Genomic DNA, 72,089 nt, shown 5'->3' with positions numbered 1-72,089 from the left:
GGGTGTAAGGCCGAATTTGAGACTTGGCTACTGTCAGTCTTCCCTAGCTAGTTTCCAAATTAAATTTATGAGGTTAGTTTTGACTCAGAAAGCAACACTATTTATACTGTTTCACAGTATTTAAAGGAACTGATTAATTTGCTTTGCTTTTTATTATAAGCTGCTATCCTTGAGCTTTTCTTATAACTGTAAATTACACTACCATGGCAAGTCTGTTTCTAAGCGCACTCCTTTGCAAGATGATATTTTTATCTAGAGGCACTCTATAATTAGAGTTCACCCTATCACACCTCCAACTCAGTTCCAGAAAGTGTGGGTTTAGCCTAAGAGTAATTGTCTGACCTTCAGGTTGAGTCAAGTTTAATTGGATTGGTTATTTCTGGAGAAGAAACATCATCTATTTTTTGAAAAAGAACAAGGAAGGCAGAGATCCACTGACTGGAGAGAATGATGTGAGGTTGACGTGAGTCAGAAAAAAGCAGAGTTGTATGTATCAAGGGGAATGACCCTGTCTTGGAAAGGGTAGAAGACACATCTCTAAGTGGGGGTGATGGACATTTATCTTTGACTTTGTCAGTTCAGTATCTGATCCCTTTCTGGGGTTGGGAATCTACCATTGTATGAATCTCTGAGGGATGGATCTTGCCTCCTACTCCCGAAACCAGAAGGTCACTCTCCCTGACCCCCAGCAGCCTAACCTTAGGCATGGGATGACCAATACTTGGTCAAAATGATGCTCCTGCTTTGACTCTCGAGCGGGTGATACAACAAAGTAGGGACAGTTTAAATGTACTCATCCTGGTGGCACGGGGGTGATGATCATGGTGATTGCAGATGGAGAATTACACAGAGCATTGCTTTTGTTGGTCAGGGCAAAGGAAGAACCAAGATCTGGAAGAAAAGAATGTAGACATTCCTTGGAATCTCTGCCAGTTGGGAACCAGTCTGCCTTCCGGGAACCACTGACCATCTTGGACCCAGGGGTGCCACCGTGGTGGGACATTTTGAAGCTTAATCCTTTCCTTCCCTCTTGATAAGACACCATCCAAGCAACATGACAATATCAATTATTTTATTTTAATATTTTATTGAAGTATAGTTGATTTACAGTGTTGTGTTAATTTCTGCTGTAGAGCAAAGTGATTCAGTTATGCATATATACATTCTTTTCATATTATTTTCCTTCATGGTTTATCACAGGATATTGAGTATAGCTCCCTGTGCTATAGGGACAAGTAGGACCTTGCTGTTTATGCTTCCTATGTATACTAGTTCGCATCTGCTAATCCCAAAATCCCAATCCTTCCCTCCCCCACCCCTCCTCCTCCCATCACAGGACATGGCACTTGCTGATCCCTCTGCCTGGACTGCCTATCCCTGTGGTTATTCCCACGGGGGCCTTTCCCCTTCTTTCAGCTTAGCTCTGAAGTCACCTGCTCAGAGGGATCTCCGGGTCACCTCCCTCAAAGTGCCCACGCCCACCAACAGCACACACCCGCTTCGACACTCTCTGTTTCTTTACCCGCGTTATTTTTCTTCCCAGCGCTAATCCCTCCTGCCACTGTATGCTGATTTGTTAACCCTGTGCCATCCTCTGGATGAAACGTTCCAAGCTGTTCCATGAACTCTTGCCTGCTTTCTCATCTGCGTTCACCATCTCCTCTCATTGCAAGCGGCGTTTTTTGAAAATTTTGCAACCTGGGAGCAACAGATACTAGTTTTCCCGTCAGGTTGACCCTTACTCTTGTCAGCAAAGACAAATCCTTGTTTTCTCAAGTCCATTGCCAAATGATGAGAGGCCGAATGCTCTTTCCTGTTCTGTAGAGCTAGTTACTTGAATAAAATGACTGTGGCATTAATAACAGCATCAGCTAGCGATTGCCACTGCCTCAGGAAACGATAGAGGCTTGCTTTCAGGAAAGGAGGGCGTTACTTATTTTCATGTCCTATTTTTATGCCCAGCTCATTGCCTTGTGGAAAACAGGTGCTTAAAATGTCTTCATAAAACAGCTGAATCTCTTTGAAACTTGATTAGTCATAATTTTATTCCTCAAGGGTTGGGACAAACATGACAAGGATCTTGAAAAGTAAGATTCTCTTTTTCCTTTTTATTTAGGTGGAATTTAAAAAATCATTTAGGTGGTTTTTATTACTAATGATTAAAATGTGGATATGTGTTCCGCTCATTATATTTTGCCCCCAGTTGACAAAAGATGGAGTACTTCATACTGAATTCTAACAGCAATTTCATATTTTCAATAACTACACAATGTCAACAACTGACTTGGAAATCAATCTAGGTTTCAGGGATTTTTCTGTTTAAGCATTCTTAAATATTCAAAGTACCTAAACCTCCAGTACTTTCACCCCTCCCCCTTCTTCACCTTTTTTTTAACTTTGAAAGAGAGTTAAGCACAGGAGATACATACGGAATGGAGACCTTAAACACTGACTAATGTTTGTCTATCACTCTAACGAAATACTAGGAAACAACTGAGGTAGGCTGTTTATGTGTTTTTATGAATTTACAGATGGGGAAAGTGAAGAGCTTAAACCCTGGTTTCTGGTGCCAAATTAGGTCCCTTTTTTTTTTTTTTTGTGCTTGTTATTAATTTTTATACAATTTTAAAATTTTACTTTCCATTTACAGTTATCACAAGATATTAGCTGTATTCCCTGTGCTGTACAATACATCCTTGAGCCCATCTTACACCCAAGAGTCTGTGTCTCCCTCCCCCACCCCTATACTTCCCCTCCCCCATCTCTCCACTGAGAACCACTAGTTGGTTCTCTATATCTGTGAGTCTGCTTGTACATTCACTAGTTTGTTGTATTTTTTAGATTTCTAGGTCCCTTTTTTAATCCAAGTTGTTGCTTTCTCTGTGTAGTTCCAGATTGGATGTTATGCTTCATTTTTTTGCACTGAAATTTCAGCTTCTACTTCAATTTAAGAACAGTCTCCCCGGCGCATAGTAACAACCAATGTATTCATGGCAGAAAATAATTTTGAAGGTAGACTCAGAGGGTTTCAAGGTCAGAGAAGACCTTAAAGGTAATTTTTATGAAGATGCTTTGATGCTGAATCTTGTCTTTAACACTCTCATCCAGTGCTCAACCACTATTTGGATACCTCCAAGGTTGGAGACCTCTATACCACTGGAAAGAGCCCAGTTCATCTTTGGGTAGTTTTGAAGAGAAAGCTCTTTATTGTTTCAAAACTGTCCCTTTGTAACGTGGATCTAATGATCTGTTTTTTTTTTCAAGGAGCTATTCACCAGTAGCATTGTAACTATTTCAGCTTGTGTGCCTGAATCTTTTTCTTTAGGTCAATAGCAATAACAAAGAGTAATAATAAATCTCCACTGTTTGTTATGGGTCTGCTCTAGGTCAGACCCTGCAAGGCCCCCTTGTATATACATTATCTGGGTGTCTGGTATATATGTTATCATCCACCATGCGTGTAGTAGGCATTTTGAATATAAGGAGAATAACAGCTAATTGTTTTGAGTATTTATGGTGAGCCAGATACTGGCACTACTTTAAATATGTTAATTAAATCACACAGCAATTCCAAGAGGTAGAGACTACTTGTTTTCCTAATTTTCCAGATGAAGTAACTGAGGCAGTGAGATTTCCCTGGGTCACACAGGAAGTGTCAGCTTTGGGTCTTAGCTATTATATGAACTGCCTCTCAGAAAAGCACAAAAGGTTAAAAAGGGCACACTGCCAGCCCATATGGAGCATCTAGGCTGTAGGAGAGAGGGAAACAGAAAACAGATGCCTTCAATGTGAGGCGATAAAGAGAATATGCCAGGCGAGTGGGGAGTACAGAGAACAGACACCTATTCTGACCCAAGGGGAAGTCCAGGAGGGCTTCCTGGACGAGAGGGCTTAGAAGAATAAGTAGGCTAGTAGTGCTCAGGAGGAGGTGAGCTGGGTGAAGAGCACTGGGACAGAGGGCACAGCAGGAACAAAAGAACAGAGGTGAGAGACAGTGGAGTGTGTACAAGGAAGTGTGCTCTGGTCTGAATAGTTGTGTCCCCCTAAAATCCAGATGTTGAAATCCTAACCCCTAAAGATGATAATAGGAGGTGGGGCTTTGGGGAAGTGATTAGGTCTTAAGGGTGGACCCCTCATGAATGGGATGGTGCTCTTTTAAAAGAGATCCCACAGAGCTCCCTCTCCACTTCCATCCTGTGAGTGTTCCAGGAAAATTGGATGCGAGGGGATGGTCACGTCCCAGGTCTTGGGTGAGTCCCTGGGACGGGTCACCAAGTGAGAGTCCTTGGAAAGAATCCAAGAGAGTGAGCCATAGTAAAGTGAAAGCAGGTTTACTGAGAGAGATACACATTCCATAGGCAGAAGTGGTCCGTCTCAGAAGGCGAGAGTGGTCCCAGGGTGTCGGGTCATCTGGAAAAGTGGGGTGGTTAGTGTTTATGGGCTGGGTAATTTCACAGGCTAAGTGGGAGGATTATTCCAACTATTCCAGAGAAGGGGCAGGGGTTTCCAGGAACTGGGCCACTGCCCACGTTTTGACCTTTTATGGTTAGCCTTGGAACTGTCATGGCGACTGTGAGTGTGTCACTTAGCATATGCAAATATATTACAATGAGCGTATAATGAGGCTCAAGGTCTTCTGGAAGTCGAATCTTCCACCTTCTTGGGCCTAATTGGTTCTAACCAATTTATGTCCTGTACTCCACGGCTGAAGGTTGTGCCCTGCCCCCTTCCCTGCTCTCTCATGAGGACACAGAAGGTGCTGGCTAAGACAGCAGGAGGAACTTTACCAGAACAGCAACTTCATCTTGACTTCCCAGTCTCCAGAACTGTGAGCCCTAAGTTTCTGTTGTTTCTAAGACACCCAGTCTGTGGTATTTTGTGATAGCAGCCCCAATGGACTCAGACAAAGGGTAGGGGTCTGGGAGGCTAGAGGCTGCTGTGAAGCCAGGAAGTACAACTGAGTCACAGTGGATGTTTTCCATCAGTGTAAACAAAATTTGCATCACATTTTAAATGTAATTAGCGAGGTTATTATTTAAGGACAGGCTTTCTGGAAAGAAAATATTTACACCATGAGAAATCCAGATCCACACATTTTATGTTTTTTTAAAGTAGATGAACGCAGTTACCACCGTCTTTTGTCAGCATCATTTGCTTCCCAGGACATGTGTCCTAAGCTCCCACAAGAGGACGGTGTGCTTATTTGTCCTACCGCAATGCCGCTCTTTCCATGGGGGAGTTCATCCCTCCCACGTGTGGCTTCCAAGTCCGGCAAACACATTAACAGATGAATAGAAAGCCCAGATGATGACGTAGAAGTCCTTCTTTGCTTATCATTTATCTGAATGTTATATAGGTTGGATTCACACTCATTCTCAGATAAAAACCAAATATTGCCACTTAACATCCTCGGTATATTTATTTTTTAAACCCAGAGGTATACACAAGACATCTAACTAGAAAAAATCTAGTTTTATCCATGTTAGCTGGAAATGTTAATCTGCATAACTAAAGGAAGCCAGGTGGTCAGCGGCCCTCACATCCACAGCACGATTTTGCTCAACAATAACAAGTTGTATACGAATCCGTTTCCATGGTTTGTTCATTGCAGCCGCTTTGCAGGTGGCGGAGGAGTCGCAGCTTGTCTCTGCATGTTAAGGGGTGAGAATGTCACATTTCCCCACAACACGTTATAGACTAGTGTTTCATACATATGAGGCTCTTTGTCTAAGAGGGGAGTTTTATCCTGACAGGTTAAGATCCTGACCAAAGATGGTCCTGACCTTACTATTTTGTCTTCTCTCTTTTCAGTTTCAACTGCCTTTTGTTTTTCCTGCAAGAAACATTTCTCTCAAGTGCCTGCAGGACACTGATGAATTCCTTTCTGATCTGAATTCAGTGGAACCCAAAGAATATGCTCAAAGAAGTAAGTAGGTTTTTCCTAACCCATTGGGTAGGTGGACACAGGGCAGATAAGTTTGGGCTAGGGGCTAGAAAAACTCCCAAGAAGTAAAAACCCAGAACCAAATAGGAAAGAGAAGATGATCCTCAATTTATAAATTGCTCCAGGAATCAAGGAGGGAGGAGGAATTTTTACTGCAGAAGGCAATAGAGGGGGTGGTATTCTAGCCAGAAGGAATCTCATGAGGACCAATCTCTTAATAAGACGAGGATTACTTGTAAACTGTATGATTTACTATGTTTACTATTCTGAAGTTGATAACATTTCACTGTCATAGGGGATGGCTTGGTTTATTTCTTTTTCTAGACATTTAGTCTGCTTTTGGTAAAGAATTGCTTCATTATTCAGGAAACAGGTCTTGCCCATTATATGTTGGATAGTAGATTCTGAGGAGTATTCTGGTGACTGCATTGGCTCAAGCTGGAAGAAGTTCAATGGTAGCCAGCTCTCTTTGCACATGATATGGATGGACATCAGGCTGCTGTAATTATTTTTGTTAGTTTCCCAAAATTATTTTCACAAATAAAGGGGCATATATTGGTATCTTCCTGAAGGAAAGGGGCAGGCAATCAGATTCATTTTCAGTGGGATAACCTCTCTAGGAGAATGATTCACTGTTGATGCTGATGTAAACCACTAACAAGGAAAAATGTAAAAACTCACTCTTTCCAAAGCCAGAAACACTATCATAGCAATTTCCATTTCTGTTTTGTACGCATGACTAGTTTATTTTGTATTGGAAAACCTTTAGTAGCATAATATACATTATAAAGAGAAAACAAAAGTTTTGATCTAATATTGAGTCATTCAAAATGGCACATGGTTTGAAGCAAGTGCCATTCTACACTGAATTATATGTCCTGATAGTTAATGAAACGGTAGGGAGATGTGAATCCAATGGATTCAGTAACCACCTTCAAGTTGTAGTTTGGAATTGATTACGTTTTGCTACAACGTTTGGTGATATTTGACAGGGAACATTCTGACAAACCCAGGCCAAATAAGCTGGCCAAGAAAATCCAGAAGGGTGTGCAACGACTTCTGGTGATGCGGTGGTGGTACCTACCGTCATCATTAGTCACAGCCTTGTTGATGCTTTATTTGTCTTATAAGTTACTCTAGTCACGTACCAACGATGCTTCATCTGTAGGCATCTGAAAGTTGAAATTCTTTTTTTTTCTTTTAGTTAAAAATATTTCCCTGTGTTGAACGGTCCAAGAAAGAATTGAATGATGTACATAAGTGGATAGATGACAGTAACTTAATTTAACAGATGAATGCTACTATCTAGTGTTTTAACTGATTTTCTTTCTAACGCACCCCAGAAACACTTGACATCGTTGCTTTGACATTTTGCCTGAGATTTTTGAGCGCAGAACGTAGTTCTGACCTTTGTTCTCAGCATGGTTTTCCTGGCAGTCATGTGGATGCAAAGCTATGAGTCGATATTTAGAGAGTACTTTTACATGGCAGGTACTGTCCCCAGCCCTATGCAAGAGTTGTCTCCCTTAGGCCTAATGCATCCCACCACCATGGGGAGGGTGTTATTATCACCTCTATTTTATAAATGAACCACGAAGTTGTGAAGTATCTTGCCGAAATAAGTGGTGCAGATAGGATTTCAACCCAGATCATCTGATTCCCGAGCCTGCATTTTCAATCACTGCCTAAAGAAGCAGCCACCAGAGAAACAAGACAAAAAAAATAGTCATCAGCAAAAAAAGGAACGAAGCAGAGACACATGTATCAATATGGAGGGAATATACTTAAGTAACATCAAGAAAAAAAAGTTGTAGAAGAATATATATAGTATGTAAAGTTTAAAAGATGCAAATTAAGGTGCTCTACTTCTTTGGGAGACCTATGTACGTAGTACAAATGGAAAGAAATTCATGAGAATGATAACCTCCAAATTCAGTTAGAGGTTGCCTTGCAGTGGGCATGGTGAGGGTGCAGATGTAATTGGGGACCCACCAGATCTCAAACGATGGGTCAAGTTGTGTTTTCTTAAGCTGGGTGATTGAAACATAGGTGTTTCTTACTGTTTCTCTTTATGCCTTTTTAAGATATGAAATGTTGCATAATAATGTTTCAAAACTCCATCCCCAATCCAAAACAGAGATGACAATAGGAGAACCTCGGAATATGGGTGGGGTCTGAGGAATAAAGTGGAGAGAAAGTGTTCTTGAAATTCAGGTTGACATGTTTTTGCACAAGGAAATTGGCATCGTTGCAGCTCAGGAGCAGGGAGAGAGCCTGATATTAGAGCCTGAGACAGACACTCAGTCTGGCAGTGGGAGGACGGATTAAGCAGCCTAGAGCTTATGAGAAGGAAGAGTATAGTAATACACCTCCAAAGTGAAGTTTCCGTGCGTCCTTCCCACCATCCTTCTGCATTCACTGTCACGCCCACCATCTTAACGGGAACAGAGTCCATCAAACAGTATTTGTATGCTTTAATCTTGCCACGCTCTTGGGTGCCTGTCTGATTTTATCCCTTCTTTCATTGCTGAAGTCCTCAGGCCAGTGTTCTGGCCCCTCTGCTTCTTTTTTTTTTTTTTTTTTTTTGTGGTACGCGGGCCTCTCACTGTTGTGGCCTCTCCCGTTGCAGAGCACAGGCTCTGGACGCGCAGGCTCAGCGGCCGTGGCTCACGGGCCCAGCCGCTCCGCAGCATGTGGGATCTTCCCGGACCGGGGCACGAACCCGTGTCCCCTGCATCGGCAGGCGGACTCTCAACCACTGTGCCAACAGGGAAGCCCTGGCGCCTCTGCTTCTGATTTTGTTTTGTTTTTACACTCCATAATCCACAGAAATCTACACTGAATCCCTTATTATATATAAAAATTGCAGCCTAAAAGATCTCTGTAACCAAGTAGATACAACTTACATTATCAAGAAGAGAAAAATTAGATTGAAAACTATTGAGCATCTAGAAAATAAAATATTATGAACTAAAAATAATGCCTTTGAAAAATATTTAATGGTATGGAAGATAATCTTAGTATATTATTAAGGAAAACAATCAGGATACAAAACGATATATATAATATAATACCTTTTTTGGAAAACATATAGAGATAACTGTGTGTATATATGTAATATATATATATATTTATACATAAACATATATTTATAGAGACTGAGAGAGAGAGAGGTGCCATGTCTCTTTTGTAGAGAGAGATTGTCTGTCTTGTTTTCCTTTGCAAACTCAAAACCTAGCACGGTGCCTGGAACTCAGAGTGTGTATTAGGTGTATACCACATCAATCACATATATATAAATGAATGATTAATAAAAGACTATGAAAACATTCAAAAAAAATCTCTGGCATCCTCCCTCCTGATTAATCATTTTTTTCTCTCAATTTTCTTTCTCCTTGACCACTGTGGTATTCACTTCCTTCTTAAAACTCATCTGTGTCTGATTCAGGGATGGTCTTTCCTGATGGGGATCCTTCTTCTCTCTCCTGCCCTTTCTCTCTCTACCTGATCGCCTGTACCTTCCCACCTGTTCCTTTCCTCATTGTACATTTCTTGTAAACAAATCACATTTTAGAGACAAGGTGTTGGCCCACAGACGTCGTGTTGGGCTGGCAGTCCTGATGCCTGGGCTCTCATCCCGTTTAGGCCGATAGTCGGCTGTGCGGTTGGCCCTACCCAAGCCATGTCACTTTGCTGAACAAGTTTCCTCACCTATGAAGTGGAGAGGCTGTGTTTCCCAAAGTCTGAAAATCTACAGCAGCTTAAAACATGTTCTAATTCCTGCACCCACCAATCTGCTCCAGCCGGGGTTAAATGTCCAATCTGGCTGTCCAACACAGTGACTTTTAAGGGTTGAATCACATAAATTAACAATTGAGTAAATTATGTTAAGAGCAAAAGGAATGAATACCCCAAATTCACCACTTCCTAACTGTTGTAGGCACTTGACCATCATCTGTACTCTTGAACTGAGTCTGTGTGGTGGAAATGCATTGCTGTGCTACCGCACATCATCCTTTAAGCTCAAGTTCAGGGATCAGGCTGGGAGCTTGAAGTCAGCTGTGGTAGAAGTATATTCACCACACAAGTCAGCAGTCACTGTAGGTCAGGGCTTGATGTTTTGTTGACTGTCTAGGCTTCAGAAGTTGATGGAGAAAATGTTACAAATTAAAATGAAACTTAAACGTGTTATGTCTACAGCCTTTGCATTATAAATAGCACCCCAAAACTGTTATTCAGCAAAAACATTGCTCACATCATGGACAAATGAGTGAAGTTCTGACATACATCTTTCTGGCTTCACATCCGTATTACTCATTAAGGTGGACAAAAATATCACCCAACGTTTATGTGGGGATGACACTCACTGGTGTCATAGGTAAAATCATAGGTTGGCTACAGATATGAGAGTTTGGCAAAAATTAGTGAACGCATTCTGTGAGAATCAGTTGGCTATATGTGGAATTTATAACAAGGAATATTATTGATTTAATTATTATTTGTAATCTGTGCGTGTTATGGGCTGAATTGCATTCCTCCCAAGTTCATATGTTGAGGACTTGACCCCAGTACTTTAGAATGTGACTGTACTTGGAGACAGGGTCTTTAAGGAGATAATTAATGTGAAATGAGGTCATTGGGATGGGCCCTAATGTAATATGACAGGTGCTTTTATAAGAAGAGGAGATTAGGACACAGACACACTCAGAGGGAAGGCCAAGTGAAGGTGCAGAGAAGGTGTCCGTCTATAAGCCAAGGAGAGAGGCCTCAGTAGAAACCAGCCCTGCCAACACCTTGATCTTGGACTTTTAGCCTCCATGACTGTGAGGAAATATATTTCTGTTGTTTAAGCCACCCAGTCTGTGGTATTTTGTAATGGTGGCCTGAGCAAAGTAATACACTATGCTATACATTCTTTATATCAGTATAATTTATGGTGTGTGTGTGTGTGTGTGTGTGTGTGTATATATATATATATATATATATATATATATATTTTCCCCCTCATTTTGGGGAGAGAGCAGATTATTAAACATTTATCTTCACTGCCCAGCCCCACCCCACTGCTAGCAAACCTATAGGAGCTGGACATTTTTCTTTTTTGGCTGCGTTGGGTCTTCGTTGCTGCACACGGGCTTTCTCTAGTTGTGGCCAATGGGGGCTACTCTTCGTTGTGGTGTGCAGGTTTCTCATTGCGGTGGCTTCTCTTGTTGCAGAGCACAGGCTCTAGGCACGTGGGCTTCAGTAGTTGTGGCATGTGTGCTCAGTAGTTGTGGTGCGAGGGCTCTAGAGCACATGGGCTTCAGTAGTTGTGGCACGCGGGCTTAGTTGCTCCGTGGCATGTGCGATCTTCCCCGACCAGCATTTGAACCCATGTCCCCTGCATTGGCAGGCGGATTCTTAAGCACTGCACCCAGGGAAGTCCCTAGGAGCTGGACTTAAGAATCTGAATTTTAAGGAAGCTTCTTACCTGATTCTGATCATTGTGATGGTTAGCTGAAAATAGGGATGCCAGTTTTACTGGTAATTACTGGTGAAAACATATGTCAGACAAGATTCCAAAAGTAGACAAAAAACCCAACCCCCTATATTAGTTTGCTAGGGCTGCTGCAACAAAGTACCACAGACTGAGGGGCTTAAACAAGGGACATTTATTTTCTCACAGCTCTGGAGGCTGGAAGTTCAAGATCAAGATGCTGGTAGGGTTGGTTTCCTCTGTGACCTCTCTCCTTGGCTTGCAGATGGCCAATGACCGCCTTCTCCCTGGTGTCTCTCTGTGTGTCCAAATATCCTTTTATACAGACACTGGTCAGATTGATCAGGGCCCACTCTAACAGCCTCATTTTAACCTAAAAACCCCTTTTCGGGACTTCCCTGGTGGTCCAGTGGGTAAGACTCCAAGCTCCCAATGCAGGGGGCCTGGGTTCGATCCCTGGTTGGGGAACTCGATCCCACATGCATGCCGCAGCTAAGAGTCCACATGCCACAACTAAGGAGTCCACATGCCACAACTAAGAAGACTGCATGTCACAACTAAAAAGATCCTGCATGCTGCAACTAAGACCCGGTGCAGCCAAAATAAATAAACAAATAAACAAATAAATAAATAAATATTAACCTAATCACCTCCTTTTAAAGGCCCTATCTCCAAATGTAGTCACATTCTGAGGTACTGGGGGTTAGGGCTTAAACATATGAATATCGGGATGTGGGGAGGTGGGTGTGGGGAACTCAGGTCAGCCCATACACCCTGTAAAAGCCCATTTTGGATTTCTAACCTCTAGAACTATACGATAAATAATATATGTTGTTTTAAGCCACAGAGTTACAACAATCAAAGTTACATTTTTTTACAGCAGCTACAGGAAACTCATAGACTTGCAGGAAGCTCACTTTGACTAGTGTGGCCACACATCCCGGTGACCCCATTTCTTACAGTTTTTCCTACCGTTTTGTTCTATCTCCACTTTTGGTTCTCCACTTCCAACATCTACTTGTTTTCCTTGCTATGTTTTTAATATTGGACTCCAGTATAAAATGGTGAATTTATTTAGTAAATATGTGATCCTTATTAAATATATGTGGAGGTAGGAGTATATCTATATATCCATATATCCTTTTCAGTTATTCTAATCTGGGAACTGACTGCCTTTGGCTTTATCATATGTGTTCTAGGATAGTGATTTCACATCTCTTGTCTGAATATCTTGTCTCATTCCATCTTTTCTCTGGAGGAAGGGCACCTGGAAACTAAGAAGGGTTTATGCCCTTCTATGTTGGCAGTTGGTATAAATGTATATAATTTAAAAAGCAGATGACCAGACCACACAATAGAAAAACTATTGAAAGGGGGCTCTGAAGCCATGTTGTGTGTCTTTGGTCCCATCAGGCATCCGATCAGTTATTTCTTCAGGTCTTTCCATGGCCTACTGTGTTCTCCAATTTCCACCCTCCTGGGATCCTGTCTCTCCATAAACTTGTCATACCTTCCCCAAGCACATGGCTGCTGCTTCTCTCTAGGCTCGTAGCTTCCCCAACCACACCTCACAAGCTAGTTAGTAGCATCCTTGGCTTGGATTAGAATCCCCACTCTGAGAGTGTTGCGGGTTGAACTGTGTCCTCCAGAAAGATATGTTGAATCCCAAACCCCTGGTACCATGGATTTGTGATCCTATTTGGAAATAAGCTCTTTATAGAGGTAATCAAGTTAAGATGAGGTCATGCTGGATTTGGAAGGGTCCTAACCCAGTGACTGGTGTCCTTATGAGGGAACCACACACGCAGACACAGAGACACACAGGGAGAATTGATGCGTAATGACTGAGGCAGAGATTGAAGTGATGTGTCTAGAAGCCAAGGAACGCCAAGGACTGCCCGCAACCACCAGAAGCGAGGAGAGAGGAGTGGGCAGACTCTCCTCCAGAGCCTCCAGAAGGAACCAACCCCGCTGACCCCTTGATTTCAGACTTCTAGTCTCCAGAACTGTGGAACAAAAAATTTCTGTTGTTTCAAGCCACCCAGTTGGTGGAAATTTGTTAAGACAGCCCTAGGAAACAAATGCAGGGAGCTGTGGCCTCTCAAAACCACCATCCAGAAGAAAAAAGCATGTGTTTATTATCTGAGACAAAAATAAAAAAGCAAAACAAGCAGTCTCAGGTAGGTCTTGGAATTCATTTTCCTTGCGATGTACCAGGCCCACCCATGGTCATTTCATCAAGTCCAAGCATACCCATTTGTAGCACTGTCCGCAGTGGAGGCCTTTCAGAGGGGAATCTATTTATATGGAATTAAAACTTTGCTTAGCATATCGAGGGCCTGATGGTTTCACGTGATGTCTGCATTTTCCTGTACTTTGTTCCTGGGAAGGAGGCGGGTGGAGGGAGGCTTCTGGTTCCCAAGCAGCCTGCAGGGTTTTTCATTTCCTGTATTCTCTAATCTCCTCACAGCCTTGAAGTCTTCCCCAAGCGGCTACTTTTGCTATGAAACTTTCTTAACCCTTCAAGTCCCTTCTCCCTGGTCCTCATGCCTCAGCCCACCCTGATGGCTACGTTGCCGAAATTCCTACTCTGATCACTTACTCCCCTGGTTTCATCGTTTATCTCTTGAGGTGATTATTTCATGTCGCCTATCTGTGTGTCTCATCCTCTCCCGTGGAAGCCAAGGCCTGTGGTTACACTCCTGGCATAGGAGGTAATCCATAGGTGGCACTCACTGGGTGAGCCAATCACTGGCCCCAGCCCTGCCTTTGTTCTGTGGTCATCAGTGGAGGACTGACCATCTACATGAGTTGCGTTCTCAGAATGTCACCTCTTTTCCCATCTGGCTGCCAGTCTAGAGGGCATTTTACTCAAGCCCAGCCTCTCCAGTGGTGCTGGAGCTAGGGGCAGAAAAGATGCTGAAACCAAGAAAATCTCAGAATAGAGAAAGGGTGACACAAGGGGCTTCACTGAAATTTCTGGGTTAGCTGGATTTCAAATATCCACGTTGTGGTAGGCTGAAACATGGATCCCCAAAGATATCTCATTCTAATCCCTGGGACCTGTGAATATTACCTTATATGGAAGCCAGAGCTATGCAGATATGTTTAAGTTAAAGATTTTGAGATGAGGAGTTTATCCTGGCTTACCCAGATGGGCCCTAAATGCAATCACATGTATCCTTAGAAGATGGAGGCAGAGGTGGAGGGAGATTTGACACACAGAGGAGAAGGTGACGTGACCACAGAGGCAGAGATCGGAGCGATGCGGCCACAAGCCAAGGGATGCAGGCAGCCACCAGAAGCTGGAAGAGGCAAAGGACGGACTTTCCCCTGAAGCCTCCAGAAGGAGCACAGCCCTGCTCACACCTTGATTTTGACTCAGTGATACTGATTTTGGACTTCTGGCCTCCAGAACTGTGAGAGAGTAAATTTCTGTGCCACCAAGTTTGTGGTAATTTGTAATAGCAGTCACAGGAAACTAATACACATACTATTCTCGTTCTTGAAGTCCAAGATTAATAGTTGGTCAGATGCAAGGGGGACTGCCAAGAGGTGTTTGTAAAGAGCCTGCTTCGGGAACCTGGATATCGAATTGACAGCACATTCAGATCTTTTATCCACAAGGAGATCACTGACAACTGATGCTTAGCATTTGATGTGTATCCAACGCAGGGCAAGGACTGTTCAATTCTAGTTTTAAAAAACCTGCAGTAACACAGCCATCGGGTAGGTGCTTAATAAATATTTGCTGTAACCGCTGAAGATGATCGCTGCTTTCAGGATTTGTTTGTGGCTCAGCATTCTAGAAGCTTCTGGTGCCTTCACCTTCCTGATGTAAGTGCATCCATATTTTAAAATGTAAGACCATTGACCAAGGCCTCTCTTTCGTTCATTTAAACCCAGAAATTAATCAATTCTGCATTTTAATATCCGCATATCGTTGCCAAGAAAGAAAATGTGTCTGCTAATTAGCTCGGCAGAATTGAAACAAATTGTTTTTAATCTTTTGGAAATGAAAACTTGGAACAACTGCCATGCAATCTGAAGTAACAGGTGGGCTTAATCATTAGCTTATTCTATCCTTCCCTCCTGTGACAATCACAATGTATTTAGATTTGGACAGGGCCCATGGCCTGGCATCTCAGGTTCTTGACAGAAACTAATTAAGGATAAGGCAGGAAAAGAACAACCTGTCCATTCGATTTCATAACCAGAAAGGAAGCAAATGCAACTGAAAATCTGCACAGCATAACCTCAGGTAGAAAACCATAAATCCAATCCATTTACAAAGCAAAACACCAATTGGAAAGAGAACTAGAGTTTAATCTTCTCAAGTGAAGAATTAGGTATCTCTCTACATTTGTCCTTCAGGGATTTATCCAAGGGTCAAGAAAGGCGCTTATAGTTCCAGATCCTTAAACTTTAGGCTATCAAGTTTGGGATACTCAGTGATGGAGAAGGGAATTTGGAAATCATGCAGTCTATTTATAATAAATACATCCAGTTTTGTTTCTGACACAGAGAGGACCTTACAATACATTTGTGGAGCTGGATTTGGGGCATTTGCACTTAGTTTTTTCAAAATTTAACTCAGTTAACTCAGCAAATGTTTATTGACCTCCTCCTCTGAAATATCCACTGATGACGACACAGCCCCTCCCTCACAGGGGAGACAGGCCAACGGCTACAGGCCTTCTAGTCTGATACACTAAGCTAGAGTCTGGGCTGCTTCCTGGGCAGACCATCTTTCAGCCCAGACTCAAAGGATGATTCAGCATTTGCCAGGCAGACAGGAAGGAGGGACATTCCAGGCAGAAAGACAGACAAGTGCGGGCCTGGTGCGTTCTGTATAATGGAGCAGAGGAAATGGGCGTGGGTGTGGGGCGATGAAACTAGAGGCAGGTCTGGTCACGAAAGGCCTTTTAAACCGAGCTCGGAGTCTTGAATTAATCTGAAAGAGCACAGCAGTCAAGACTAGCCGCACATAGCATCTCCTGGGAACATTTGAAAAACAATTAATGCCCAAGCCTCACCCCTGACCAATTAAGTCATTCTTTGTGAGGGTGGAGCCTGGGCTTTAGTGTTTTTTAAAAATTGCCCCAGGTGATTCTAATGTCTGCCAGGATTGAAAATCCCCTCTCTAGATAAGAGATCTGCAAAGGTTTCCTCTAAAGAACTAGATAGTAAATATTTTCAGTTTTGTGGGCTGTACAGCCTCTGTTGCAACTACTCAGCCTTGCCTGTATTAATAAAGCAGCATTGACAATATGTAAACAAATGAGATGGCTGTATTCCAATAAAACTACTTACAAAAATAGCAGGGCCATAGTTTGCCAACTCCTACTCTAGAGGATGGAACGAGTATCTTTGAAGAATTTTTTAAAATATTGATTTAAAAATTCTGTTCATATTTTATTGTTTATACACTATATTTGTTAAATATGTGATTCTATTCTCATTGTAAAAGAATGGAAACAGGGCTTCCCTGGTGGCGCAGTGGTTGAGAGTCCGCCTGCCGATGCAGGGGACACGGGTTCGTGCCCCGGTCCGGGAAGATCCCACATGCCGCAGAGCGGCTGAGCCCATGAGCTATGGCAGCTGAGCCTGCGCGTCCCGGAGCCTGTGCTCCGCAAAGGGAGAGGACACAACAGTGAGAGGCCTGCGTACCGCAAACAAACAAACAAAAAGAATGGAAACAATACAGACAAAGCTCAAGTCTTTCTTGTTCACTCATTCAATTCTTAGTCTCCTTCCTGGATAACAGCTGTTTAGCAATAGGTGTGTATCCTTCTAGAACTTTCTCCTTGCATTTTTGTTCATCTATATCTACCAGAAAGATATTGTTTTGTAAAATTGAAAAATATATTTATTGTTCTTAATCTTTTTTTTTCCATGTTACAGTGTCTTGGAGCATTTCCCACAGCAGCAAATATAGATCTATCTCATCTTAGTTGTTGCCTATGAACATTTAACTTTTTCCTGCTGAACGATTTGAAACTACTGACATTAAACTGTTTTTGTCCCATAAAATGGATCTTTCATGTGGTTCAACCTAACAGTTTGTGTCCATTTTTCTGCTTTTACAAGCGTTAATGCCACAAGCATCTGGCAGTTCTGTGCTCATATGTGTTTCCCTGGAGCAGATTCTGAGATGGTGAATTGCTGGGCCACTGGGGATACGGTTAGAAAGGAGCCTTCGGTTAAACCACAGACATCAACCCTGACAACCTTCAGCAAAAAGGGGAGTTTATCGGCAGACGATGGGCAGCTCACAGAAGGGAGAGTAAGGCCTGCTAGGCTTGAAACCGGTCACTGGACCAGTGAGGTCCAAACAGCCTCCACAGCCCCTGAGGAAACCACCTGTGGATGAATGAAGCCCAAGCTTCTCTTCAGGCCTTGACTCACTCCACACTAGTCCTGGGACCTCATGTCACAGGGACAGGAGGGCAGAGCAGGAATGGCCTCCAGGGATCCCATCAGCTTCCGTAATGAGAGGACACAGCACCTTGATATTTTTTCAAGACTCCATGCAGTTGGAAAGTGACAATTTTCTAAAAGAAAATTTAGTTGCTATTAGGAAGGAGATTAGCTCCCAGGAGGCTGGATTGAGAGAACTATTTCTTCATATTCTTACTAACATTCAATTTTATCAACCTTCTAAATTTTTACCAGTCAGATGGCTAGAAAAAATTGGTGTCTAATTGTGGTTTCTTGGTGAGACTGAACAACTTTCTCATATTTATTGGTCACTTGGATTTCCTTCTCCAAGAGTTGCCTGTTCATATCCTTAGCAGGTTTTAAATCAGTTTCTTTGACTTTTTAAAAATTACTGATTTGTATTTGTTTTTGGTTTTTCTTCTTTTGGCCACACCGCACAGCTTGTGGGATCTTAGTTTCCCGACCAGAGATCGAACCTGGGCCCACAGCAGTAAAAGTGCCAAGTCTTAAACACTGGACCACTAGAGAAGTCCCCCCAAATTACTGATTTTTAAATCAACCATAATCCAATATAAATGCAAAAAAATAGTGAAAAATATAAAAATTACTGATTTGTAAGGGCTTTTTATATGATCAGAATACAATTCTTTATCCAAGTTATTAATACAGTAAATATGACCTCTCCCTTAAGAGTTACGTTTTAACTTTGTTCATGGTGCCTTGGAAGCGTTGTAAGGAGAGGAGGGATGTGGTCAATCTTGTGACTCAGGCAGTTTAGCTTAAAAGATGATCGCTGGCTACAAGTCACTGTGGGTACCAGCTCTAAGGTTCTGGGTGTGGTCAGAGCCAAGGAGGGTCACATTCACGGGAGGGAAAAGGGGAAAGTAAGTTTCGCTCATCACAGCAATAACCTGGAATACTTGGAAGCATAAAAATGAGGCCAGTGATAACAGACACCCACCGGATGAGCCCAAGTGGCCAGAGCAACAGAACTTGCCAGAAGAGGAGAGGGTTCATGGTGAAAGTTTACCCTGGGCAGCTCAGCAAGGACCATTTGCCCAGTTATGGCCAGGACGTTTTCAAAATAACATACTATTTTTTTTTTTTTTTTTTGCAGTACGCAGGCCTCTCACTGTTGTGGCCTCTCCCGTTGTGGAGCACAGGCTCCGGACGTGCAGGCTCAGTAGCCATGGCTCACGCTCCCAGCCGCTCCGTGGCATGTGGGATCCTCCTGGACCGGGGCACGAACCCATGTCCCCTGCATCGGCAGGCGGACTCTCAACCATTGCGGCACCAGGGAAGCCCAACATATTACTTTCTTAAAAAGCACTCATGTAAGCAAAATGCAGTTCCTTCAACCTGATTTCTACATTACACCTTGGGAACACAATTATTAGTAAAGACAGAGACAGAAATGCAAGAGGAGCTGTATAATTTTCCCAGCTGTATTTGGGGTTTCCTCCCCACTCACTCCAAGGAAGATCATTATCTTTAGCTATATATAAGAACTGACATACCAAACTGACAAACAAAAACAGGGTCTTTTTGTATATTTTAGAGGGCAAGAAGTTATGGGTTCAGATTAAAATGGGTTTGAACACACAGCTCTGATCCTTATTAGCTGCTTTGAATACTCAGCTCTGATTCTCGTTAGCAATTAAAAAGAGGTAGATTTGTATTGCTGTGTATATTACTTATCATCTCTGTGCTTCGGTTTTCTTACTTGTTCTATCACTTAACAACGATGTGACCCTGGGCGAGTGACCTGACCTCCCTATGCCTCAGAAATTAACATTGGTACGTGTGTGTGTATAGTTCTATGTCATTTTAGCACACGTGTAGATTTGTGTAACTCATACCACAATCAAGACCACAACTATCCATCACCACATCCCTCTTGTTACTGCTTTATAGACGTATGCAGCCCCTTCCCTCCACCATCACTAACCCCTGGCAAACAGTTATAATTACAGTAAATTTGACTATAACTTTGATTCCAAAACTAGAAAAGGAAAAAAAAATAGTGGTCTAAAGATTAGAAAGAAAGAAATAAGAAGGTAGAACTATTAAGAAAGTTCAGCAAATTCTCCAGATACCAGAACAAATTACAAAAATCGATAGCATTTTTCCACACCAGCAACATTCAGTTGGAAAATATAATTGAAAATAAAACACTGAGGAAAATAGCCAACTCTACACTACCTAGGAATTGTTTACGTAATCTGTTTTAAGATTATCAAGGAAAAATATAAAGTTATAAATAAGGACACAAAAGAAGATTTTAGTAAATTGCATGACATCCAATGATAGCTTGATACAACAATGATGTCAATTTCCCCCATATAACCTACAAATAAATTTGAAGCGATTTCAATCAGTATTCTAGTTGGATGTTTTGAGGAACTCAATAAACTTTTTCTGAGATTTTCTGCAATTTCTAAAAATTTTCTGAAAGTTTCTGGATACGAATTTTCTGGAATTTGAATGATTGACAGTCCACAAATATTAACCAGCTCAACTTTGAAAAGATGACTAAAGGCTGAATACTTAATATACCTCAAATCTGTAATAATAAAAACCATATGGTTCTGGTATTAGAATCAGACTGGCTTCGTAGGCGTGTGACCTTTGCAATCACACTGCACCCCACACATAAGAGGGCCCCATGCTTCCTTTAGCGTGATTGGCGTCACCATCTTGAAATGCTTAATTAATTTTTAAACAAGAGGCCCTGCATTTTCATTCTGTATTAGCCCTGCAAATTATGTAGTCAGTCTTGACTAGAACAAAGATTGTTCAAGACTAGAACAAAAATTACAGGCTCAAAAGAACAGATTTCTATCCAATAAGGAAACCAATAGATAAAGAACTGACAGATAACTGACTGAGAGTAGGTATTTTCGATAACTCAGGTAGAATAGGACCAATACATAGAATGATAAGGAGCTCTTGCAAATCAAGAAAAGAAAATTCATTAAGAAGTGGGCAAAGGATACAAACAGGTACTTTACAGAAGAGAAAATTTAAATGGCTTAGCTATTTTAAACAAAAATATCCTGACTTATTTGTAATTTGATAGACAGAAATCCAAACAATTGGATATCATTTTATATCCATTAACCACCAAAAATGGGAAAGCTGGACGATGCAAAGAAGAGATAGGAGTCAGCATCCCTGGGGATGTGGATTGGGGCGGTCACTCTGGAACACAATCCGGTGGGATTTACACAGTATCTGTGTACCTTCTGATCCAGCAGGCCCACTCACAGGTGTGTATATCTGAGCTAAAGCCTCACGTAGGTTTATACAGGGATACGTATGAGGAGTTTGTCCCTGTGTGTTTTTGTGTGTTAGAGGCCATCTATGTGTCCATCACCCGGGGAATAGCTAAGTCTAAGATGACGATGAGTTATTATACAGAAATCAGAAGCTCTGGACTCGATGAGCACAGTAACACCATACATAATACAAATGTAGCTCTGAGTTACATATGTGGAAACAGGAGATCTGAAGCACAAGGCCATTCATATAAATTACAAATACATAAAATAAAAACACCTACAAATGAGACAATATATATCAAACATGGGGGTGCGGGGAATTGGGGGAAAGGAAAGAGAAAGGGTGAGATGAAGAAAGAGGAAAGGCAATGAATTATTTAAAATGAAGGGGAAGAGGACATATACGAGCACAAACTAATAAAATAGGAGCTTTACAGGACCAGGGCTAGAGAGGCATTAACCATGGAACTTGATTACTGCGCACTTTTACTCCCAAGATTAAAAAACAAACAATCAAAAACCTCTCTCCAAAATAAGGTCCTACAAAATTGGATTAAAAAATTTTAAGACATGAGTATTTTCTCCTGGCTGTATGGAGGAGAAAGAAAAGCTACCAAATTTTAGTTACTTTTTTTTTTTTTCTTTTTTTGTGGTACGCGGGCCTCTCACTGTTGTGGCCTCTCAGCAGGTTCAGCGGCCATGGCTCACGGGCCCAGCCACTCCACGGCGTGTGGGATCTTCCCAGACCGGGGCACGAACCCGTGTCCCCTGCATCGGCAGGCGGACTCTCAACCACTGCGCCACCAGGGAAGCCCTAGTTACATCTTTTTTACTCCCCCAAAGCATTTATTTTTTAAAAGATTTCAAACTCTTCATTTTTTCAGCAACAGGTCATGTGTGAGAACGCAGGTCATGTGTGAGAACATACATCATGGTTCTCCTCAGTGAAGAGATGGGCTGTGGGTGCAAAATGCAGGCCCAAGAGTGCCATCTGAATACTTGCCTCTTCTTTTTTCGATCATTTAAATTTTAGAGGTTTAGAAGGTGGAGCTGAATGCTGATAAATTCATTTGAAAGCGACACAAGGAAGCTAAATTTGCCCACTTCTTTTGCTTTGAAATTCAGTGTATGACTCTTTCAGGAAGCTGGGAAGCAATATTTTTAATGGAAATGTGGACAGGCTGGGATCTTCCAGTGAGTGTCTCTCCACCCACGCTCCATCGGGGCGTTTCCAAGGGCAGTAGTGCAAGCTTCACGTCCTGCATGTGAGCGTGGGATCTACACACACACTCTTAAAAGACTGGTGAGCATTGGACTCATGATATGAAACCTGATACAACTCCACTGGTTGCTTATCTTCATTGGAAAAACAACAAACTATTAAGATGTTTTGCAAAAAGTTAAATTTTAAACAGTTGGTGGAAACTTGCTTGCATGTCCTGAGTATGGGACATTATAGGAGGTAGTTGTCCACAAACCAAACAGGTCTTCAGATGTTCCTCCTATCACATTGCATGGGACAAGACCTCTGGATGACCTTTATGGGGAATCCAAGGTCAAGTTCCAGCCAATATTCCTGAGCATTAACTCCTGACTCACCATCAGTGTTTGGAATACCAAAGGAAATGGACTTCCCATTACCCATAATCCTTTCCCAGAAACAGAGCTCTGAGACGTGTGAATCTGAGGTTATCCTAGCAGATGGGTTGGAACTTTTACAAATACATCACTGAATAGGTTGACTGAGGTCGCAGGGCTCACTATCCTCAAAGCATGTTAATTCTTTTACTTTTGGGGGGAAAAAGCTAGGAACAGCACAGCCTCCTATTAAATACAAAGATATACTTTATGCCTGGCACACAACACTAAGAGAAAATACATTACTACTTGGCTAATAACAGTTGTATAAAATAACAATAAGAAAACCAAGCTCTTTGATGTTAATGCTATAAAATGGTCTTACAATTGTTAACCAATGGAGATAGGGAGACTATCACCCAGCTCCATCTGTCACGCTGAAAATTTGACAATGATTGCTTGAGGGTTCATATCCTATTTTCAAAGCAGACTAATGATTTTGATATCAGAGCAAAAGGTGAAATGTACACAATCATGTAAATTATATGCTTAGAAGAAGCATCCCAGCAATTTTTATTTATAACTTGATCTTTGCTTTATTGGGACCAGCATTCTCATTATTGGCTTTTTTATTAATAAAATCTTTACTTGGTACATTGTGTCCTGCTACAAAGAAATGCAGCTTGGCAAATTTGTTGAAAATTGTACAAGTTGTTAACTCTTAATGACCTGTAATATAGGAGAGAGATGAACTGGGGCAGACTACCCCACACTAGAGTCTGCTTTTTTTTTTTTCTTTTAATTTTTAAAATTTTTTGGCCACACCGTGGGGCATGAGAGATCTTAGTTCCCCGGCCAGGGATCAAACCTGTGCCCCCTGCATTGGGAACACAGAGTCTTGACCACTGGACTGCCAGGGAAGTCCCGAGGCTGCTTTCTAAATATGCAGTTATGTTAACCCTTGGAGCATATTTTTATTTAAATATGGGTGCATGTGATGTTCTGTAAGTTGACTTGAAATACTCTGTAATGGAAAAACCATCTCCAAAGAAGTCAGCAAACTTTTCTTCTTTCAATAACTTCTCTTTTCCTTCTCCCGATCTGCTGGATTCATGGGTAGTACAGCAGCAGCCTTACTTAGGAACGATCGTGCATATATTCTATGAATACTAACATTAAAGAACATTGTGGCATTGTGTTCCCAGGATGGAGCTGACTACAGCGTGGGCGTGTGTGTCCCCAATTCTTGTGCTGAAGAAGATGTGACTGAGATGTCTCGGCTGGGTAGGTCCAATAGAATACCCAGTGAACCTGTTGTCTCAGCATGAAGTTTGAAAACCCCCGGCCCCTTGGAGCCTCTTGGCCATTCTCTTGGGATTGAACCAAACTTTCATCCTGCTAAATCCAATAAACCGAGACTAATAGAGTTTGGGGGTCTTGGGAGTGGGTGGAGAGGAGGAGAAAGACATTAAAGAGAAGGTAGGAGCTGAATCTTTATGTAATAACATTTTTTTTTTTTTTTTGCGGTACGTGGGCCTCGCACTGTTGTAGCCTCTCCCGTTGCGGAGCACAGGCTCTGGACGCGCAGGCTCAGTGGCCATGGCTCACGGGCCCAGCCGCTCCGCGGCATGTGGGATCCTCCCGGACTGGGGCACGAACCCGTGTCCCCTGCATCGGCAGGCGGACTCTCAACCACTGCGCCACCAGGGAAGCCCTATGTAATAACATTTTAAACTTAATCTTCCCTCACTGTCTTAATCAGCCTCAGCTGCCTGGTTAGGTCTGAAGGAAGGAGCTGGATGGTATCTGGTTTCCATATTGTGAGGGTTCTCTGCTGTGGCCCATGTGTGGAAATCAGTCAGGTGCCAAATCCGGAAAGACGTTCTAAACTGGGATCGTGTGAAGCCAATGTGTTGTGATGGATTAATGCTAAGAGGCCAGCATTTGGTCCTGGTTTGCACCTCCCAGCTGTGTGATCCTGGGCAAATCACTTAATCTCTCCCTGCTCCAGCCTCTTCCTCTGTACAAAGAGGGGTAGACCATGTTGTTCAGTCTGGCCCCAAGTCTCTGCAGGCTTACAGTCCCCTTCTGACTTTAGCCAAGTGGAATGAAAACATTTTAGTCCACATGGAAACTGGTTAGATTTCTTCGAAGTCTTTCAAAATTTTCAGAGGAAGAGCTTTAAAGCCTAAAATTTTTACTGCGAGTGTCTTCTCTACTTATTCTTGTCATCCATCCAAATAAGAACTAACGTGACACATTAAAAGGAAGACATTGTTTCTCTACATACAGAAACTTCCAACACCAAATGTGTGGGTTTCCTCCTCACATTATGAAATTGTGACACTAAGTATCTGGAGGTGGTGCTGACCCCACAAATTAAGGGCTCAGTTTCACATCACTGCTCCCCACTTCAGACACCAATTGTGTAAGTATTGGGTCCTGAGGTTACCCACTACTTCTGTCCAACTTGGCTACAAATCAGGGGTTCCCATGACTCTGATTTGTTCCCAGGATCCTCTCCTCGGGTTTGATAATTTGCTGTAATGGCTCACAGGACTCAGGCAAACACATGACTTACTATTACTGGCTTATTATAACGAATAAAACTCAGGAATAGCCAAGTGGAAGAGATGCAGAGGGCAAGGTATGTGGAAAGGGGCACAGAGATCCCATGCCCTCTCAGTGTGTACCACCCTCCCAACACCCCCGTGTGTTTATCAGCCTGGAAGCTCTCTGAACCCCTTTGTTTAGGGTTTTTATGAAGGGTCCATTATGTAGGCATGATTGATTAAATCACCGCCTATTGGTGAGTAACTCAATCCCCAGCCCCTCTCTTCTCCCCAGAGATTGGGGATGGGTCTGAAACTCCCAACCCTCTAATCACATGGTTGGTTCCTCTGACAACCAGCCCCTCTCCTCCAAGAGTCACGTTATTAGCTTAAACTCAAGTGTGGTTGAAAGGGGCTTATAATGAATAACAACGGATGCTCCTCTCAGCCCATCACTTGGGAAATTCCAAGGCTTTAGGAGTTCTGTACCAGGAACTAGGGATGAAGACCAAATATATATTTCTTATTATATCACAATATCACACACGGTATTAAAAGCTTCTTTTAAGTGTTGATATTGCAGTTAGTTTTCTTTTTCTTTTTTAATACATTTTTATTTATTTATTTTTGGCTGCGTTGGGTCTTTGTTGCTGCGTGCGGGCTTTCTCTAGATGCGGCGAACGGGGGCTACTCTTTGTTGCGGTGCACAGGCTTCTCATTGCGGTGGCTTCTCTTGTTGCAGAGCACAGGCTCTAGGCATGTGGTCTTCGGTAGTTGTGGCGTGTGGGCTCAGTAGTTGCGGCACATGGGCTCAGTAGTTGTGGTGCTCGGGCTTAGTTGCTCCACCACACGTGGGATCTTCCTGGCCTAGGGCTCGAACCCATGTCCTCTGCATTGGCAGGCGGATTCTTAACCTCTGTGCCACCAGGGAAGCCTGCAGTTAGTTTTCAATAACCTTAAATTGTCCTCTGAATTTATGATTATCCCAACAGCTTCAGGTACATTACCTCTCTATCTAAACCAAATATTTCAGGTGGTATTAAAAAGAAAACAAAACAAAACAAAAAAAGAGAAAGCCAGTTGTTATATATCAAATTTAAATTTCAGTTCTTGTTGAATAAGCCATAAATATCCTAGAAACAAAGAAAAACTTGCAGAGTTTTTATTATATTAGCATAGCAAGTGAATAAATGACCCTCTAATGAGTTAACGGTCATTATTATTTAAGAGATTCATCTGTTAGTCTAGTTTTTCTGCCTAATGCTAAGCTTATTAGCTAGAGTTGATATTAGAATAAAATGGAAGGTTGGAAATTATTATCAATACAAAGATATTTTGATGATTTCTCTCTGAGGAATTAGAAAAGTAAAGGGCCCTGATTAAGGTGAGCAGAGTTGACTCGGGTGAATGTATTAGTGGAATTTAGTCCTCACTGCCAAGGTGTTTATCCAGCTTCTACACAGAGGCAGCAGATAGCAATGGGAGCATCTGTGCCCAGGGGAAGAGGTCTCCATCTGGAAAGGATTTGTCAGCTAGTCCTTAAAGCTTTTTGATGGGTTGCCAATATTTCCATTACAGATGTGGAGGCAACCAGCTCAGCAGTAGCTGTTTGTGCGGATTTTTTTTCATCTAGATCACGAGGGTAGGAGTCAACATGAGGGGAAGACTGTGGCAGAGAAGCCAAGAAGAAATGAGCCTGGTGTAGCAGAGAGAAGGACTATTCTGGGCAGGTCAGAACATACTGCTTTTAGGCAAAAAACTGCATAGAGTGGCTGCCATAGGATGTTATAAAATTTCAACCAACAGACTTTGAGTTCCTGATAATGAAAATATGGAGCACCAGAGGGTCTAGATAAGATTTGGGTGTGATGATCCCAAACCTAGTTATAGGCTAGTTCCCTAACAATTCACATCTGCGTATTTTAGCACCACTTACTGTGTTCTGTTTCCTAGGGTTCTTGTAACAAAGTACCACCAACTGGGTGGCTTACAAGGCATCACTCCCATCTGGCCTCCATCATCAGGTAGTGTTCTTCCCTGTGTGTCTCTCTGTGTCCAAATTTCCCTCTTTGTGTAAAGACACCGGTCACACTGGACTTAGGACCTACCCTCACCTAGTAATCAAACCATGGACCTCAGATTGGGACTTGAATACAAGTGCTGGGACTCAAACCCGGCCAGAACCCAGATTGGGATTTGAACCCATGGTCTTTTAATTGAGATCACACACCTGGTTGCAGGACTTAATGACGCTCAGGTTCTTGATGTCTCCTCTCAGAAAGAATTCAGTGAGAGACAAAGTGATAGGTAAGAAGTGGGTTTATTTAGAGAGAAACACACTCCACAGACAGAGTGTGGCCCATCGTGGCCCATCTCAGAGGGTGAGAGGCCCCGAAATATGGGGTCGTTAGTTTTTATGGGCTGGGTAATTTCATAGGCTAATGAGTGGGAAGATTTTTCCAAGTATTTTGGGGAAGGGGTGGAGATTTCCAGAAATTGGTCCTCTGCCCACTTTTTGATCTTTGATGGCCGGCTTCGGAACTGTCGTGGCGCTGGTGGGTGTGTCACTTAGATTATGCTAATGTATTACAATAGTGTATGATGAGGCTCAAGGTCCACTGGAAGTCAAATCTTCTGCCACCTTGGACCTAGTTGGCTCTAACCAGTTTTTGTCATGTCCTATGCCTGTGTCATGTTTTTAAAGGTTGTGCCCTGCCCCCTTCCCTCCTGTTTCATTACGACCTCTTCTTAAGTTGATTACCTCTGCAAAGACCCTATTTCCAAATAAGGTCACATTGGCAGTGTTACCAAACTCAAGAGTTCCCAGGGTGGCAGCGGGGGTGGAGGGGTGTTAGGGTTTGAAACTTTTTGGAGTGGACACAATTCAATCCAGAACACTACCTAATACCTAGCTGCTCATTTGGCTCGGTTATCTGAGGTCCTTTAAACATGACAAGGAGTTGGGAAGGTGGTGACTTAGAGACAGATTAACAGGAGAAAATCGAATTTGATTACGGACATTCCGGGGCTCCAGGAGACTATGGGACAAGTTAGACCATTGAGGCTTATGTGCCCTCTGAGAGAAGGAGAATCAGGGAGGGGTTTGGGGCTTCAAAGGGAAGGAAGGCAATTTACAGGAAGGTGAAAAAGGACAGGTGTTTGGTAAACAAATGCTTGCTAGACCCTGCAGAGACAATGGACACAGAGAGGAATTTTAACAGACTTTGCTGGGTTTCTTCCTGTCCACACCTAGTTCCTATTATACTATAGTTATCTATGGTGATGACTCTCTCTCTGGAACATGTCCCCTATCTACATTCTTCTTGGCAGTTAGGACGATGGTCAAAGGTTCTTCCTGAGACTTTTGCGCCTTGATTGTCTTTAGCTTGAAATAATCTGCGTGCCAAAGAGACACATTTTGGGGCGGCATGTTTCGCTCCTCTGCGCTGTTCTCTTTCCTACGCTCTGTGAGGCAGATTGCATCTCACTTTGCCTACTATAATTAGAATTAGGAGGCCTAGATAGTGGAACAATGGGGTTAGCACTGCAAGGGCTGATTTCTTGCCCCACTGCTATCTCTCATGGATTTCCCTGAGCACTGATTGAGAAAATGGACCTATTTTAATAAGAATAACTTGAATTACCCCCAGAAGTGCCTTTCCAACTAAGGACTCAAAAGGAACCCAAAACATTTCACAGAATACCATTTTCTGTTCTCAGTTTAATTCCGAGAATATTTATTGAGCACTTTAATATCTGGCCTTTGTGTGAGACATCACATGTGTGTGCTGGGGGAGGATCAAAAGGATTGGGAGTTACTCATTTTGGGAAACCTACAATTAGTTAGGAATAAGCGTCTGTGTGCCTGAGCTGTTGGGAAACACTGTCAGGAAAGAGATGCTCAGGTCCCACACTGAGCGCTGGGGACAGGCACACTTGGAGAGGAGCTTTGGAGTGAGGAGCAATGGGGGCAGGGAGAGCCATGCTGGGTAAAAAGGAAACATTTATAAGGAGGGCTTGAGCTGGCCTATGTTTTTTGTTTTTTTTTTGCGGTACGCAGGCCTCTCACTGCTGTGGCCTCTCACGTTGCGGAGCACAGGCTCCGGATGCGCAGGCTCAGTGGCCATGGCTCACCGGCCCAGCCGCTCCGCGGCATGTGGGATCTTCCCAGACCGGGGCACGAACCCTTGTCCCCTGCATCGGCAGGCAGACTCTCAACCACTGCGCACCAGGGAAGCCCGAGCTGGCCTATGTTAGTGCAGAGGTTGGAGGGGGGCGTGTGCTGAAATCTTGGAAACAGATCATTTATTTGGTTTCAAGCAAAGGTTTTATATTCCCCTGTTTAGACCTGGAATCTGGCACACTTAAGGTTGATTGAATGTGCAGGGGCTGCCAGTCGGTTTTATTTACTATGGCAGGACAGAGACTCAGGTATGGGTGCTTCCTCTCAGTGCTCCTGGGACCTGAGGACATTGACTTTGGTCACTTGGTGACATTGGACAAGCCCAGGGAGCCCAACCGTCCATGTGCAGTCCAATTCTGAGCGTCTTGGCCTGGTTCCCAGCCCAAGTGCTGCGCCACTGAGCATAGCGTTTGGTGAGTCTCTGTGTTAGTTTGCTGGGACTGCTTTAACAAAGTACCACAGGCTGGGTGGCTTAAACAACAGAAATTTATTTCTCACACTTTTTGGCAGCCGGAAGTCCTAGATGGAGGTGTCACAGGGCTGATCTCTCCCGAGGCCTCTCTTCTTGGTGTGCAGACAGCCACCTTCTCGCTGTTCCCCCACGTGCGTGGTCTTTCCTCTGCGTGCACACATGGGTGTGTCCAGATTTCCTCTTCATATAAGGACACCAGTCAGATTGGATTAGGGCCCACGTCAATGGAATATTTAACTTTATCACCCTTCTAAAAGAGTCACATTCAGAGGTACTAAGGGGGTAGGGTTTCAACATATGAATCTGGGGTGGGAGATTCAATTCAGTCCATAACAGTTTCTTCTCCAAGTCCCTTTGAACTTGATTTTGGACCTCTAGGGTTCAATTATGTTCTATTCATTGTCCTTCTCTTCTGACCTTTAGGCTCCCTGGAGTCTTGTAATCAACATGAGAGGCACTTTGCAGGAAGGGGGAGTGATGCCTGCAATGCAGCCCTCAGACCTAGCCAAGAAGGGTCCTATCCTGGACTCCATATTTAAGGGATGCCACACTTCTCTGGCCTTCCTCTGGCTGTGTCCTCCCCATGGGATGAGATGCTGCAGGGCCAATGGGACATTGCCCCCCTGGAGCCTGCCCCTTGTCTTCCAGTCCGCACTCTTGAGTGTCTAGGACCTGGGAATTGCAGTGGGGGTGGGCCTAGGGGGTGGAGCTTAGGTTGTCCATACTCCTGCCCGTAAGGCAGTTGGTGGTATAGGAACAGAGCATCTGAGGGGAAAATGGGTGGGACCGGAGCTGGGGGGAGGGGGTGGGCTCCTGCAGAAGCCCCCATGTACTCTCGACCCAGGCCCAAGGTAGAAGGGATGAGCCTGAGTGTCTGGGGGACCTAAGCAGATGATGCCTTCAGTGTAACCATGCTTAACCCTTTCTGTGATCTCCCCCAACACATGTACACACACACACACACACACTTCCAGCACTATTCTGGCTTTTTGGTTGGGCCAGAGCTATTTAGAGGTTTAAAAGTCACTGCCAAGCTACAGGGTGGTATGGTGATGGAGTGGGGCAGAGCCAGGAATGTCATTTAGTTAGTACGCTGCCTGCAATATCTTTGGGGTTAGGGGGTCAGTGTTCACCCCATGGATGAAGAAGTTATCACCTTCCAGGTTTGCCCGCTTAGCAGTGAGGACCTGGGTCTCCCGTGTCCTTCAGAGTCTGGACACTGTTGCCCAGCGCTTCAGATTTCATCCACAGACAAACTGCTGACTGTGCGGACAGGGAATCCCCCGGGGCAGCTGAGGTGATGTCTATTCTAACCTGCTTTCATCGGCTTCGGGGCCAGTGAGGCAGTTCCTCTATGATTTAGACGCAGAAAGAGTATCATTTGGGACAACTGGGGTACGTTTTCCAGCTGCTGCGAAACCTGTGCTTCTTGAAAAGGGAGGCTTCAGATCTAACAAAAAACACACTTTTAAAAACAAAGGGAGGTGAAGAAAATGTAATCTCAAAGCCCAGAAGTATAGTTTATCGTTTTATTCCTAATTCTGTTGTCTTGGACTCTTTGTGGCATGGAGGGCCCTTAATTAAAGTGAAAAAAAAAAGTTTTTTTCAGTAGTGAAGATAAACTACAAAGCTTTTACATCTTGATTTGGGATCTTCCCATGACCTCCAATATGTGCTGTGCAGTTAAAGGTGACAAGGAAGGTTATGGTGGCTGTGGCTTTGCAGGATGTCCGCAGAAGGTCACCACAGGCAAGGGCTGGGCTTTGCTTTGCAGGCCAGAGAAGCTGGTTTTCTCAGTTCATCCGGAGTCCGCAGGCTGGGGTCCTGATCAACCGGCCAGAGGCTCTTGAGTGGTTCACTGAAAAAACAGAACTCCAGTTGATTCTTTTAAAATTAGAATAGAACTTCAAAGGGGAACAGACTTGTCAGCTTGTCAGTACACTTTTGTTTCAGGGTGGGAGTTTATTGGGGAAATTAAAATATTGAATACTACCAGGAAGTAGCTCGGGGAGCAATTCAAAATGATTGGAATTGGATAAAGGAATTCTGCTGCTGTGTCCCCCGTAGGGATCCCCCGATGGAGCCCCTTTACTCTTGGCCAGCGCTGAGGACCCACCAACATCTCCTGCTTCTTGTCTCCACCCTTAACAGGTGACAATAAGACTCACAAGGAATCACACATTTTTAACCTTTTAGTGCCCTATTTGGACATTTCAGAAACCCTCTGGTCACATTCATGGGAACAGTGGGTGCTGGAGGTGGAAGGGACATGAGAATATATTGTGTCCAACCCACCCTTCCTCATTACATACATGAGAAAATGAGACCCAGAGGGCTGAAGTGACTTGCCCAGAGTCACACAGCAAGGTGGCTTGGACCCAAAACTCCTGAATGCGAGTCTAGTGGTGTGGTGAGATGAGGTAGCTTGAGGGGATAAAAAGACCACATCCTTCAAGTTCATACAGACCTGGGGTGACCTCTGGCCCTGCAACTCAGCAGCAATCATAATAAAGACAACCAACATTTACTGAGCTCTTACTCAAGGCCAGGTACTTTCTAAGTGCTTTAGAGTTCTCGCCACATTTCATTTTTATAACAACCCTGTGAAGTAGGTATCTCCATTTTACCAAGGGGGAAACTGAGGCACAGGGCAATTAAACTAACTTACCCATGGTCAGATTGTCAAGGGTGGATGCAGGCTCCCAAACTGCAGATCCTGTATTCTTTTTTTTTTTTTGCGGTACGCGGGCCTCTCACTGTTGTGGCCTCTCCCGTTGTGGAGCACAGGCTCCAGATGCGCAGCCTCAGTGGCCATGGCTCACGGGCCCAGCTGCTCCGCGGCATGTGGGATCTTCCTAGACCGGGACACGAACCTGCGTCCCCTGCATCGGCAGGCGGACTCTCAACCACTGCGCCACCAGGGAAGCCCCGATCCTGTATTCTTAACCACTATGTTCAAATTCATAAACTTATCTGAGGAGAATTTTCCTTGTCTGTAAAATAAGGTAAATAATAGCTCCTTATAGGGATGTTGACAAAGTAGAAATAATGAACAAGACCTGCCTCATAGCAAGTGGGCATTTAATAAAGAGCGGTGTTTTTTGTTATTTATAACCAGTGTTGCTATTTTATGAGACCACGCTGTGCCCCCCATCCTTTGCTGAGATTTTGGAAGTCCCCTGGTCTGGTAGAGTGCACACCCCAATTAGCAGCAGGAACACCTGGAAACTTGTTAGAAAGGCAAATTCTCTGGCCCCACCCCAGACCTACTGGCTCAGAGCTTGCAGGGAGGGGAGGCGGGAAGCGGTCTATTTACCAGGCCCTTCAGGTAATTCTGAGGCACGCTAAAGCTTGAGACCTCTGCTGCCTAGTCTTACCACTTGTATCTTTACGAACTATTTCTCGTGGTGACTAATTAACTGTGTCCTAAGTTGGTGCATCTTATCTTCAATATCAGGCAGCACCTTTCCCCAGCTTGTGCCTTCCACCCTATTTTTCCATCTCATGTCGCATATATCTCTCTTGTGGAGACCTGCTCACAGAAAGATTTGAGCCAGCAATGAGGCTTTTGTGGATTGCCATTCCCAGTTCTGAGTGCTGGGAAAAGACGCAGAGCCCGGGCAGGCTGAGGATTCAGGAGACCCGTGGTCCACCTCCAGCTGGGCTAAGCGTTCCTAATTCTGTGAGTTTCTGCACCTTTGAGCTCTAATTTCCCCATGTGTAAATCAGATATATTAAAAGCTAGCTGCCCTTTTTAATGTCAAAGTTTGATTTTGAAATAATAAATATGAAAGCTCTTGGAAAAGCATCAAGTATTTATTGCGAAGTAAAGTGTTACTAATGCAATCTTTTTTTTTTCTTCTTGGTAGATATTTTAAGATTCAGAAATGCTTCATTTCTGGCTCCTTCTCTCCCTGTCTTTACAATAAATTCTTTCTCCTCATCTGGTGGGGGTGTGGCCAGATGTGCTACTGGATTACTCCCCCTGGACATGTCTGTTGCCATGTATCTGTGAGTATAGGCATCTCAGGTACCGGGCTGGGATGTGCACGTTGGACTGTTTTATCAACTTTTGCTCACTAGCTACACTTGGCCATTTCATTTTCATTCATTGAATGATGTCTGATCACCATTTACTTTATTTATTTATTTATTTTAAAGGTGAATTTTAATTTAATTAATTTATTTATTTATTTTGGTTGAGTTGGGTCTTCATTGCTGCACATGGGCTTTCTCTAGTTGCGGCCAGCGGGGGCTACTCTTCATTGCGGTGCGCAGGCTTCTCATTGCAGTGGCTTCTCTTGTTGCAGATCATGGATTCTAGGCGCACGGGCTTCTGTAGTTGTGGCTCACGGGCTTAGTTCCTCTGCGGCATGTGGGATCATCCCCGAGCAGGGTTCGAACCCGTGTCCCCTGCATTGGCAGACAGATGGCGCCACCAGGGAAGTCCACCATTTACTTTAAACAAGAAAATTCAAACGTGTTCCAGAGGGAGCCAGCCACACCCAAATGTGATGGGCTTTTGGGATTACTGAGAAATGTATTCCATCCCCAGATATTCCTGTTCCTATCATGTGACACTGAAGATGAATTTCTTTTATTTCAGGCATCGCTTCTTCCCCAAACACCTCAGCAAACTTGCCAGTTAAGTCTTAGTTGCATCTGACATTGTTTCTTAGGACAAACTAATGGCAGTAGGCTTGCTGGCCCAGAGGTCGGATCTTTTATAAGGTGCCTTCCTGAAAACCTCATTATTCTGCCCCCAGTAGGAGATGCCCATGTCTGTTTCATTACCCTGCCACCAGCATCAGAAGCTCCCTTTATGAAAACTGGTGCCAATTTGATAGATACATAAATTGGTTTACTTTACATTTTAAAAAAATTGGTAATAAGGGTTTTTCTTTCTAAGTTTACCTGCTATTCATACTCTTCACTCCCTTTTCTATGTCTGTGTTAGTTGGGTTCTTACTGATTTTTTTTTCCGGTACGCAGGCCTCTCACTGCTGTGGCCTCTCCCGTTGCGGAGCACAGGCTCTGGACGCGCGTACCCAGCGGCCATGGCTCACGGGCCCAGCCGCTCCGCGGCACGTGGGATCTTCCCGGACCGGGGCACGAACCCGTGTCCCCTGCATCGGCAGGCGGACTCCCAACCGCTGCGCCGCCAGGGAAGCCCTCTTACTGATTTTTTAAAGTTCATTCTACAGATGAAGGATATGACTCAGTCATATCAGCTGCAAATCTCCTCCTCGATGTGTTGGTTGTTTTTTGTTTGTTATGATTTTTTTTTTTACAATTATAATAAGGACTTTAGTGAAATCCATTCATCTTTGACTTTGTAATTTCTTTCATTATCTTTTCTTAGAAAGCCACTCCTAACCCTTAAGCCTCTTAATGTTCACCTACATTTCAGTAGGGGGCTGGAGAGGGTTTTTTTCCCCTGGGCTGTTTTCTCTGCATCTTACTGTGGTACTGTGGTGCTGGGGTGAGGTCAGGCTTGGTCACATGTGTGTCATCTCCCTGCAGGTTCCTCGCCTTGCTGGGCCTCACCCTTCCTCTGGCTGGAACTGTCTATGTGGCAGCCACCGGGTGGAGGTCAGACTGCAAGGCATCACCCACACACGGAGCACATTCGGCCACTTACGGGAGTCTGCCTTTGAGAGAGCGGGTGAGGAGTGAGCAAAGAAACACAATCCAACGGACTGATTGCCTTGCCCATCCCTCACTGTCAGAAACCCCAAGCAGAGGGAAAAGTAGGTATTTATTTTTTCAAGACCGCTCATGAGAGGTGACTTAGATGACGACACTATTAGAAAATAATCCCTGCAGAGCTGGGGTCTAATGATGCCCAAGAGCTTCTAAAAGCTGGAGTGAATGTTGGGTCTCTACTCTTCACAGTTCAGTCTTTGTTTGCCATGAGTGTGTTCAGGCGAGGTCGCTGAAAATGCTGCTTTCTTTCTTAGGTACAATTATCCAGTGTGTTTTTGTGCAACTCAGAGTCTAGGTCAGAACAGAGATTGGGTTGCACTATGGTAATCCTCTAAGGGACCATCCCATGAGCACGATGTCTATTTTCAGTGTCACAGCTACACAGATGACTCACAGAACCTTCCTGGCATTCCTGAGGTAAATGATTTACATATAAGCTGAAGCCAGGGGAGTGACTGTGCAAAAAACAGGAGGGGATTACAATGGAAATAGACAACCTGGTACAGCGTAGTGACAGGCTGGGTAGGGATAAGTCACAGCGGGTTGTGATTTAGTTAAAAATCAAGAGCGTTAAAAAAAAAAAAAAATCAAGAGCGTTACCTTTATTTCCACCTGCGCATATGGCAAGGCAAATACACACACACATTCTGAAACAACAATAGCCTCACATGCAAGTAATTTTAGAAGATGTGGAATAATTTTTGTCAGAGCCTCTGAGGTCCACACGATTGTCCTTCCTTTACTCCAACGAGAGGGAAAAAAACAAAACAAAATTTCAGTGACTGGACCAGAAGAATAGGAATATGTGCTCCAGTAGCTGCAGGGAACACATCCAGTGTGGAAGGCACAGTGATGACTTTATCAGATCCTATCTGGATCTTCAGGCAAAAACAAAGACAGCAGCAACATCAACAAAAAACCCCAACAATGAGAAAAACAGCAAAAGCATGTTTGTATAAAGATGATATAAGCGCGGAGAAGGCTTAGAGGTCCCTGTGCAACCTCCTTCCCAAATCGGAAGCCCTCGGAACCCATCGTGATGGGAAGTTTCATTGTCAGGCTTCTGCACAGCGGCAATCCCTGCTGCCCTATAATTTCTACTCTTGGGACCTCGTTTTTGCCCTCTGGGGTCTCAGGAAATAAATCTACTTACTCTCTTGTTTCTATTACGACCCTGTCAGATGTTGAGGACAGTTCTGATGGGCTCCCCCAAGCCTCAGACCTCTCCATTATTTCTCACCTCACGTGGTTCAAGAACTCTCTATGCTCCCTGGCAGCCATCTAGAAGGTTCCAGGGTGGGCTTGGCAGAAAGAGCATATGCTTAACAAACCCCAGGCAAACCTGCCTTGGTTTCTAACTCTGCCCTTGGTCAGGTTGTTTGACCTCTAGGAACCTCAGTTTCCACATGTGTAAAATGGGGACATTTCATGGGATTTGTTGAAGGAATTCATTGAGATAATGTGTCCTCACCTCCTCCTAATTCGTTCCTCTTTTCCTTGTTCTTCCAGTTAAACCAGGAGAGGGAGGAATGGATAGGGGCTTTAATTGGTCAAGACCTCTTTCTAGACTGACCTTGCTGAGGTCAACTGGGTTCCGGGGTCCTGCCACATGCTTCTAATTGTCAGCTTGAGGGTGAGCCTACAGTCACCAAAATTCACCATTGCTTATCATCAGGTGAAAGGCTAACCCACAGAGCCTGCATTTTAAGACAAGATCACAGGCAGACACCTGCTATGGTTCTAGGAATCAGCCCCTGAAACTTTAGGTTCTTCACCCAAAATAAGGCTCTCCCTGATCGGGACACTGAGGCTGTGTTAACTTTTTCAGCAGCTACATTTAACCGTGGTCTCAAAATGGGGGGTTTCTGTGTTCCATTGCTCTAACAATTTTTTTTTTTGTATTTAATACCATCAGAGTAAAATATCACATTCCTGAATGTTTGGAAATAATCAAGATGGAGAGACCCTTAGGTTCAGCATTTTTTTCTCTCTACTTTTACACTCACCAGGAAGTCAAATCAACATAAGACCACTGTGTCTTCTAGATGTTTAGAGCCAAATAGGGTATTTCGGACTCCTAGTTCTTTATACTCCAAATAATCATTGCATTTGCTTAGAATGGTTTCCTGTTACGTGAGCCTGATGTTTACTATTTAGATGAGAAAAATACCAGTGAACTTTGAGGACGTCTTCATGAAGTAAATAGCTATGGATTTTGGCCACAGGGCTCTTACTCTGTGGTCTGTTGCTTAAAGTGGGCTCACAGTAATAATCACTGAGAAAATCCAGAAATTCGAAGCACTGTCACACCCATGTTTCTCAAACTTGGGTGAGCACTAAAATCACCTGGAGGGCTTGTCACCACACAGATTCCCAGGCCCTGTCCCCTAAGACTCTGATTCTGTAGGTCTGGGGTAGAGCCTGGGACTGTGCATATCCAACAAGTTCCCAGGTGATGCTGAAGCTTCTGGTCCAGGGCCCCCCACGTAGGTAACCACATGCATTGTTTCACCTGACCCTCCCTGTGCTCCTGTGGTTTGTGATACTTTCCATTTACAAATGAGCGAAATGGGACTCAGAGAGGCTGTCTTCTCTATAGGTCAGTTATTTTCAGACGATCTGATAGCTACTGCTAGTTAAGTTTACCCGCGAGTAGAATTTAGATGAAGAAAAATAATAATGACAGCAAAATGTATTCAGTTCTTGCTTGCCAAGTTAGGCATTGGGCCAGATATTGGACAAATATTTTTCTTGAATCCTCACAACAGCCCTGCCTAAAATGTGCTCGGTTTAAAAGTGAGGGAAGAGGTTCAGAGAGGTAAAGGAATGGGCAGAATTGGGCAAAGCCAGGCCCCGTGACTCTGCTTTGCAGTTTGTGGCTTCTCGGGGAACCGAGGGGAGCCAGGATACGAGGTGTAGGACACTGCCGGTTGTGCTGTGACAGTGCCAATTCCTGGGGAGAGAAAATTCTTCTAAATGGAAGGGTGGGCTTCATGCCTTCAGGCAGGCACATCTGAGAGCGACGCCAATGGAAAAACTCATCTTTACAGCTGGAACCTCAAAATGCTAGTTAATTACGCTCTTCCATGTAAGAAATTGATTTAGATTTCCAGAGCTTGGTTATAAGCCAGATCTCGATTGTGAATAAGTTTCAATTCTGCAAGGACTTCTTCTGCCCACAATGTTTAAGGCACCCGGCTAAGTCCTGGAGAAGAAATGAGTCTCTTGGAGCCGGCTTGAGTTTTGGAGGGTCCCGTTGCACAATTCCAGATACTTAATTGGCTCTCAGGACGAGCCAAGTCAAATTTGTTTTAGATTAAAGGGAATAAATTAAGTAGAAGGGATTCACCCTTCTTAAAGCAATAGGGCTTAAAAGAGTGAGTGGTAGTAGCTGTGACACTATCTTATTTGTTTTTCACAATAATCCCATGATTATAAGATCTACTTTGATTCCCATTTTGCAGATGTGGAAATTTAGGCCGGAGAAGTTAATTCACTTGCCAGAGGTCACAGAGCTAATACGTGACAGCTAGATTCAGAGCCAGGCGTGTCCAACTAACTATAAGGTCTGCACCCTTACCTTCCACTCCACCTGCCACTCTGTTTTCATACCGTGACAGGTAGAGATGTTGTTGGCAAGTGATTCATTCTTGGGAAAGCACTAGGGATGCCATTTCAAGTGACACGCTGGCCTTATGGAGCATGTGATTTCTTAATGATGTCTAAATCTCCCTTGCCTCAACCCTTTGTAAACCAGGACTGGGTTGGGGGGTGGCAGGCGCTGGCATTCTGGGGACTGAGCTCGGGGAGCGTATTCTGTACGGGAGAGTGGGGTCACCAACCTCAGGTCAAGACTGTTAGGGAAAGTCAAGGTTCATAGGGGAGGGAGACGAAGTCCAAAGGTCCACAGATAGATCAAGAGGGGACCACGGAGAACTGAGTTGAGCTTTCCAGGGTTGCAGGGAGGGAGCGTCCGTGTGGCGGCCAGGATCACTCGTTTGTGTCTTTTGCCTCTTGTCTGTGGGGCAGCGTGTGGACTGGTCTGGCTTTCAGGGTGGACAGTGACACCTTTGCTCCCGCCCAGGATTTCTAGGAGCCATGGACCGTGCTCTGAAATGCTTTTCTTGGCAGAAGAATGTACCGGCCCTCTGGACCACAAAGATGCCAGGAAGCACGTGCTCTGCCCTGAATGGCCTTTGATAATTGAGCTTCCTCTGGATCGTCTGGGCACGCCGGTCAGATGACCGCATGGCTGTCTTTGGGTATGGAATGCTGAGGAATCCTTACGAGCTGTCGAGGAAGAGAGGAGCTTTTGTGTAGGGGGATCACGTTGGGCCCTAGGGCGGGAGGCTGCAGCCTTCCACTCGAGCAGCCTTCCTTCTGTTTTAGAGACAGAGCCACGACTTCCCATAAATGAGTTTCCCAGGCCAGTGTCCAGTGGTTGCTTTACCTCCTCTTGGGTGTAAATCAGGCACCTGATTACCAGGTGAATAGTGATCGCTGAGTATTGTATTTTCATCGTCCAAAGAGCTGGGTTCCCTCTCGTCATGATGAATAAATCCAGAAACTTTTTTTTTCTCTCCTGGAAAAATTGGCAAATATAAATAAATATTGTGCACTAGTGTGAAATCAGTGTTTCTCGACCTTCTTTCTGCCGCTATACTCCTGACGTACTCCCATCAACAGAGTGGAACTCTTTAAGTGGGGACCAAACACACATATCAGAATTGAGGGGAGGGGCCTGCCCCGCGTGGTTTGAAGATCCTCCCACGAGATCTGAACCATGAGAAACAGGTGATGCTGCTATAGTCCCAAGGGCGCTGCTGGCCCTGTAGAGGCACAAAGGGGCACAAAGCCCCGGTTACGATTAGCTACCCCAGACAGCATCTCTCTCTCTTTTCTTTTTAACTTTTTATTTTATATTGGAGTATAGTTGATTGAAGTATTTGTTGTTGTTGTTTGTTTGTTTGTTTTTCACCATCTCTTATTCCCAATCCAAGTTCTCCTCTTTAAGTGAATTACGGGGATGCATAAAACCCTCTCAATACAACTGAAAGCTAAATGTGTTCTTCTTGCTTCTTCTGAGAAGATAAATCACATGATTTTCTTCTGTTAGATAAAAAGATATTGCTTTTTATGTCTGTTACAGATAATGTGCTTGAATGGAAAGCCAGAGTGCTTAAAACTCCATTGTACCTTTATTCTCGGGGTGGCCCATTCTGTCTCGGCGTTGACACAGTTTTCCTGATCAGGTAATATGGTGTTTTCTCTGCTGTAGTGCTTGTGGCTGCTTGTTTGGGGATGTGTGGATGTGGATGTGTGGCTGTTCTCACTTTAGTGAGAAAAATTGAATGGCTCACGTTGACTCGCCTTTGCCTTTGCTTCCGTGCGTCTCTGGACAGCACTGTTGTCACCGGTTCCTCTCTTTCATATCTTCAGTTTATTAAATGATTTAGGATGACTCTCTAAAATGGGCCTTTTACAAAAGGTGATTTTATTTATCAAAATTGTTTATTTCAGTGGTTCTCAAATTCTGGCTCATGGTATGATGCAAATTCATGATCAAGTTGTCAGTTCTCACTACAGTGAAATGTGAAGAAATAAGAAAATGATGTGATATTACATAAAGCTATATTTATTTAAATTAACTACTAAGAGGTAGATTTTCTTAAATGTTTGATAAATGTAAGGCACTGTGTTAAGTCCTTTGCAGCATTACCTCATTCAATCCTCATAATGTTCCTATACAGTAGGGACAACTGTTATAATAAAATCCCCAGTTTTTTCGTTCTTTTTCTGGTTGAAGTGAAATTCACATCACATAAAATTAACCACTTAAAAGTGAATGATTCAGTGGCATTTAGTACGTTTACAATGTTGTACAACCACCACTTCTGTCTCTTTTCATCATCCCCAAAGGAAACCTCATACCCATTAAGCAGTTTCTCCCCAGTGCCCCCTACCTCCAGTTTTTAGAAATCTGCTGCCTATGTCTGAGGATTTCCCTGTTCTAGATATTTCATATCAATGGATCACACGATATGTAGCCTTTTGTGCCTGGCTTCTTTCACTTAGCATGATGTTTTTGAAGTTCACCTATGTTGTAGCACAAGTGTAGTACTTCACTGCTTTTTAATGGGTGAGTCATATTCCTTGTATGGCTAGACCACAAAATCTCCATTTTTTTTTTTTTTTTTTTTTGCCGTACGCGGGCCTCTCACTGTTGTGGCCTCTCCCGTTGCGGAGCACAGGCTCCGGACGCGCAGGCTCAGCGGCCATGGCTCACGGGCCCAGCCGCTCCGCGGCATGTGGGATCTTCCCGGACCGGGGCACGAACCCGTGTCCCCTGCATCGGCAGGCGGACTCTCAGCCACTGCGCCACCAGGGAAGCCCAAAATCTCCATTTTAAAGATAAGAAAATTGAGACTAAAGAGGATAGTCCTGGTGGACCCATCGTCTAAACCCAGGCAATCCGACTCCAGAGTCTGTGTTCTAGCCACTGTGCTGGCCTGCCTCTACCTCTTTTGGGTTAAATATCCCTTCCTTCGTAGGGAGATGGTGCTGGTAGATGGAAGCTATTTTTATTAAATGCTAAGCATTCATCCATCCAACCATGCTCTATTGAATGCCTATTTGCCAGGCATTGTTCTAGGTCCTGAGGATACATCAATGGGTAAAACAAACAAGGGCTTCTCATGGGGCCTCCGTTTATGTCTGTGTGTGTGTGTGTGTGTGTGTGTGTGTGTGTGTGTGTGCGCGTGATTGGCAATAAACAAATAAATAAGCAAGAAACAATCTATAGTAATAAACATCAGGAAAGAAATAGAATAGGGGGTTGTAGCTGTTTAGACTAGGTCAGAGAAGGCTTGTCTGATGAGAGGCTATTTGATCTGAGACCCAAATGGCAAGAAAGAGCCGGCCATGGGGAAATCAGGATGAGACAGTTTCAGGCAGAGGGAGCAACTAGTACCAAAGTCTACGGCAAGAGAGGGAGAGCCTTGTTAAAGGAGCAGAAGGAAGGCTGAAGCATGGTGAAGGTGGAAGAGATGAAGACAGGAGAGACAGGCAGGGCTGGACCGTGTAGGACCTTGCAGCAACGCTAAGGAGCTTGAACATGGGTCCTGGCGGACTGGGGAGTTGCTGGATTGCTTTAATTTGGAAAGTGATATGATCTGGCATTTTAAGAACAATCACGCTGGCTCCTGTGTTAATAATAGACCTAAGAAGGTCAAGAACAGAAGCAGGGAGGACGATCAGGTGACTTTTGCCATATTTCAGATGAAAAACGATAAGGCTTGGACTGCAGTAGTGGTGGTTAGAATAGAGAGACAAGGTCATGTTCAAGATATGTCTTAGAGGTGGAAATGTTAGGACCTGTTGATGGATTGGATGTGAAGTGTGAGAAAAAGAGAAGTGCTGAGGACGATTTCTGCTTTTTGCTTTGGTAACTGAGTAGGCGGTGATGGTATTCATTGAGACAGAGGACACTGGAGAAGCAGGGTTTGCAGAGGAAAATCAAGCTTTCTTTTTCGGACAAGTTAAGATAAAGGGACCTTTTAGACATCCATGTAGAGATGGTAAGTAAGCAGTTGGCTGTGTAAGTCTGGAGATCAGTGGAAATGTCAAGGCTGGAGATGGAAATCTTGGAGTCCTTGGGATCCATGCAGAATTTAAAGCCTCGGTACTGAATCCTAGGACCTCTGGTGTCCCAATCTGTAGAAGCTGGGAAAAAGGGGAGGAACCCCAGAGGAGTCTGAGAATGAGGGACCTGTGAAATGGGAGGACAAGTAAGACACCTCAGGGACCAGGAAACCAAGAGAAGAGAGCAGTTCAAGAAGGAAGGGTGTGGTCTATGGGGCTCACGCTGGGGAAGTTGAATATGCCAAGAAGTGATCTTTGCCTTTGGCAACATGAAGGTCTCCTGGTGACCTTGTCCACAGTGCCTCCGTGGAATGATGGAAGAGGAAGCCTGGCTGGATCGGGTCAAGGATGGAAGGATGTGGAGTCGCTGACTGGGGAGTGGAGCCAGATGGTTAGTGGGGATCAGAGAGGTCATTAAAGAGAGGTGATTCAAGGACATGTCTATGTAGGATGCTGGGAATGGCCGAAAAGGAAGGCACATACTGATGGGTGCTGGAGAGCTTGGTGTTGGCCAAACAACAGAGCCATCTTCTGATCGTGCCTCATTAAAAAATTTTTTTTACAAGTTCATGACATTAAAAAGTGTATGAGCAGGGCTTCCCTGGTGGCGCAGTGGTTGAGAGTCCGCCTGCCGGTGCAGGGGACACGGGCTCGTGCCCCGGTCCGGGAAGATCCCACGTGCCGCGGAGCGGCTGGGCCCGTGAGCCATGGCCGCTGAGCCTGCGCGTCCGGAGCCTGTGCTCCACAGTGGGAGAGGCCACAGCAGTGAGAGGCCCGCGTACCGCAGACCTCTCAAAAAAAAAAAAATGTGTATGAGCCACTGGCTTAGGTAAGAAGTAGCTCCCAAACAGGAATTACAAATAACCGTCCATTTTCTGCAGCACTTACTTTTCTGCTCTCCTGGTGGCTTGCTCCCTCTCCTCCTTCAGGTTTTTACTCAGATGTCACCTTCACAGCAGGCCTTCCTTGTCCTCTCTATTTATTTTATTTTATATATATTTTTAATTTTTAAAAATGTTTATACAATTTTTTAAATAAATTTATTTCTTTATTTATTTTTGGCTGCGTTGGGTCTTCATTGCGGTGCGTGGGCTTCTCATAGTGGTGGCTTCTCTTGTTGCAGAGCATGGGCTCTAGGTGCGCAGGTTTCAGTAGTTGTGGCGCACAGGCTTAGTTGCTCCACAGCATGTGGGATCTTCCCGGACCAGGGATCGAATCTGTGTCCCTTGCATTGGCAGGCGGATTCTTAACCACTGCACCACCAGGGAAGTCCCAAAAAGGTTTATACAGTTTTTAAAGTGACTTTCCATTTGCAGTTATTACAAAATATTGACTATATTCCTTGTGTTGTATAGTACATCCTTGAGCCTGTCTTATACCCAGTAGTTTGTACCACCCTTCCCCACCCCATTTTGCCCCTGCCCTCTCTCCCCACTGGTAATCCGTAGTTTGTTCTCTCTATCTGTGAGTCTGCTTCTTTTCTGTTATATTCACCAGTTTGTTGCATTTTTTTAGATTCCACATATAAGACTTCATGTGTCCTGATTTATCGTTTTTCTTTATCTAACAGACTATAGATGCCGCTTTATTTATATATTTATATATTTATTTTCTGTCTCTCTCCACTGGAATAGAAGGCAGGATATTTCTCTGCTTTGGGTACTGCTGGTATCAGCGCCTAAAGCAGTGCTAGGCTTTTAGTACTGCTCCATAAGTAGTTGTCGAAATGACTTCTTAATTGTTTTATGCCTCTGGTGCGGTAGGTTCTTGGGGGTAATGCAGAGGAAGTAGGGCACAGAATGAGCTGAGACCTGACCACTAGGGCAGCAGCTCGTGGTCGGAGGTGGCCAGAGTGACAACAGAGAGTAGCCCAGAGGGGCAAGGGTCAGAGTCCACCATCTGCACTGAACAAGGCCATGATATGGGAACCATTGGGCACCAGACATTCCAAGAGGGCATAGCTGGGTCTAACCAGGCAGTTGAAGTCCAAGTGCAGGGTGGGAGGCTCTGGAGAGGGTGGGGAGGTCCGCCCAGGGGACAGCAGTTCAAAGACCAGAGCTCTGTTCCCTGCAAGGAGACTAGTAAGAACAAGAAAAAGACACCTTAGGCTGGCTAGGACTGGTTGGCAGAGCTCCAAGTCCGCGGAGGGGAGCTGGCGAGGACAGATCAGGATGGCTGGAACCAAAGCAAAACTCAAGCTGGAGACTTGCCACTAGGAGGGAAGAATGAAGGGCACGAAAGGCCACTGGTCATCCCAGGGCCATCAGTGGGAATCAGAGACAACAGAGAGCCATTGGGTCAGCCCTGAGTTATCCACAACACAGGCCAAGGCCACAGAGATTTCAGATGTCCAAGAAAACTACAAAAAAAGCACCCTTTTTATTATAAAGATAACCTACCTGACCCTGGGCTCAGTCTGGGGCCCAGGGAGTGCTTGCTTTTATCAGTGCTCCTCAGAATATGGTCTCTTCCAGCATCATCTGGAAGCTTGTCATAAATGCAGATTCTCGGGCCCCACCCCAGGTCCACTGAATCAGGCACTCTGACTGCAACAAGGCCTCCAGGTGATGATGCTGCCTGCTAACGTCTGAGAACCACCGTGCCAGCCCTGGCGTGAAAAGCTGAGAGTGGCAGAGTGGGAGCCAACAGATCCTGACACAGTGCAAGAGACGAAGACATACGTTTCTTTTTTCTTTATTCCTATTTGCTTCTGTTCCTCATTGTCAGTCTCAGTAACTGTTTTTTCTTTTCCCCTTCCAATTTTCATTTTATTACTTTAGAAAGTGCACATCGTCTTTTAAATAAAATTTTCATTCGAACAATGGAAATGTTACTAACAGTGATACGTAGTAGTGCCATTGTGCTAAGAGATTAAAGTCTTTTATCTCATACAAATCCCACAATGAACCTATAAAGCTGGAAGCAATATCGGGCCCATTTTTACAGATAAGGAGGTTGGTGTTTAGAGATGAAATAACTTGCCCAAGTCCTCCCAACTAGGGAAGTTAGAATCAGAACTGAAACATAATGTTTTTTCATGGCAAATCTATGTCTTAATCACTGTCACTAATATATTTACATAGTAATACTAAACACTTCTGATTATCACTGGTGATGGTTTTGGAATCCTTTTCTATCTCTCAGGCTGACTTCATACATCTGTGTTGCAGGATTTTATTCTTTCCCAGTCTGTTTAGGTCACTGGGTCTTTTTAGCCTCCTGGAACGAGTTCTCTTGTTCAGAGTGTGTTTTCCTGCCAGGCTTTCTCTTTGTTCTGTCTTTGTGAACTTAGGATGGTGCATGCCCGCACACGGAGTGAGACCCTGATTCATTCTTCCTGGAAATTAAGAGGAGGCTGGAATCAGAATTGGCTGTGCTACTTCCTCAACTCAGCGCTCTCTTTTACATGTCTCTATGAATTTTGTTCCTATTATAGTGAATCCAATTTGCTGCATCTCTAAAGAAACTCTTGCTGGAAGAGAATAAAGGCATTCTCCAACCCTCCCTGATCCCTTCCAAATCCTGCCCAACACATACACAGCCTTATTTTGCAAGAGGAAACACATTTGTTCTTTTCTTTTTTTAATTTATTTATTTATTTTTGGCTGCACTGGGTCTTCGTTGCTGCACGCGGGCTTTCTCTAGTTGCGGTGAGCGAGGGCTACTCTTCGTCATGGTGCACGGGCTTCTCATTGTGGTGGTTTCTCTTGTTGTGGAGCACGGGCTCTAGGCATGCGGGCTTCAGTAGTTGTGGCTCACAGGCTCAGTAGTTGTGGTGCACAGGCTTAGTTGCTCCGCGGCATGTGGGATCTTCCTGGACCAGGGCGTGAACCCGTGTCCCCTGCATTGGCAGGTGGATTCTTAACCACTGCTCCACCAGGGAAGTCCAACACGTTTGTTCTTTAGTGAAACACCCACAAGGGTCATCGGTATAAGTGTCAAAAGATTGGGAAACTCAAAAGGTACAAACTCGCAGTGATGAGACCAATAAGTACCAGGGATGTAATGTACAACATGGTAAGCATAATGAGCACGGCTGTGTGTTTTATATGAAAGTTGTTCAGAGAGGAAATCCTAAGAGTTCTCATCGCAAGGAAAACAATTCTTTTCCTATTTCTTTAATTTAGCGTCTCTGTGAGACGACGGATGTTCACTGAACTTATCGTGATCATTGCTCCATGACGTATGTAAATCAAATCCTTATGCTGTACACCTTAAATTTATACTGTGCTGTATGTCAATAATAACTCAACAAAACTGGGGAAAAAATGGTTGGGAAGCTCACTCACATACTTGCTTACCATCAAAGGCATCGCCTCAGTTTCTTTAGCTGAACGTTCTGGGTAATGAATTTGTCATCAGGATACGTTGGTTAAGAAGAATTCTAACTGGGATCTTGGGCAGCCCACTTAGTCTTTGAGTCTCAATTTCCTGACTAGGTAAGCAGGGATGGTAAGATTTTCCCTTTTGCCTAGCAGGGCTGTTTATTCATCTATTCAGTCATTCACTCAACCAACATTTACTGCAGAGTTGTTTGGTATGGCTGGAGAAGCAAAACCAACACCATTAGTGAAAGTGCTTTGAAAATGATGTGACACTACAGAAATGGAAAGCCTTGATGTTATTACTTCAAAAGACCAATGTGGTAGTTATTAGTGTCAATCACCAAGTATTTCTGGCTCTCCTCCCTCCAGGTACTTGGTAACATTCCACTTCCTGGCCCCATGATGGTTGGGTGGGCTCCATCACTAGGTTTGACGCATGAGTAGTACCTGGTCTTACTATTATGCTAACGACTTTAAACATGTCACGTCTGGGCTAGAACATTTACTTATTAACTTGAGGCCCTCCAGAACGCTCTTGTCCTATGTCCTCTGCCATGGTCACTGCTGAACTGTCCGTTAGTGGCCGCTCCATCAGCCCGCCTCCCATAGTGAGGAAGTTGCTGAGCCCAAGGTGACTGGCCATGGACGTGTACCATGAACAAGGAAAAAAACATTATGGTTTTAAGACTTGAAGATGTTTTATTACTGCAGCGTAACTTACTGTGTCCTGAGAGAGACAACCAAATTAACCCATGAACTGTATCACTGATAAATCATTCCTGTGATCTATTCTTCTCTTTCTTTCAGTGGCTGGTTAAGTGCAAGTTCCTTTTTAAAGATGCATTGGAATTCAGACAAAGGAATAACCCCTAAAGTCATACTCAGATACTTTCTCAGTTGCCTTACAAAGTAGGTTATTTATATAACTTCTTAATTCATTATTGCTGTGTAATCATTTATTAATTTTTAGTCTTTAACCCTCTTTTGAAAGAATTTTCCAAGAAAAATAAACTGAGAAAAATAATTTTCTTCCTTAAATATGGTTGCTCTTGCTGGTATAATGGCTTTTGCCAGTGGAAGATACCAGTATTCATGGTACTTTTTTTTTTAGATTTTATTTTAGTTTATTTTAAATTTATTTATTTTATTTATTTATTTTTGACTGCATTGGGTCTTCATTGCTGCACGTGGGCTTTTCTCCATTTGCGGCGAGTGGGGAATACTCTTCGTTGCGGTGTGCGGGCTTCTCACTGTGGTGGATTCTCTTGCTGCGGAGCACAGGCTCTAGGCACGCAGGCTTCAGTAGTTGTGGCTCGCGGGCTCAGTAGTTGTGGCTCGTGGGCTCTAGAGTGCAGGCTCAGTAGTTGTGGCGCACGGGCTTAGTTGCTCCGTGGCATGTGGGATCTTCTCAGACCAGGGCTCTGGTGTTCCCTGCATTGGCAGGCAGATTCTTAACCACTGCGCCACCAGGGAAGCCTTATTCATGGTATTTGTCCTAATAGAACTTGAACTATATTAAACCAGCAAAAACACCCTTATTCCTCAGCTGATGGACAGCAGGTTTCAATAAACATACAGTCAGAGTCTCATGGAATCTATGTTCGACAGAATTTGTATGGCTCATATAAATTAATAGCAATTGGATCCTGTAAATAAGAGACTAATGGTAATGATAAAAATAGAATAAGATACAACTGGGAGAGGGGCTGTTTGAAGCTTGGGACGATGGTCATTCCACTGTCAAGCAGAACTAATGTGTGGTTGGTCGGAGCAGAAAGGAATACAATATTGGGACAGAATATGGAACCAATGGGATAGCAGAGTGGAAGTGATGAAATGAGGCAGCAGAAGTTTGAGGAGGAAAGGGAACTTCAACTCATGTAACCCAAACCCTTCATTTATACACTTTCTAAATCATGGTTTGTTGCTGAGCCCAGATCTCATTACTTAGGGTCTATGGCTCTCTTGTTACACTGCACTGTCACAAAACAGGAAGGGAAGCTTTGAAACAATCTTCTGGGTTCGTCAAATGGACTAGGTAGGGTCTGACTCTGGTCTGCCTGGGCTTGCATTCTGGCTCAATCATTTACCAGCTGTGTGACCTTGAGTAAGTGTCTCAACCTTTGTGTGCTTGAGTTTTCTCATCTCAAAAATGAAAATAGGGACTTCCCTGGTGGTCTGGTGGTAAAGAATCTGCCTTCCAATGCAGGGGACACGGGTTCGATCCCTGGCCGGGGAACTAAGATCCCACATGCTGAGGGGCAAGTAAGCCCGCACGCCACGACTACTGAGCCCGCACGGCTCAATGAGAGAGCTGAGTGCCACAAACTACAGAGCCCACGCGCTCTGGAGCCTGCACGCCACAACTATAGAGAGAAAAAATTTTAAAAACCTGCACGCCACTACTTGAGAGAACCCGCGCGCCACAACAAAGAGCCCGCGTGCCGCGGCAGAAGATCCCACGTGCCCCAAGCTCTATTAAATCTAGTCCTCGTTCTGAATGCTTGACGGAATGCTTACTCTTTCAATATCTTTTGGGCACGTGGCACTGGGTTGAGTAGCCTGTCCTGCCCTGTGATCTTCTGGAGGAGAGGGACTGGCATGCAGGCCAAGGGTTCTTAGTGATAAATGCCAAGATGGGTTGTTAGGGGTTGGGATGTGGGATCCAATGGCCTGGTGGGTTCTGCCTGGGACTCTTGCTTCAGAAGAAAACTCCTGGAGCTGCGGATTGAAGAGCAAGACGTGTTTTACTAGGCAGATAAAGCAGTCGTGGGGGGCAGAGGGAGCACTGGGCGGGGGGCGGGGGGGTGAGGTGGTGAGCCCTCATGGAGCAAAGATGGCGGCGAGGATCCCAGTGAGTAACTTGTTGCAGGACGTGCACTGGCGATGGGCAGTGGGAATGGAGAGGGGGCCGATCAAGGACACTCAGATTTTCCAGCTCAAGCGACAGGGAGGATGGTATTGAATTCTTGGGATGGGGAGCGCTGGAAGAGTGCCAGAGTCCAACCCGGGACAAAACTTTGTCACTGCCGAGGGCCCGGGTTCAATCCCCGGTTGGGAAGCTAAGATCCCACGAGCCGAGTGGTGTGGCTAAAAAGACAAACACACCAAAAACAAAACAAAATGAACACACACACAAAAGAAAAATAAGGGAAGCATCACCAACCTTAAAACACCCTCTTTAAGGTAAACCCAGTGAACAAGCAGCCATGCTCCTAGCTATTCTGATGTTCTCATTCATGATGGCAAGACTCACTGTTCTTACTCAATTATGATTTATTACTTGCCTTTTTAACTCCAAGAAGAGTGGAAGTAAGATCACTTGCTCACTCGCTCTTTCTGTATTTATTGAGGGTCCACTACGTACCAGGCACCGTTCTAGGCTCTGAGGATTCAGCAGTTGAGAAGCCACGCAAGTGCCTCTGGCATGGGGGTTACAGACTAGTGACTAGAGATAGACAATAGATAAATAAACAAATATGCAACACTAAGTTGCAATATGCAAAGCCATTTATAATAGGTCGGTGATGATAAGAGCCACAAAGTGATAATTTGGAGAAGGAAGAAAGACAGAGGGTCTTCCACCGGAATGGTAGTCAGGGAAGGTGACATTTATCGAGGACCCTGAAGGAATTAAAGGAATGTTCTAAGCAAAAAAAATTCCGTGAGCAAAGAAGGATCCATGGAAGGGAACCAAGAGCAAATGTCCTGAGGAGGGAGCCGTGGTTGATGTGTTTGCAGAACCTCAAAGAGCCCAGAGGTGCCAGAGTGGAGCAAGTGTCTTCGAGAACAGAAGGAATGAGGGCAGAGAGGGGGAGGGGAGGGGAGGGGAGGGGAGGGGAGGGGAGCAGATGGCCCAGGTCTGTAGGGCCAGTGGGCTGTCTTTAGGACTTTCCATTTATTCTGAGAGCAGAAGCCTTCGGAGGACTCCTGTAGGGGAGTGGCATGGTCAGATTTACATTTTGCAAGCATCACTCTGGCCGCAGGGCAGAGAATAGACTGGGGAGAGGGCAGAAGAGGGGGGCCCAAGTGCGGGCTACTGCAAGTTATAGAAAAGGCAAAAACCCAGTTTCTAGGCGTAAGCCCTTACAGATGTTATCTCACGGGAACGAGGAGAGTAGAGGCTCCAGACCCTTACAGCTGTGTGATTATTCCAACTAGGAGCCACATGTTAAAAATTAGTTTAGTAGATTAAAAAAATTGTTGATAATAATGTCTAACTAAAACAGAGGTCATGTCCTAAAAATAAAGACACCCCTTCCAGTCTTACCTCCCACAGGACACCTGTGTTAACAGTTTCTTATGAATTCATTCTTGCAGGGATTTTCCGCATATTGTTTACTTGTACTTTCCCCACCCCGTACCCTGTCCCCATGAATAGGATTACACTTAATGCAGCATTATTTTGCACATAGCCTTTTTTATTTAATGATTTAGTGCTGGCATATTTCTCTATTTGCATGAAAGGGCTCACCTCACTGATTTTAAGGTTGCCTGGGATGGCGCCATGTGGGTGGCCCATCCATCACATATTTAACCGGTCCCCATGAATGGGCATGAAGGTAATTTCCAAGTTTTTTGCAATCTTAGACGATGATGCAAAGTCTATACATTTTTGCACAGTTGTCTGGGCACGTCTGCAGGGTAAATTCCTGCAAGTGGAATCCATGATTTGGTGCATCTAACGTTCTGATGGATATCTTCCAATGGACTTTCCCACCCGCCAGGTACGAGAAGGCCTGCTTCTCACACCCCCATGACACAGGCTGGTGTCACACTTTTAAATCTTTGAAAACCCACTTTGACTTTAAAACTTCAAGGTCAGACAAAAATGAAGTGCGTGTACATTTATATGATGCTTCCCACGTTTCAGTTTTCTTATTGATCTCCTTTGATTCTCAGAAAATCTTAGGAGGCAGGAACCATGCTCCTTCTTAGAAGAATTTAAGGAACCATCGGCCCCCTTTTCCACAGAAGAGCAAAGGGAGAAATTATATGATTTTCTCAGTGTGAAAAATTTAGACAAAACTAGAAATCATGTTTCACGTTCCTTCCCCTGTACCTCCCCAGGCACGGTCCACCCAGCAGCCTCCACCCACCCCTACTGGCCCCAGCTCGGAGGCTGCCTGGGGCTGGACACTGGCCTCTATCCTGCCCTCTCCTGAGGACATCTGACCTGAACTCTGGTTCAGAGGGGAGCAGGGGGCTGACTTCCTCTCCCTGGGGAGATGGAGGGGACAGATGGTGGGAAGGGAGGCCGGGAGGTGAGAGCCCGAGGCCTGTGGGAGCAGCTGCAAAGCAGCGTGGTCAGATGCCTCATCTGGCAGGACCCAGGACCCAGTGAGGACTCTGAGGCTGTCGCCTGAGCTGATCTGGGAAGTTGCATCTTGGCATAACTGGCGTCCGTTCTCTCTGAATCGGATCAGCAATTTCAGCTCTGTTCCCCAATACCCACCACTCCCCCGCCCACCTGGCGCTCTCTGTGAAGGATGTCATCACTGTGGGGAGGAGAAGAGTCCCACAGGTCCGGGCCTGGGTGCAGACCAGAGGCAGGGTGCTGACCCCTATCTCTGCGGGGGGGGGGGGGGGGTTGCTCCTCCAGCAGCCCTGCCCTCCCTGTCTGTCATAGCCCACCCCAGGCCCTGATGCCCCTTCCGAGATGTTCAGAGGTGCTGCTGGGCCACGTGCTCTATCCTTGTTGCACAGACCTGCAGTCTTACATATGTTCTTTAAAAAAAGAGGGCTCTGATGGAGGCCCACCCAGAATCCACGCCAGAATTGCACGTGCCTCCCACGGTGTCCAATAGGGGCCACCAGACACGGGTGGACCAGTGAGATGTACTACAAATGTATAATACACACCGGCTTTTAAAGACTCGGTAAGGGAGTTCCCTGGTGGTCTAGTGGTTAGGACTCTGCACTCTCACTGCCGTGGTCTGGGTTCAATCCCTGGCCCGGGAACTGAGATCCCGCAAGCCGCATGGTGCGGCTAAACAAAGACTCAGTAAAAGAAAAATAATGTAAAATAGCTCAATATTTTTTTATGTCGGTTATCTGGTGAAATGATAATATTTTGAATATATTGGCTAAAAAAGTATATTATTAAAATGAATTGTACTTTTGACTTTAAAATGTGGCCACTAGAAGATGTTAACCAAGTGGCCGACCTGTCTCCAACTACATTCTATTGAACAGCTCCGGTCTAGACATCTAGTGCCTTATTCATCATCATTGTAGCTGCTGCAAATCCTGCTTGGAAGCAGGTAGTGTATGAGGGAAGGAAGGAAGAAATAAAGTGAGGAAGGGAGGGAGAAGAGGGAGACTGGAAAGTGATTTTCATCTAGGGAGACCTCGTGGAAGGAGCACACAACAATGTCAGATCTCAGTACTGCTATGTGGTTGGACCATCTGGGGCAAGTGACTCAAACTTCTCTGAGCTATAATTTCCTCATTAGTAGAATCGAGGTCATAGCTCGGAAGCTCCTAGCACAGTGGCTGACATGTACGACTTGCTCCGTGAATAACAGTAGTTTTGCATAAGTAGCACCTGCGCCAGCACATGACAGGTGCTCAAGAAAAGCTTTTGAACCCACAAATGTATGCAGGTTTGGGGGGTGTGTGGGGAGGTGGTCGCCCACGCAGTACAATCTGTTTTCGAACATCTTATCTGTCATCGCTATGTGCCCACCCGGGGGACCGAATGGAACCTCTGTGGAGAGTCACCCTCTCGCCCAGCTTTTTCCTGCCAGGTTGCAGCCTCTTCACCTGTATTCAGCGTGCTTTTCGGTTAGATTGTTCTCCCTTGTGCCCTGGAGACCCGTCTGGGAAGTGCCCGAGTTCCACCTGGAGAACCGCCAGCAAGCGTGGTGGCCGAATTTGCTGTTGCTAGATAACTTCCTGTCGGTCCAGGATGCGGTGAGTTTTAAGTCATTGGCCGTGAAAGGGCAGAGAGGTGCAATCCGGTGTCTCCCTTCACATGGTTTGGTGAACTTTCCCAGAGCCAACCTGAGTCTGATCCGCTTTCTTCTGGCATATTCTCTGGAGTAATAGTGATGCTGTGGGTGGGAAGACTAGCCTCTGGTGATGGGGTGGGAGTTACGGCACCATCCCTGACGGGGCACTTGCTGTGAAAGCGGAGCGGGGGCAGGGGAGTGGGTCTGGGGGGACAGCCATCTCGGTGCCTGCCCCGGATGCAGCCGCCCGCTGCTCCGTCACGGTCCGTGTCGCCCCAGGGGGAAGGACACTTTCTTCACCTCCGCCCAGAGAACCAGTAATGAGACGGAACGTGGCACCACCCCCTCCCCGGAATGAATTCTATCCCATGCCCAGCAGGATCTGACAGAGCAACAACGTCTGTATGTGTTGGTCATGGCTTCCTTAAAGCCCTAGTTGCCTCCTAATGAGCCTGGAGCAACTGGAAGTGAAATAGCTATAATTAAACCATGTCACTGCTTTTGCCTTGAAAGCACAGCTGAAAGGAGCATCGCTACAGCGCGGCTGCATAACCGCTGGTCAACCAGACGGCTGCCTCTAGTTCACAAGTGCCCAGCAGCTTCGACGGGGTGTACATCACTGTCTAACTGCCTTCTGGTGGACCACGTCTGTGACAGGGTCCAGGAGGAGAGGCTGGGCTGTTTTCCCAGAGTCAGACTGGCTTGGGCCATACGTGGGACAAGGAAAGCTGTCACTTGTCTTGGATAAGTCTGGTCTCCCTGGGGCCGAGGGTGTGGGAGGGGAGGCCAAGGCGCCTTTTATCTCTGAAGCCCTGGAGAGAACTGCCCGCAGGAATTGCCTCACATTGAGTTAGGAATACAGGTAACCGCCTGGTGTCTTTGGCCGCGGATCTCCTGTCAATCATGCGTGGGACCTCTGGGGTTTCCCACAAAAGCTCGCCTGCAGCCACGCCTCCGTTCTAAATGAACACATTCTCTCCACCTGGAGTTGCGGGAGGGCAGGAAGGCAAGGAAGAGAGAACAACATCGACCCTCTGACTCCAGCGCACGGTAAGGATAATTAATCCTTACATCCGTGAAACGTGATGGAATTTAGTTCCCACCACTGTCCTGGGAGATTAGCTATTATTGTTGTTTTCAACAAGAGAGAAAAGTTGTATGAATTTCCAGTTTGTAAAATGGTAATAATATCTACTCCCCCGGGATTGTTATAACGATTCGCTGAGATGAGGTATGTGAAATGTCTGTAACTCAAAGTCCTTTCTATTCCCATGGAAATTTCGCCCACCTGCCTGCTGAGTTCCTCCTCCTGGTCCAGGAAGGTGAACCGATGCGGAGCAGAGATGGTACATGAAGGAGAGAAGTGACCTTTGCTGGTTTCTTTCCAGTGCAACGGCTGGACGTGGTATCTTGCCAATGACTTTCAGTTCCATCTCATGACCCCGGTGATCCTCTTCATCCACGGAAAGTGAGTCTAATTGGAGCAAGTGTTTCTCCCCGTGTGGCCTCTTTCATAAAACTGTTAAGAGAGTCTCCAGTTCTGGGCAAAGCAGCTTTTACGATTTAGGAAACGAACTTTCCAGAAGAGCGAGGACACCAAACCCGCCACTGTTTACTTCTTCCAAGTTCTCCTCTAATCTTTGTCCTACACAATCAGTCTGTATTTTTGCAGAGTTATAATCAGTGTGTTTGTCATATCCAGTCTCAGTTTTTTCCATTTCACTGTTCTTAGAAACATTTCTGCATCTGGACATGACCTGCTTACTTGTCAGTTTCAGGATTTATATACCATTTTTTATGGTGGGCACCTAGATTGTTTCCAATTTTTAAAAAAATTATTATATATATATATTTATTTATGGCTGCATTGGGTCTTCGTTGCTGCACGCAGGCTTTGTCTAGTTGTGGTGAGCGGGGGCTACTCTTCGTTGTGGTGTGCGGGCTTCTCATTGCGGTGGCTTCTCTTGTTGTGGAGCATGGTCTCTAGGTGCGCGGGCTTCAGTAGTTGTGGCACGTGGGCTCAGTAGTTGTGGCTCGTGGGCTGTAGAGCGCAGGCTCAGTAGTTGTGGCACACGGGCTTAGTTGCTCTGCGGCATGTGGGATCTTCCCGGACCAGGGCTCGGACCCGCGTCCCCTGCATTGACAGGCGGATTTTTAACCACTGCGCCACCAGGGAAGTCCCTGTTTCCAATTTTTTATGATTATAAATGACACCTCAACGAATGTCTTTGAACATGCTACTTTTTCCTCTTCTGTACTTATTTCCTTGGGAGGTTATTTCCAAGTGGAATTACTAGGTCAAAGGGTAGGAACAATTTTGCGGTGCTTGTTACATATTGTGAGATTACTCTTCAGAAAGGTGGAGTAATTTATAGTGTCCCAAGCAATGCATCAGTGTACCTGCTTCCCCACGTTGGATGTTTATCACCTTAATTTTTGTTAGTTTTAGAAAAACTCTTAAGGCCTCAGTAATTCACGGAAGAATTATAGTTTGTGGATTGTGCATGCCATATTTTAAAAGATTTATTATTATTTTTGTTAAAATACATGTTCAATTTAAGAAACATTGGAAAATATTAGGATAAAAAAGGGAAAAAACAATCACCTTAGACCTGTTTCCTCACTTAAGGAGAGGTGATTTTGCTATCCATATTTTTATGTTTATTCTTCTGATCTTTTATTTTGCACAGTTTTTTATACATGAAAGGATTCTGCATATATACTTCAGATCTTTCTTCTAATAGTTTTATGATATAAGCATTTTCCCATATTATTTTATTTTTTAAGTTAACATACTTTTAATGTCTGTATAACATTCCATTTCATGAACGAACTATAGTTTACCTATATCTTCCCCTAGTGTTAAATACTTAGATTATTTCCAATTTTATAAATAACAGTCTCATAAACATTTTTGTGGTAACCATTTGTCTCCAACTCTGATATTTCTAGAATGCATATCCTTAAGAAGAATTACTGGGTCAAAGGGCATGAGTCTTTTGGGCTTTTGAAGTATGATGACAAATTGCTTTCCTTAAAGGCTGTATCAATATTCAGTCCTCTGGCCATCTAATTACACCATTGCCAATATGGACTATTAATAATTTTAAAAAACCCAATATGCAAACCTTGTTATTTTAAGATATGTAAGAAAAATTCATTTTTCACATCTAATTTGTAAGTCTTTGATTACTAGCAGTGGAGCTGAATTCCAAATATGTGTTGACCAGCTCTGTTTCACGATTACCTGTTAATGCCCTTTGCGAGGAGACATTTAAATCACAGGCTGACCCATGATGTTGCCCACTCCAGCCACATGCAAGGACTCAAGTATCCTGGGCAAGGAAAATGCATCCAGTTTTTTTTTTTTTGTTTGTTTGTTTGTTTGTTTTTTGTGGTACGCGGGCCTCTCACTGTTGTGGCCTCTCCCGTTGTGGAGCACAGGCTCCGGACGCGCAGGCTCAACGGCCATGGCTCACGGGCCTAGCTGCTCCGCGGCATGTGGGATCTTCCCGGACCGGGGCACGAACCCGTGTCACCTGCATCGGCAGGCGGACTCTCAACCACTGCGCCACCAGGGAAGCCCTTTTTGTTTGTTTTTTTGGGGTTTTTTTGGTGGCGCTGCATGGCATGCAGGATCTTAGTTCCCCAACCAGGGATCAAACCCATGCCCCCTGCACTGGGAGTGTGGAGTCTTAACCACTGGGCTGCCAGGGAAGTCCTTCCAAATTTTAATGTATCCTAAGAATTGAATAATTTTTAAAAAGGCAGATCTGTCTATTTACATGCATATCTGAAGCACGTGAAGCTTCCTAACTTCAAATGTAGAAGAGTTTTTGGCTGACCACTTAAAAAACACTGTTCCATGCTTCCACTAGGCACAGAGGTAGTTTGCTGGTATAGTGAGCTTGAGTCAGAAGATGTAGTTCAAATCATGACTGATAAATTACCAGCTGGGGGACCCAGTGTAAGTCGCTGGACTCTCATCTTCATTGTTCATGTCTATGAGATGGAGACGATACACTTCACATCAGGGCCAGAGGAGAAAGTGAGATCATACATATGGGAGCTAGCACAGTACCCTCTGTGATGGGCTATGGCTGCTGGAAGGGCTCTGGAGACATGGCGGGTGCCTGCAGGTATGGGTGGGCAGGTGCGTGGCTCAGCCAGCCTTGAAGCCCCAGCCAAGGAGAAAGGGCAAGCCTCTACTGGCTCCCTCCGAGGTGCACTGGCAGCAGGATGCCCTGACTGCTGGTCAGGTGTTTAGTGGAGAAAGGGTTGGTTTCTTCTGAGGCCTCTCTCCTTGGCTTGTAGATGGCTGTCTTCTCCCTGGGTCATCACACGGTCTTCCCTCTGGGGTATCTGTGTCCGTATCTCCTCTTCTTATAAGGACACCAGTCATATTGGATTAGGGTCCACCCCAATGACCTCATTTCACCTTAATTATCTCTTAAAGACCCCATCTCCAAATAGAATCACACTCTGAGGTCCCGGGGTTTAGAATGTGGTTGGGTGGGTGTGGGGGGTGGGGGACAAAATCCAGCCCATTATAGTCTGTATTAGGAATCTTTTATTAGAGTCTTTGTAGCGGTGGTAGCTAGTGGAGACTTGTCTGACTCCTGAGAAGAGGTACCATGGTTTGGGCTCCAGTCCTTCAGGGAGTTAAACAAATATTTCCTTGGGTGGATGTGGGTTTTTACTGGATGGCCTGACTGAATGGTTTACTACCCACAGAGGACAGTGAGTTCTTAGTACCTCCCCACTCTAGACCTGGTGGGAGCCTACTTGAGTGTCCTTATGACTGAGGCATCCTGGCCCCAATGTCAGCATCTTTCCGAGAGGCTGTCATGGAAGGTAGATTTCAATTCCTCAGCTAAAAACCAGCATTACCCAAACTTGTGACTACGCTACTACATTTAGCCTCTAAATGGAAAGAGGTAATAAAAGGAAGGGCTTTTGTTCCTTCAGATAACACACTCTTATAGAATTCTAGTAATTCAAGGAGGACTGAACTGGAGGGTCTGGCAAAAGGCAGGGTAAACATACAGCATTGTTACCATACCTTCCCTGCCCACACTCATGGCAGACATTACTAGTCAATCACTGCACCACTGAGCTAGGATTACTCTTCCATTCCAAGCATTAACACTAAACTAGAATTGCCACTCTAGATAAAAATGATTTTCTCCCTGTATCACTGTGGTGTTAAGCAAATGGTATCTCGTCCCTTCCTCGTGAAGAACCATGGCAACTTCGAGCACTGGAATAGGACTGCTAAAGGCAGGATTGTGCTGGTTGGTTTGGCACTCATGTTTGACAATTCTTCCATACCACTGCAGAGTCTCCTGGTCCCGACCCTCACAATTCCAAGTAGATACAACCAAACAGTGCCTTGCTCTGAGCCTGTGTCCCGAAATCTCATTTCCTGCCCCAGAACTGCCCACATACTACAGCTGGGACTCCTTCAGGAACCCTCTCAGCCTTACACGTGCAGAGTCCCAGACTGTGGAGGAGTTAATTTTTGTGGGGCCACCTTTGACCCAAGGGGGTATAGAAGACAGTAGGAAAATGCTTCTTTCTTTCATCCCCCAGGACAGTTTTGAGTTGGCTCCACAGAACATTCTGGCATTGGCCACCATGATACTGCATCTTTGCATTGGCCTTCCTGCTTCCCTATTCCAACCCCATCCCTTATTCCTACCTCCACATGAAGTATCTGCACCCTGATATCTGTCAGATTCTCCGTTCGGGTGGGTGGAGGGTCCCTGTGTCCCACCTGTGCCTGTCTCCTGAATCAACCACCACGTCTGTCCATACAGTGCTTCATGGGTGGCAAGGGAGATTCCCAAGCACGGTCTCCTTTTGAGCTGCACAGTAAGTTTCAGGGTGAAGATGAAGAAATTCAAGTTCAAGGCCCTGCCCGGGGCCCGGCAGCTAGTAAATGGTCAAGACTAAAGGCTAACTGAGGCTCTCTAACTCCAACCCAGCTCCGGCCCCACTCGGCCACAGCTGCGCCCATGGCACCCTCTCTCAAAGGCAGGCTGGCAGGAAGCGCCTCTGATTGCCAAGGTTGCAAGTCTTTCGTGTCCACACATTTTGCGGTGAAGGAAAGTGAACGTCCTTTCTTCTTTGCAGAAATCAACACGCCCTTGTCCTCCTCGGGGCCACGCTGTTCTTGGCATCTTTCACCGCCTCTGCTCTGCTCACACTGGCTTATAACCTTCCGGTGGCAGCTCCGTCAGAAGCAAGGTAACCGCGGTTCCCAGCCCGCCCTGCTCTATCCCTCGCCTGCCCTCGGACTGTCCAGGACCTCCCAGGCAGGGCTGCTGTATGGATGCCAGGCTCTTTGCACTGTGCACATCGGCTCCTGGAAAAACTCCTGGGTGGGAACTGTTCGGCCTTGACGGGAAAGTTGATTGCGTGTTTGTTTCCAAACTTCTGAACCTTTCAACTTGTGCTGGGGGTCTGCTCTGAAAACACAGGGAACTCACTGTTGCCCATTGAAATACTTCTCGGAGGAAAGGAGCGCCCCCAAGTGGCCGTACTGCGTTTCTCCTCCAGCGGCGAACTGCCGCTTGGAATCTCTATTATGGAATAGATAGACTGAAATTTAAGGAAGCTGGGGTTACCTCTTCAAGGTCACACGCCTAGTAAGTGATACGGTTGTGAGCTGAACCTGGGACCTTACCCACTATGCTATTTTGCCTTTCCAATGGGGGTATGTATAACACTTCTTCCTTATAACCACCCTGAGTCTTCTACAGGAAAAACTGGTAAGATTTCCTGCTAATCTATTCTCAAGGCCGCAGTCAGAGAGATGAAAATGAAAACCGGATCCTGTCAGTCATCTGCTCAAATTCCTCCATTGGTCTCAAGGCAGAATCCCTGTCTGACCTCATCTATCACTTCCCTGCTTGCTGACTCAGGACCAGCCACGCTGGCCTCCTTCCTTCCACACACCCAACATGCTCCCTCCTCAGGGCCTTTGCACTTGCCATTCCCTCACAGGAGAATACTTTTCCTTTAGAATCTAGATCTTGGCAGGGCTAGCTCCTTCACTTCCTAGAGGTGTCTGTGCATACATCACCTTCTCAGAGCAACCTTCACTGACCTCCTGATGTAAAATAGCCCAGAACCGTGTCTGGCACAAAAGTGCTCAAAATGCATTGTGAGTGGAATAGATGAATGAATGAGTGACTGACTACACCCCAGGCCTTTTGACCAGGGAAGCATCATGCCCTTCTCGTCATGACATCAGCCTCTGTGGGCATAGCCAGGTGACCGAGAAGGAGGCTGGCCCCTGTGTAGCCCAGCTGTTCTCAACTCCAGACGCAAATGAGAGTCACTTGGGGAGATTTGAAATCCCACTGATGCTTCCAGCAAGCACCATCCTGGACCAATGGAGTCAGAATCTCCGGGGGTGTGGCCCAAGCAACCGAATTTTGTAAGTGCTTCCATGAAGAGGTTCACTCCTTTCAGAAGAGGTTCACCTCTGGGAACCACATTTTTAGAGCTATCCCAGCATACCAGCCACCAGAAACAACTATTTAAAATTGGGCTTCCCTGGTGGCGCAGTGGTTGAGAGTCCGCCTGCCGATGCAGGGGACATGGGTTCGTGCCCCGGTCCGGGAGGATCCCACATGCCGCCGAGCGGCTGGGTCCGTGAGCCATGGCCACTGAGCCTGTGCGTCCGGAGCCTGTGGTCCGCAACGGGAGAGGCCGCGGCAGTGAAAGGCCCGCGTACCGCAAAAAAAAAAAAAAAAAAAAAATCCAACCCACCTAACCATGAAGTTCCAGAAGAGGGGTTTGCCATTGCCATCCTACTGGGTGTGTTTCCCCATATCAGTGGTTTCTCTGGCTCTGTACCAAGGCTCTGACGGGTGGGATGCCTCCTCCTTGTTGCCCACTCCTTCCCATGCGATCACCCACCAAGCCCCACCGGTTGTTTCTCCTGCCATCCTCTCGTAGCCTTTCCAACTGACCTTGCTGAAGCTCATCTCATCTCTTACTTGGATTTCTTCACAGTTTTATTGCTTCTTGTCTTCTTGATGTCAAATCCACCCACAGGGCAATCTATTTAACATACTACCTTGGCCTTGGACTGTGCAAAACCTTTTCATATGACTTTTGTTGATCCATAAGACCTTGAGGGCAGAACATGTCTTATTTACCTCTGAATTTCTAGCACCTGGTTCTGAAATCACTCAATAAATGAATGACAGATAATTTGCTTCTCAATGGAAGAAAGGCCAAGAATTCCCTGCATTATTAGGGTGCAATGCTGACCCCAAATCCCCACTGCTAGGCCCTACCTTGGTTTGCTTAGGTCTTGTGGGTACCTCACCTAAACGTTCTAGAGATGAGGCACTGGTCCTTGGAAAATCTTGTGTTGCTCATAGCAGGAACAGGAGCTAGGGCTTTATTGGAAGGAATGGATACACAGGTGCTACATGTGTATTTTCCTATAGGTTGGAGTTATGATATTCCCCTGAAAATGCACAATTCAGTTGTAGATTACAACAGAGGACCATTCAAGAGGTGCTTTAGCGTAGTCCAGGTTCATGGTGCCCAGGGAGAAACTGGGTGTGAGCAGAGGGGAAAACCTAAGATGATGATGGGGCATTTGGGAACCACTCAGAGGACCAGGTCAGGACCAGGGAGCATGGAGCTAGAACCCAAGTCAAGCAGAGCTGGAGGAATGACTTCGTTCGGATGAGTAGGCCAAGTACCAACTGTAGAAGCCAGAAAATAAGAACACAGAGTCCCAGCTGGAGGCAGCTGAGGCATATTCCACGTGGTAGGAATAAGGCAGTGTGCATTCTGAGTAAGAGTGAAGGGACCCTAGGCTAAGAGGAGCCTTGTGGAGAGCCCCTGAGGAAGTAACTTTGTGCCCTGTAGCCGGAGCCTAGGGCAGGAACCTGAGACCCAAAGAGGGGAGAGCTTCTCTTTAGAGACAAGATGGTAGAGTGATAAGATGCTAGTTCAGGTTGATGTAGATGTCATCATAGCACCTTGAGAACTGGAACAGAGAAGCAAGAGAGACCCTTGGAAGATAGGTCTGGGCCTAAAAAGGTCAAGTAAGGTGACATCTAAGATCTTGAACTGAGCCCAGTAATAGGATTTAACTCACGGGGCTATTCTGTGAGCTGGAAACATCTCCATTCTCCCATTCCTTCCGCCATTTTATGTCCCTAGGGACAGGTGCAGCCCGGGTACAGACTGTGTGCTGGGGCCCCCTCACATTTATGGTAGGGGGCAGAAGCAATCACGGAGCCGTATGTGGCTAAGGAACAGAATGGGAGGTTAGGAGTGGTGGGAGTGGGTTAGAGCATCACTTTTTTCTTTTAACTTTCATCTAAAAATGACTTAAGAGTCACCATGAGTCGCAAAAATAGTAGAGGAGATCTTGTGTACCCTTGACCTACGTTTCCCCACCAGGAATATGTTAAGGTAGCTATGGCACATGATCACAACCAAGACATTGACATTGACATTGACACAATCCATAGACCTTAGATCCACCAGTTTCATGTGCACTCGTTTGTGTGTGTGTATAGTTCTGTGCAATTTTAGCACGTCTGTAGATTTGTGTAACCATCACCACCACAATCAAGGTACAGAACTCCTCTGCCACCAAAAAGTTCACCCTTGTGCTGCCTCTTCGTGGCCACACCCCCCCACTGTCCCCTACCCCATCCCGACCCTCATCCCGGTAACCGCTAATCTGAACTTTCTATTCGGTCAGATTTGGTCATTGATTGAGGTTTACAAATAGACCCCTAAAGTCACTAATAACACACAAAAAGTGAGCGTAAAATGAATTAAATACACAATGGCCCAAACGGGCTGTGAACGGTGGCTTTCCTTTCCCTGTAGGTGCAGGCTCTGCTACGGTGGATTTGCTCTCTGTCGACCCTGTCCCCAGTGGCTGCCCTGGCATACACGGTGGGTGACGCGTCCGCCGCCTCTTCAGTTGCCGCTGCCGTCACCAGGCCCTCCACCGGCCCCTGTGGGTTGGGTATTGTTTGCACGTCAGGAAGGCTACAAAGTAGGATGCAGTGACGCAGCACGGGGCTTGCTCCGGGCTCACACACTGGCCTGTTAAAGGCGACGGTGTGGAAACATATGTACCCAGAGAGGCTTTATTTGCTACTGAATGACTGATAGTGACTCAAAAACACCCATCTGTCTAAATACTTGGGGAAACCCACTCACGTATTCTGGTTTAGATGTCTACACTGGTTTCTATACAAATGCAGGTTCTGAAAGAAAAATTTGCAGCCTCTCCAACGAAGCTAGTTTAGAAATTGGAAAAGAACAGGTAGGGGGTAATGTCGTGAGAAAAAAAAATTACCAGTGCTGGGACAAGAGTACTGACCGCACCCAGCCTGGGCCTTGGTCTCCTCATCTGAGCGTAGAGACTGAAGAGTTGGCAACATCCCTTTCAGCCCTTTGATGACTGGGGACACTGTTTCTGTTGAGCCTGGCTTTCAGAGTCGGGCAGAAAAAGAGCTTCAATGGAAAGAAAGGGATCATCTCCAGATTAGAAATGTCTATTGAAGTCACCCGACCTTTTCCCCCATTCCTCTCTATTTGGCATGAGGTGCTTGAGGTGTCAGCAAATGACAGAGAAAGGCTGGCGGGATTCACCCAGCAAAGGTTCTGGCCCTGCACTGCCCAGAAGCCCTGAAATGACGGAATCAGAGCCAGGTGGAGGCAACACAACTTTATACCCCTGGGAGATAATCAGGGTGAGTTTAAACTTTGGCCTGTGAACCCAACCCGTTAACCTCAGCAAAGGTGGCTGGAGAAACCTGATGAAGCGAACATAACAAAGTCCTGCTTACTGAGCACAAGCTTATGCCAGGCCCCGTGGGGAACTTCACCCCTGTGGTCTCGGGCAATACTGGCCACACCGCTACAGGTAGAGCTATAATTAGCTCTGTTTCTCAGTGAGGAAAATGCTGCCTGGAGATGAAGCAGCGTGTGAAGGTCACTCAGCTAGAAAGTGAGCCCAGGCCTGAGGGCACCGCCCACAGCCCCTGCTCTTCATTTCTCTACACTAGCCACGCCCACCCCCAAGATGTTTGATTGTTCAAATTGTTCTTGAGTTTTATGAGTATACAATGATGAGGGATTTGTTCTTTAACTTCAATTTAAAATATATATATATATATATATATTTTTTTTTTTTTTGGCTGCGTTAGGTCTTCGTTGCTGCGCACAGGCTTTCTCTAGTTGCAGTGAGCAGGAGCTACTCTTGCTTGCGGTGCACGGGCTTCTCATTGTGGTGGCTTCTCTTGTTGCGGAGCACGGGCTCTAGGTCCGCGGGCTTCGGTAGTTGTGACTCATGGGCTCTAGAGCGCAGCCTCAGTAGTTGTGGCGCACGGGCTTTGTTGCTCCGCGGCATGTGGGATCTTCCCGGGCCAGGGCTCGAACCCGTGTCCCCTGCCTTGGCAGGTGGATTTCCAACCACTGCGCCACCAGGGAAGCTCTAAGTTCAATTTAAAAAGCTTTCCTTTCTATGGAGAAATGATGTTAAGGAGGAATTGGGTTGCGTTCTCCTTGACTGATGTATTTGCATTTATGGGCGGCTGTTTGGATCACATGACCTCCACTTGGTGACAGTGACCCTGAGCTGTTGACAGAGCCTCAGAACATAAACAACTGCTCCCCCTGGCCTGGTACAGGCCACCTCTGATGTGGTGACAAACAGCACAGTATTCCTGTCTAATGTGACAGTCCGGCTGGGTCAAACTGGTTAATGTCCATCAGGATTAGAGAGGAGTGACTTAGGTTAAGTTAGAACATGAAACGAATTTGCAGTATGACCAGTACAGTGGAGCTAGTAAATACTATCAGTCATTAGCCTGAGTGTGTATAATACATACCTCTTTTAATCCAAATGATGAGTAAGCCCTCTGGCTCATTCCTGAGCAATTTATCATTCAAAGGTGTATTGTTATTAGCCAACCACAATTATAGGTGTGACTGATGTTCTAGGTTTGTATCTCCAACACTATCTGTAAGATACCAAGACTGATTAAGTAGGTCAATGTAGGAGGTGATGGGTTAGATACATTTTTAAAAAATGTGTCCACCTGATGACCTTTAGAAGAGTATACTTATAAAAGAACATGTTTTTCTTCTTCATAATTTTATTTATTCATTTTATTGAAGTATAGCTGATGTACAACGTTATATAAGGTACAGGTGTACAATACAGCGATTCACACTTTTTAAAGATTATGCTCCATTTATAGTTATTATAAAATATTGGCTACATTCCCTGTGTTGTACAATATATCCTTGTACCTTATTTGATAGGTAATAGTTTGTACCTCTTGATCCTCTACCCCTATCTTGCCTCTCCCCCCCTTCCTTCTCCCCACAGGTAACCACTAGTTTGTTCTGTATATCTGAGTCTGCTTCTTTTTTGTTATATTCACTAGTTTATTGTGTTTTTTAGATTCCACATATAGATCATATCATACGGTATTTGTCTTTCTCTGTCTGAATTATTTCACTCAGCATAATACCCTCCAAGTCCATCCATGTTATCACAAATGGCAAGATTTGATTCTTTTTTATGGCTGAGTAGTATTCCATTTTGTGTATACACCGCATCTTCTTTATCCATTCATCTGTTGATGGGCACTTAGGTTGCTTCCATATCTTGGCAATTGTAAATAATGCTGCTATGAATACTGGGGTGCATGTATCTTTCCAAATTAGTGTTCTGGGTTTTTTTTGGATATATACCCAGTAGTGGAATTGCTGGGTCATGTGGTCACGTTTGAGGAAGAAGATGTATTCAGTTGAGACTGTCAGGACAAGAAGGGATTTTGATGGTTCAGATCATCTTTTCCATTATCTTCAGTCGTGGCCAAGGCAGACCATGTTGGTCTTGTTGAGTTGCAAGAGTCACCTTCTGACCATGTCACTCCTTCGATTAAAACTTCTCAGTGCTGGGACTTCCCTAGTGGTCCAGTGGTTAAGACTCTGTGCTCCCAATGCAGGGGGCCTGGTTTTGATCCCTGGACAGGGAACTAGATCCCGCATGCCACAACTAAAGATCCTGCATGCCGCAGCTAAAAAAGATCCCACATGCCACAACTAAGACCGTGCGCAGCCAAATAAGTAAATAAATAAATATTAAAAACAAACTTCTCAGTGATGCCCTGTCACCTACACCAATGGTCCTCAAACTTAAATAATAGGCGGACCCATTCTAAAGGAATAAGAATTCTTTTGGATCCTTAGTATTGGCTTAAATTATTTTAATCCTAATTTTACCTAAACACTAGCAAACATAAACCTAGATGCAATTTTTTATGTTTATAGCACATATATTTATAAAGCCAAAACAAATTTATAAAGTAACCATAAAACCAATAAAATCTGAATTAATGTTAATTTAACGTGATTAATTGGCTGGAGCCAATCGTAGTTCACGACATGGTATTGTTTGTGCTGGAGCACATTCTTTTGTGTTTGGCTTACCTGTATGACATGGGTTTTTTACTGACTTAATTCTACAGCTATTTTGTTTGTTCCACAGTAAATATCTTGGTTCATCTTATCATTTGGGATTCAGTTGGGTGCAAATGCACATTTTGTCTATGAGTCCATCTCTATTTATTTACTTGATTATATAAGATACTTATTAAATGCTTGCTCTATGCCGGGCACTGCTCTAGATGCTGGGGATATCACAGTAGGCAAGAGAAATCCCCCTCTTGTAGGAGATTGCAATGGGGAAGGGGAAGTGAGAGACCAGGAGACTCTAGTAGCCTGCATAATGGCCTCCAGGTTACCAGGTCCTAATCCCTGGGAACTGGCAAATGTGAATAAGTTAAGGATCTTGAGAAGGGAAGATTACTTTGGGTTATTTGGGTGCGCCCTAAACACAATCACATGTATCCCTATAGGAGAGGGACAGAGGGAGATGTGACACACGCGTGGAGGGGACGGTGATATGAAGATGCGGTAGAGAGAGCGATGAAAATGCTGACGTTGAATGGAGTGATGCAACCACAAACCAAGGAGTGCCAGAGCCACCAGAAGCTGGAAGAGACAGGAAATAGATTCTCCCCTAGAGCTTCTAAGGAGAATGTGACCCTGCCAACACCTTGATCTTGGCCACTGATACTGATTTTGGACCTCTGGTCCCCAGAATGTTGAGAGAATAAATTTCTGTTGTTTTAAGCCACCATGGTTTTGTAACTTGTTACAGTAGCCATTAGGAAATGAATCCAGAGCCATATTAAGTACATGTATTTGTAATATAATTTCAGATGCAGATAAACATGGTGAATAAAAATAAATCAGAGGAATTCCCTGGTGGTCCGGTGGTTAGGACTCCGTGCTTACACTGCTGAGGATGTGGGTTCGATCCCTGGTCAGGGAACTAAGATCCTGCAAGCCGCGCAGTGAGGCCAAAAAGAAAAAGAAAAAAAAAAAAATCAGGGGTGGGAGGGTAGCTGGATTAGGGGTGCATTTGCAGATATGTGGTACAAAAGCACTCCAGGCAGAGGGAATGCTAAGGCAGCGATCTTCAGTCTGGAATATGTTTAGTGGGTGAGACGGACAGCAAGAAGACCAGTGAGATAGGGATCAAAGATCAAGGCAGGAGAGAGATGGGAATGAGGACAGAGAAGAAGGTAGTGGTCAGGTCATGCAGGGCCTTCAAGGCCATGGGGAAGAAGCTGGATTTTATTCTAAATGCCATGTGACGTGATCTGGTTTGTGATTTTAAAAGATTACTCTGGATCTTTTCTTTTCTTTCTTTTTTTTTTTTTTGTGGCTTGAAACAACAGAAGTTGATTCTCTCACAGTTCTGGAGGCTAGAAATTCAAAACCAAGGTGTTGGCAAGGTCCTTCTGGAAGCTCTGAGGGGGAATCTCTTCCACCCTCTCCTATGTCCTCAGCATGCCTTGGCTTGTGGGCGCATCACTCCAATCTCTGTCTCCATCTTCACATGGCCATCTCCCTGTGTCTCTCCTCTGTGTCTGTGTCTCCTTTTCTGTCTGTCACAAGGACACTTTGGATTTAGGGCCCACCCTAATCTAGGATGATCTCACCACCCATTACTTACCTTAATTACATCTGCAAAGACCCTTATTTCCAGTTCTGAGGTTCCAGGTGGACAAAGCTTTTGGGGAGACCACTATCCAGCCCACTGAAGAAAGCCATAGGTCTTATTCAGAGAGGGATTTCTCATTGTTTTAAGTTTTCATTCATTTAAATTAAATAGCCATGAGTGGCTTGTAGGTCTCATATGGGACACCCAGGTGTACAAGATATACCAAGTTACAGAAGGCAAAGGGTCTGAGGCCAGACAATGTTAACAGCCTCGTCCCAAGGCCCAGCAGCTCGTGTTGTGTGCCTTGAATCAGAACCCAGGTTAGCAAAGGGACTTTGCATCTTGTTTTATACGTGGAATGTTTTGTGCTCAGAGGTTGAAACCCACTAAGGATTAAACTGGCCGTAAACTCAATGTTAGCATCCCTTATTATTACTTTCATATTGCTGCAATGGGAAGTTGGGCTTTTTTTGTTTTTGTTTGTTTCAGTACGTGCTCTTAAAAATTATAATGAAAAAGACCTTCTTAGTAGAAAGTTCACAGCTTTAGGGGCAGAACCCAGAGGGAGCAGTGATGACACAGCATCTTCCCAGGCCCAGGGAGGGGCTCGAAGCTCCATGAATGGGTGCCTATTCCTTCCAGGTTTGGTGCACCGGCTGCTTTCCTGGGATAGCTGGAGCTTCCTGGCCAGCATGAGCTACGCTTGCTACTTGGCGCACCCATCTTCATCATCCTCTACAATGGGATTCAGGAGACGCTTATTCACTACACCGACATCAACATGGTGAGGCAGCCCCAGCTCTCAGCTCCTTGTAGCAACACAATTTGCTCTCCCCGGAACAATGCAAACTATTGGCTTCATTAGAACCTTATTTTCTGTTTGTCAAAAGCCTGTTGTTCTTTGTTTTATTGAAGGGAGGGCTTCAGCACACGATAATATCTTTCTTTTCTTCTCTTTATTTTTAATGTTTAGGGCTGTTTGTCTTACAGATCTGTTTCATATAGCCAGGATGGTACACTTATTCCAAATGCAATAGGAATCTTGTAGTAAGGCTGTGTTCACTCTGCCCCTCTTTCTCTCTAGCTCTGTCTTTTCTCTGGACACTGTTTGCTGACCTTCATCACTGGGCTGGCCCTGACGCTGTTCATTGAGAAACCATGTCAGGAACTGAAGCGGTGCCTGCTGGGATCAGTGCCTGCAGGGCCGTGAGCTTCCTGTAAAACCCGAAAGAGTGGATGGCCCTTTGTGGGTGCTGATGAGCAAAGGCAAGTGTGCTCTTGTTTATGTAACGAATGCTTGTGTTCCCAAAAAGGGGTGTGAGTCCGATTTTTGTGAATGTTTAAGGTATACAAGTTCTTTAATATATAAAACAGTTCCGAGTGTTTGCTATATAAAAGAGCTCTGTGTTAATCTGTTTAGTAGCACAATAATTGCCCTCCAATGTAACTTTTTAGCAAAAAAACCTGTATTTTGGGGGTCTCGTACTGCATGTATTTTCTATATCATGTGATCATAGGAGAACATCAAATGTAGTGAATTTAATGTACTTCAGGTTTTAATGCTCACTTTTCTTGGTAAAATCACAGTATGTCGTTTTGTACATTATAATTGTTTTTGTGTTATTCTGATACCTTTGTAGACTCGTAACTTTATCCTGGATGGTATGACCCACTAGTGTGCACAATTCATGGGCTTGTCATTATAGGTGTTTCAAACCTTGTTCATTTTACAAGGTGGTCTATTTTTGTTTTTTTGTTTGTTTTTGCTTTTGTTTTGTTTTGTTTTTTGGCCGCGCTGCACAGCTTAGTTCCCTGACCAGGGATTGAACTCAGGCCACGGCAGTGAAAGCGTCGAGTCCTAACTACTGAACTGCCGGGGAATTCCTGAGATGGTCTATGTTATGAGGTGAATTGTGTCCCCTGAAAAAGATATGAAGTCCTAAACCCCTGGTATCTTAGAAAGTGACCTTATTTGGAAATAAGGTAGTCAAGTTAAAATGGGATCCTGGGGGCTGGGGAGTGGGTGGCCCTAATCCAGTATGACTGGTGTCCTTATTAAAAGGGGAAATCTGGGCACAGAGACAGACGTGTACAGAGGGAAGATGATGTGAAGACACAGGGAGAAGATGTCCATTGGCAAGCCAAAGAATACCAAGGATTGCCAGCAGACACAGAAGCTGGAAGAGGCAAGGAAGGATTCTCCCCTAGAACCCTCAGAGAGAGCATGGCCCTGGTGACACCTTAATTTAGGACTTCCAGCCTCCAGGACAATGAGATGATACATTTCTGTTGTTTTGAACCAGCCAGTTTGTGGTGCTCTGTTACAGGAGCCCTAGCAAATGAACACAGTCCCTCAACACAACCTCTAACAGAGAAGGAAGAGACCCTAGTAAGTGGCTTCTATCCCCTCAGTTTCCAGCAAAGAGGTAGAGAGATGGGAGAGACTTGTAAG

The 72,089-nt window shown here is 44.9% G+C and overlaps 1 long non-coding RNA gene across 1 annotated transcript; it reads left to right on the top strand.

The window, feature by feature from the left end:
• The first annotated feature begins 54,195 nt into the window (after positions 1–54,195).
• On the top strand, positions 54,196–71,525 carry LOC114891963. Its single transcript, XR_003792662.1, has 7 exons — positions 54,196–54,514; positions 54,832–55,602; positions 55,941–56,020; positions 60,688–60,801; positions 64,429–65,303; positions 70,280–70,421; positions 70,722–71,525. It is a non-coding gene; the product is annotated as an uncharacterized LOC114891963 (long non-coding RNA).
• The last annotated feature ends 564 nt before the right edge of the window (positions 71,526–72,089 follow it).

Source organism: Monodon monoceros, unplaced genomic scaffold (genome assembly GCF_005190385.1).
Source record: "Monodon monoceros isolate NGI ecotype Baffin Bay Population unplaced genomic scaffold, NGI_Narwhal_1 Super_Scaffold_1, whole genome shotgun sequence".
NCBI classification, from domain to species: Eukaryota; Metazoa; Chordata; class Mammalia; order Artiodactyla; family Monodontidae; genus Monodon; species Monodon monoceros.
Note: the sequence above shows the minus strand (reverse complement) of the source record. Positions and strands in the feature narration are given on the sequence as shown.